This window comes from Ziziphus jujuba, chromosome 4 (genome assembly GCF_031755915.1).
Source record: "Ziziphus jujuba cultivar Dongzao chromosome 4, ASM3175591v1".
In the NCBI taxonomy this organism is placed as follows: domain Eukaryota; kingdom Viridiplantae; phylum Streptophyta; class Magnoliopsida; order Rosales; family Rhamnaceae; genus Ziziphus; species Ziziphus jujuba.
In genome coordinates this window covers 14,511,888-14,583,976 of record NC_083382.1, presented here as the reverse complement: position 1 = coordinate 14,583,976, position 72,089 = coordinate 14,511,888, and the positions used below count along the sequence as shown (strand labels likewise).

The window sequence follows — 72,089 nt, the reverse complement described above, 5'->3', positions numbered from 1 at the left end:
ATGAAAATACCTATTTTCGGTTTTTTCTAGACAAAATAAAGCAAATTAATGAGAAAACTTTGGAATTTTGAAGAACTGGACCAGATGGTAATAGATTATGAGTTCAAGAATAAAATTCTAGAAAAAGAAATTCAAATACGAACAAGAATCATGGAGAACAAAAATATAGAAAAGTTGTTGGTTGTTGTTCTTTGTAATTCAAATTTTGTATCAATTCCTTTAACTAATTTTAATCCAAATAATTTAAGCACCCAAAATCCAAATATCCACCAGCAAAGATAATTTTCCAGCAACTCAAATATTGAATAAATAATGAAAAAAACCCAGCAGCTCCAACAAATTTCCAGCAAACAAATCAAACTCCAACAAACCAAAATATTTTTTTCTTTTTTTTTTTTTTATATTCAGCTTTTCCTCTTTTTTTTTCTTTTTTTTCACTCACAGAACATAAACAACTGAAGTAGCAAGAATAATTACCAAAATTGCAATTCCAACTCCAAAACAAACACCAAACCCGTGACCTTCAAATAAACATAAATGTGCAGTTTTTTTTTTTTTTTAAATGTTGCCGCAAACTTCTTTTTTTATTTTTTTCTTTTTTTGAATATATGAATGCAAATATTTAAGACTAAAATAGCAAAGAAAATCAACAAAAACCAAATTAAAAGAACAATGATGAAAGACAACCAACAAACTAGGAAACAAAAAGTACGGTAAAACTAGGAAATCCTAATTCAACTAGGAATGAATTTTTTTTTTTTTTAATGTAGAACATGTATGGGATGGATGCAACCTTAACCTAATGCTAAAATTGTAGAATAACACAAAAACAAATAAAGCAAATAAAGATAGATCAAACCTGAACAAAACTTAGCTCTGATACCAAATGATACGAACCTAGCACGACCTGCTCCTAAACCTGTATTATATTAGCCCGGATCTCAATTAAGTTCAAGTTCTAATGGAATGGACCTCAACCCCTAACCAACCTGTGGTTAGAAACCTTAGTATAATGTAGACACCACAATAGGGGATGGAAAACCTATTGATAAGTTAAGCTAAAACAACCAATTCTCTAATGGTGTTTTAGGTGTTCTCAAATAACAAAGAGATAATTAATCTCACAAGTATTTTCTCTAATCAAATCAAAGTTGTATTCTTATTGAAAAATAAGCCTTTAAATAGGCTTTGAAAGAAACAAAATAAACCCTAAAAACCCTAGGAAAAACCGGCCACACACATAAAGAAACCTAGTTGGCCGCAACTATACTTCCTTTCCTAATCTAAGTTTGATTAATTAATTCCTTTATATTAAATTAGGAACTAATTAATTTACAATAAAATAAAAACCTTCCTAAATTTATTTGTCCAGAAAATAATTAAATAAAAACCCAAAAAGAAATAAAGTTAATCGTAAATTAGGCAACGAGTTGACTTTGACATCTAGGCTGAATTATGTCTTCAACCGAGCTAACTTATGTCCGCCTGATATCCGAGCTAACTTATGGCCTATCCGAGCTAACTTGTGTCTGGCCGAGCTAACTGATATCTATCCGAGCTAAGTTATATCCGATGTTCGAAGTCCGAGATCAGATGTCTGAGGCAAGGCTCCGATGTCCGAGGCAAGGGTGTCCGATATAAAATGTCCGATGTATGGGTATCCGATGTATCAGCTTCCACCACTTGGATACTTAAAACAGGTCTTTTATCTTCAGGTATGGACAAGCCCTTTTGAGAATGAATTACTCTCTGGATAAAGGCAGCAAGGTTGTCCTTAAACCTCTTAGCTTGAGCCCTAATGATCGGTCCAGTCTTCATCCGTATCGGATCAGTACCCCAGTGAGTTGTCGGTGGTGCGAGCTCGGGAGGGTTCGCATCACATCCACCAATTGTTCACTGTTTGAAATTGTTTATGGTTTTAATCCCCTTACACCATTGGATTTGCTGCCCTTACCTACTAATGAAATTGTTTCCATGGATGGCAAAGCAAAAGCAAAGTTTGTGCAGGACTTACACACCAATGTGAAAGAGCACTTTGAGAAGAAAATTAAAATCTATGAAAAGAAGCTAATAAGGGAAGGAAGCAAGTGATTTTTGAACCAGGAGATTGGGTTTGGGTGCACATGAGAAAGGAGAGACTTCCTGAAAGGAAGAAGACTAAGTTCCATCCAAGAGGGGATGGTCCATTTCAAGTCTTAGAGAAAATTAATTACAATGCTTGTAAAATTGACTTGCCCAGTGAGTACACTATGAGTTCCACATTCAATGTTAGTGATTTATCTCTCTTTGATGCAGGTGAAGATTCGAGGATGAATCTCTTCGAAGAAGGGGGGAATGATGCACGTCACACTTCCAATGATCCTTTTTAGCTGTCTCAAGGCCCAATTACTCGAAGTAAAGCCAAAAGATTTAAGGAGGCCTTATTTGCATTCATGAAGGATCTTGATGTGTTTAAAGGGGAGGACATTACCAAACCCACTTTTGAGAATTCCAAATTTAAAAACTATTTGACAGCCCAAGATCAAGGGTTTTTGGTTTGGAAAGTAAGCCAAAATTAAAGGGGGACGTTTTGGGCTTGGAGAATTATAAAATGGGCTTGAGAAAATTGCAAAATGGGCTGTTTTAGTGCTATTTTAAGAGACCAAGTATTTTAGAACATCTGGGCCGTGTAATTTGATGCTAGCTAGGCCCAACTAGGTTAAGTTAAGCATTTAATTTTATCTTAGTAATTTTGGATGTGTAATAACTATATAAGGTAATTCTAGCTGGTTCAAAATAAGTCAAAATAATCTTTAATGCTTTGTCTAGGGTTTCTAAAGAGTCTTAGACTCTATTTAAGTATTTTATTTTCCATTTGTAAAGAGATTGGTTTTTTTTTAATGAAATTTTCTCTCATTGAAAATTGGTTTTTCACCATTATTCTTGGACCTCCAGGTTACTCACTTGAAAGTGTCTTTATACTTATGGTTCTTATCTTCCATAGATAAAGGGTCATAAGTCAATACCATAGATTCCTACCTCTAAATAGGTATTGGGTCTTGGTTGGATATATTTATTTTATTTAAATTTTTCTTTTTCTTTTTTTCCTTCTGTTTTTAAGTTCCTTGCAATTGTTCTTCATCCCATCTCCATATCCAATCACCATATGGTTATTCACTCTCATTTCATTGACTCAAAATCATCATCTCACTACCATACACACATCTGTGAGCGTATCAAAAGGGGTTCTTGAGCAACTTTGTGAGATTCTTAACAAATCTTCACTTTGATAAATAGCCTTTGTGTTTGCTGAAACGAAACAACCATCTAATGCTCTTATTTGAGATGGTATATTTTCTGTATGTTGTCCAAATATAGTTACTATTAGCATGTTACAAAGAGAAATTGCAAATCATTGTATACAACATGTATATTCTTTTTGTATTTGCATAACATAGTCTTCCTTTAAAAAAAAAAATTACAAATTTATTTGTCCTATTTACAAAAATATTTTATAAATATAATTTTGGAATATACTATAAAGCTAAAGCCATGCTCCAAGCATTTCTTCTATTTTTCTACTAAATTGTATTCCCATTTTTTTGACTAATTATTTATGTTACATAATAAATTCTAATAATAATAATGATGATGAACATTTAAAATACAAAATAATAGCCTAAATATAAAATTACAAAGTATATAATAATATATATATATATATATATGTATATTTAACAAAAGCTTCCAAGAATTTAAAGATTGGATCAATAAAGAAATAATGAAAAAATAAACTAACCATCATATGTACAATGTGATCTTTGGCGCTTTTGAGATCTGATCTGTATTCTTTTCATTCTTGCTTCTTTTTTGAAATGTGCATCCATTATCAATCTTTAACACAAAATAAATTTGACTGTATTAATCGGTGCAATTACTTATATGACCTTAGAGTAAGAACACAAAAGTGTATGAAATAATTAGTTTACCTTTAACAATTATCAATGATACATTCCAAAAAAAGAAAAGTTACCCATTCGTTTTATATCTTTATGTTAATCAACAACCCGAATAAAAAGAAAATTCCTTCTTTTGTTATATTTTTTAAAAGTGAGATTCTATTTCTCATTATTTTTTTTTTCATCAGTTGCAACTTTTTTTTTTTTTAAACTACAATTTGTTCCAATGGAAAAAATAAAAATAAAAATAAAAAACATAGATCTATAGCACTAAATTTAGTATATAATTATATAGAATCAGTTTTTTTTTTCTTTTTCATTTCTCTATTTAGGTAAACATTTGTAGGCCAAATTAAAATGTATTTTAAAAAATAATAAAAAAAGTTATGATTCTCTAATATATTATTTCACAAAGAAATTTTAGTTTATATAGAATTTTATCTTTTATCTTTTGAAACATAATCTTATTATTTCACAAATGTAATTGCTTTATGGCTTAAAAAAAGAAAAAAAAAACTTACTACAATATATATTAGGCCACATATATACATATATGGCCTAACTATATGGCCGGATTCTAACTTTTATATAATATTATGTTGGCCATAAATATTATATGGCCATTGTAGTAAGATTTATATGGCCTAATATAAAACCAATATTTTATCACATATTATATTTTTTTATTTATATATTTATGTATTCAAAGATAATAAATTTTCTTTACAATATTTGTTTTAAAAAATGCATCTTCATTTATAATTATGAAATTAATAAAATGTTTTATATAAAAAATACTAAATATAGATATTTATTTTATTTTATTTTATTTTATTTTATAATCAAATCAAAAACAAAATATCTTTCTAAACAAATTAATTAAAAAAAGTAAAAACAAAAAAAAAACTCCTTTTCACATATATTACCTTATTCTAAGAATATATATATATAGAAAAAATAATATAACATATATAATAACTATCTGATAAGGAATTTCTAGTTGAAAAACACACACACACATTCAAAAACAAAACAAAACAAAAAAATAAAATAAAATAAAAAGAATAAGAATAAGAAGCTTTCTTACGGGTGTCATGGTTGATTCACAAGAAGATGCTTGTGGTTGTGGGGGTAGATCATGGTTTAGCTTTAAGAGTTTGATAAGGAAGAAGCAGGTGGACTCTATTCACACCAACTCGAGGCCTCATCAATTAGTCAAACAATTATCCATTGCCCATGAGTAGAAACTAAATCCATAAAATAAGAAAATGTTTCACAAAAACAAAAGATTTAATTTAATATGAGATTGTGATTCTTTAATAAATCATTTCACATTCCTGTGAACTTAAAAAAGTAAAGTATACACATACTATTTTTCACTTGTTAACACAAAGTTTAACATGGCCAAAATCTCAAAATGGTAGGCTAGAGAGTACAAAACAAAATTTAATATGCAAAGGAATTTAAAAGTAATGCAAAAATGTATTTCATATTCTAAATCTCATTATAATAATTATTTAAATAACATAATAAAATTATTATTAATAAATCAAACTTGTATCTAATATTTTAAGATGAGGCTGAATAAATAATATAAAATGCTATTGTTTTCATTTTTACGTTTATTTTTTTTTTTTTAAAAAAAGCACACACACATTCAAAAACAAAACAAAATAATAATAATAAAAATAAAAAGAAGAAGAAGCTTTCTTATGGGTATGATGGTTGATTCACAATAAGGTGCTTGTGGTGGTGGATCATGGTTTAGTTTTAAAAGCTTGATAAGGAGGAAGCAGGTAGACTCTACTCATGGTGGATAATAGTTTGGCTTTAACAGTTTGATAAGGAGGAAGCATGAAAAATAAATAATCCAAGAAAAGTCCAATTTGATAAACGAAAATTCCCTTGGATGTTTTTATCTACTTTGAATCTCTTCCTTGCACATTTCCCTTGTCAATATATACCAAGCATCTTCTAAAATCTTTTCCAATTATATATTGTTTTGAATTATATGTAAACCCAACTCCCATGACGTTTCCTTCAAAATTAATCCATTAAAAAAGTAAAGTATATACAGAATATTTGTTTACCAAATACAAAGTTTGTCAAAAACTAACATGGCAAAAATCTCACAATGGTAAGTTAGAGAATAAAAAAACATATGTGACAAATCTATGTATCAATAAATATATGTGACACACAACGTTTTAAAAAAAAAAAAAAAAAACAGAGAATTGATACATAATATTGTTTTAACAAAATTTTAAAAAAGTACTTATTTTTTTCTCTACTTGGAATCTCTTCCTTGCACGTTTCTCTTGTCCATATATATCAAGCATTTTCTAAAATATTTTCCATTTTTAAATGCACGGGTATGTTTCCCTTGTCCATATAAACCAAGAGCTTCCAATCTTTTCCAATGTGCCCTTGTCCATATAAACCAAGATCTTCCAATCTTCCCCAATTAAAATCACACGGGTATGTTTTAAGTACGTCTTTAAAAAAAAAAAAAAAAAAAAAAGAATGAAGACATTTGAAAGGAAATGTCTAACTTTTATATAATATTATGTTGTTTCCCTTGTTCATATATACCAAGCATCTTCTAAAATCTTTTTCCAATTATATATTGTTTTGAATTATAGGTAAAACCAACTCACATGATGTTTTCTTCAAAATTAATCCACTAGAAAAGTAAAGTATATACATAATAGTTTTTATTTGTTTATCGAAAACAAAGTTTGTCAAAACTAACATGGCGAAAATCTCAAAAATGGTAGGTTAGAGAATAAAATATATATATATATATATAATATGAAAAGGAAGGAAAATATATATTAGGCCTCCCAAAATTAATTAAGTTTTAGAATTGTGATTCTGATTTTATGCAAAATTTATTTTTTTTATATGAGACAAAATATGGAAGCTTAATTGATTTTGATTCACATCTTAATAAAGAAAAAATAAACAATTGAAAAAGCCAACTAAAGTAACTATTATATATTTGGACAAATCTATGTATTAATAAATATATGTGACAAAAAATGTTTTTTTTTAAAACAAAAAAGAGAGAATGGATACATAATATTACTTAACCAAATTTAAAAAAAGTAATTATTTTTTTCTCTACTTGGAAGCTCTTCCTTGCACGTTTCCGTTGTCCATATATACCAAGCATTTTCTAAAATATTTTCCAATTTTAAACGCACGGGTACGTTTCCCTTGTCCATATGTACCAAGATATTCCAATCTTTTCCAATTAAAATTGCATGGGTATATTTTAAGTACGTCTTTAAAAAAATAAAAATAAAATAAAATGAATGAAGACATTTTCGGGACATGTTTTTAGTCTGCACACATAAATAAATGCCTTTGCCTCTTAATCTAATATAACTTAATAATGTTTTATATATTTGTCAACTCTTGAATGTCCACTGGACAATGTCTATCTAATCCAATTTGTTATTTTATATTTTTTTAAGTAAAATTATAAATTTGGGAAACTAAAGTATAATGATAATAATAAACTTATCTAAAGTATAACAAAAATTTAAAACTATATAAGAATAATAATAAACTCATTGAGTATTATTCAATAAAAAATGACTTCAAAATTGAAAATGACAAAAATTGAAAAAGCATGAAAAATAAATATTCTAAAATTGTTCAATAAAAATTAAACTTTTTCTTGCTTAATTATCTTTCTTAGTTTGTTGCTTGATAATTTATTGCTGACATCTGTGGATTTGGTTTGCCATCAACAACTTCTTTATTGGAACCATCATCTTCGACAATAACTGGATTAGATCATTTTCCAGGAGTTATATTTGGAGAATTGAAGTCATTTTCAGCGACAGAGTCCTATACAAAAATCAAAATGTATTGGGTCATGAATAAAAGGAAGTTATTTGTAAATAAATGTAGTAGGTAATGTTGAAAACTACCTTTAGCTCAACAATATTATTGTTTTCAAGTCAAGAAAGCTCATCATAATCCTAAAAATATTATTTTGTGTGATTAGAACAATAGAAAATATAATAAACATTGAAAACAATGGTATAAGAATATTTATATATATATAAAGTTTATATACATATTATATTAGCTTACTTCACACTAACCTGATTTTTTAGATTTTTCATATGAAACTTTTAATATTCATGATAAAAAATATTTTTAATTTTTAAGTATGATTAAAGTAATCATGCTTTAAACGAACAAGATTTCAAAGTATATATAAATGAATTCTCAAAATTTTTTTATATTTAATATACATATGTATTAAATGTTTTCAGCTTGTTTATCGATGTTTGTTATTCAAGAACTTTGATTAAGAGTTGCAATTGAGTAATATGTTTTGTTTCAACAACTAAAATTTGGAAGCATATATGCATCTCTTATTTTATTATTTAATTATAAACATTATTAAAATATAATTATCATGGGAATATATATCATATTATTTTGATTATATGTTGTGACTGTTTTTAATTTCCTTAAACGTAATTCAATTAATTAACCATTAAATTTAGGGAAGCCATATCATAAGAGAAAATATAGCACTAATCAAGGGAGATGGAGAGGATGTTTGTCCTTTATAAAGTCTCAAAGAAGAAGAAGAAAGAAAAGCATAACAACCTCTAATCCTTCATAATTTTCGTGTGTTACGTGCCCCTCTCATTGGTACCATTTTGTTTGTGTGTGATCATCTGCTATTCATTCTGTTTATAGAAAATGTATAGACTGTTTACAGAAAATGTGTAGACGAGAGAAAACACAAGAGAGATCATACAAGTGTGAAAAGAAATACCCATCTGATGTGATTCCGCCCGAGCCTGCTCAACCGATAACCCGCTGGGGTGCTGACTCGACACGGATGAAGACTAGGCCAATCACAAGAGCTCAAATTAAGAGATTTAAGGAAAACCTGGGAGTATTTATGCAGGGGGTAATCAATCTCAATAGAGCTTTTCCATACTTGAAGATACAAAGCCTATTCTAATCATCCAAGTGGTGGAAGCCGATACGGACCCGGGTGACGGGTTTGGTACATTTTTGGAGTCCGAGAAGCATGAAATGTTTCCAATGCTTATGGGTTCAATACATATGCCTAAGAGGTAATGTAATCAAGTTAAATCAGCCTCAAATGCAATCAAAAAGGGCTTGTACGGACAGCATCAACAATTTGGCCGAATTTGCTGTATTGCTTGCTGGCTTTACTGTATTTTACTGTATTAGCCTTTTCTTATTTTTCCAAGCATGGGCAATGTGTGGGACTTCATATTCAGCTTATTTGGCATCCTAAAAATCATCTAGAATCTGATTTGAAGCTCAAATAAGTCAAAAATTGATCAAAGTCAACTTGATCAAAAAGGCTAGCATTTTTAGTTTCCTAATTTGTTTTTACTTTTTGTTTTAGGAAACTACCATTACTTTTTGACTTTAATTTATTTATTTTCTGGAAAAATAACTTTAGGAAGGTTTTTATTTTATTCTTTCCATTGTAAGTTAATTAATTCCTAATTTAATATAAAGGAATTAATTAATCAAACTTAGATTAGGAAAGGAAGTATAGTTTCAGCCAACTAGGTTTCTTTATGTGCGGTGGCTGGTTTTCTTTATGTTCTAGGATTTTATTTCGTGGCTTTGTAGCCTATTTAAAGGCTTATTTTTCAATATGAATACAACTTTGATTTGATTGAGAAAATACTTGTGAGATTAATTATCTCTTTGTTCTTTGAGAACACCTAAAACACCATTAGAGAATTGGTTGTTTTAGCTTGACTTATCAATAGGTTTTCCATCCCCTATTGTGGCATCTACATTATACCAAGGTTTCTAACCACAAGTTGGTTAGGGGTTGAGTTCAATTCCATTAGAACTTGAACTTAATTAAGATCCGGGCTAATATAATACGGGTTTAGGAGCAGGTCGTCCTAGGTTCGTATCACCATCATTCTCTCCGAGTATTCTCGAGCAAATAGAGCTTTGATCGACGAGGCTTACAAAGCTCTCCACCAACTCCACCACATGAATGTTTGTCAGCCTCGTCGATTGAGCGCTCTATTTGCTCGAGAATGGGTTTTTCTTTTCACACTTGTATGATGTATCTTGTGTTTTCTCTCCTCTATACATTTTCTGTAAACAGAATGAATAGCGGATGATCACACAAATAAAATGGTAACAATGACAGTGAATCTACCGATTCATTGGTAAAGGAGGCCAAATTCTTAGTTTCTTCCACCTATGCAGATCAAACAAAATGGGGTAAAGAGGTAAGAGTGTAACATTCTAATTTTTCCTTTATTTTTTGGCAAACCAAGTGGGTTTTCTGTATTATGCAGTTGCAAAAGATTACCTGACAGGGTTCACTTTACAGTGCAAAGGCTGGACTTCTGTGTTCCATGCCACATCAGTGCCCCAATTTTTGGGCACTGCCACAACGAATTTGAATGACCTATTGACTCAAGGCATTAGATGGAGCTCTGGATTGATGGATGCTGGTCTCTCTAAGTTTTTCGCTTTTATATATGGTCCTTCAAAAATGTCTTTTCTCGGGAAAATGTGCTATGCTGAGCTTTCATTCTTCCCTCTCTATTGCCTGCCTCTTTGGCGCTTTGCTACTGTCCCTCAACTCTGCCCATTGAATGGCACCTCTATATATCCTGAGGTATAACATCTTGAAATGATATAAATGTTTGAATTCAAGTTTTTAATATAATGTGATTTCCCCTAATATGAAATTCTATATGGTGTAACAGGTCTCAAACCTATTTTTTATCATATTTCCTTTCATATTTATGTCATCGAGCATTAAACTTTTGTATGAAATATTCATAACTGGAGGATCATTTAGATCATGGATAAACGAACAAAGAATATGGATGATAAAATCGATTACTTGTCACTTGTATGGATGTTTTGACGCATTCATGAAGAGAATTGGCATGAGGAAAACCAGTTTCTTGGCGACAAACAAAGTCGATGATGATGAACAAGTTATGCTATACACAAAGGGCTTGATTGGTTTCCGAACTTCAGCAATGTTTCTTGCTCCATTGGTAACCCTAATGATGTTGAACATGGTTTCCTTTGTTATGAAGGCTAATCTTTGTGGGAGATTTGGAGAAATGGTTTCTTCAAGTTTTGATATCATTTTATATCTTAGTAATGAGTTTCCCTATCATGGAAGGTATTTTAATAAGGAAGGACAAGGGAAGAATTCCTCCATCAATGACCATTTTCTCTGCTTCTGTTACATTGCCCTTAACTTTCTTGCCACTAGGATCTAGATTTTTAATGTATTAAATATCATATTAGTTTGTACCTATTTCTTTTTGTAAGATGCATAATAATCTTTTTTTATTATTTATTTTATATATATTTCAATATAAAAAATAAAGTTCTGTATGTTAGCCTTTTAATTCCATGAAACTTGTACTTGGTTTCAGCGATTGTCATGTATTGAATTATTTGGGATGGATAAAAAAACTTAGAGATATATAACAAATTTTTTCGGAATATTAATTAAGTGCATGCATAAAGGCTACTAACATGCAATGTGTAATCTTTAGGGAACAATTTGTAAAGAATACAACTTAAAAAACAAATATTATCAAACTCTTTGTTTCAATTTATTTGGTTCTCACTCTCTCTTGCATCTAGATCTTTTCAATTATAGAATTGAGAAATCTGAAATGATATAGACCAGCAAGCTATACAAATGAACACTCGTTGACCAAAAAATAAAAATATAGATAGAAATTGAAAACTCGAGATGATTTTTTTTTTTTTTTAGTGCTATTTTGGGTGAACATAAGCATGAAAAGACCATCTACATTTACCACACTGTTACAGATTAAACTGTATAACATATCAAATTCTTGAATAACACAATTTAAAAAAGTTGAGTGAGATGGATGATCTAAGGAGACAGGGCTTAGTTGTACTCCAAGTGTGAAGGCGATATCCATGTACACCATATTGAAAAGCCCCTCCAAATAGATGGTTGAAACCTCACCTCTCTCTTCTTTTCCATTTATATAGCGTACAAAAACAGTTGCAACTCACATGCATCATCTCAAAAATTTCACCGCCACCATCAAATGATCGGATGGGAGCTAGGCAAAAGCCATTAATATAGTTCCCTATGCCCACCCCACCATGACTCGAACGCAGCAAGTCTTGGCTTGGGTAGCACCGGCATTAATATAGTTTGTTTTATTTGGTCCACTTTTGTGTATTAAAGGACAGAGTATTAAGTGAGAAGACACATCCTCCTTAAAGTAATAAATATGTGATGAGGAAAAATAAACAAGGCAAAAGGTATTGAATAACGTGAGCGATTTTAACATTACTATTGTGGAAAAAACAGAGAATAGAATGAAGGATTTTCGGGAGGAGAGAATATTGTTAGAGCCAGTGAGTCCAACAGGGAAGTTCTTGAACAACTCAGTGTTATCGGTTTCAATTCTTGCTATTTTTGAAATTAAGATTCCCATTAGTATTGATATTTTGCAAGCTATGTGTAAGAGTCGCACACACCTCCGCATTTTGATTGTAAATACCAAGCCAAGTTCATCCAGGGTCATTAGTCAAGCCCATGGTCACTTGCTTGGATTTCTAGCTTTTGTTATTCGAAATAGTACCATTATGATTCCTCGTATATTTTGATATGTATTCCTGTTGGAATGAAAATGGCCCAATAAGCTCTTTGGAAGGGGGTGGCTAGTCGGCGAGTTGTTGGGCTAGACCACTAGCATAGGTGAGAACTTTTAATAGCGTGCTTGTAAACCTCGCTGCTGTTCTCTCCATCGAGACCGAATAAAACCAACGCATTTCCAATTCATCATATTGTTGCCTTGTTTACTGACCATTTTCTAACGATTGTGTGATTACATGCTTTATTTTATTGCTTGCTTGGTGCATGCACTATACTAATATCGTGTGGGTTATTTGCTTGCGAGGGACATTAACGGTTGGCTTACTACCCGCAAGGGGCGAGTAAGCACCGCACGACCCCGTTGTATGCTTAGAACGGTGGGATCATGACAGTTGGTATCAGAGCAAGGTTAGGAGTCACTCGCATAAGATGCCGAAGCTGACAAATGAAATGCGGTTCGATAACATCGACCAGCAGCTCAGGGAGCTTACTGGCGTTGTAAATGCACATATCAGAGGCCACAACTAGCAGGAGGCCTTTGAAAAGATGGAGACACTTGATGACATAGCCAGTCGAGTGAGCGCACTCGAGAGGAATCAAACCCCTTGGGGTAATACCGGCCCTTCGAGCTCCACTGCGGGCGAGTGAGATGGAGTAGTGGAAGAGGCGATAGAGAGATTGATGTCTACGGTCAACGAACTGATGGAGGACTTTCGAGCCACCGTGGAAGCCCTCAAGATGGAAATGGGGCAAATAAACACCAAGCTCGCCATCACCATGCGAGCGGTAGAAAATCGACCTGCTGTCCCAATGGGCAGGGACTATGGACGAATGAAAGTGCCTGAGCCTCGAGCGTATGGAGGGGCATGAGATGCGAAGGAGCTTGAAAACTTTTTGTTTGATATGGAACAATATTTTCGAGCAATAAAACCGGATTCGGAGGAAACGAAGGTGACCATGGCTACAATGTACCTAACCAATGATACAAAACTGTGGTGGCGAGCTAAATACGAAGATATCAAGAACAACAGATGCATCATTGACACATGGGACCAGCTACAGAAGGAACTCAAGAATCAATTCCTTCCCGAGAACGTGGACTACATTGCCTGGCAACATTTGAGAGAATTGAGATAGACCAGTAATGTAAGGGACTACGTGAAAGCTTTCTTGGCAGTCATGCTCGATATACGCGACATGTCTGAGAAGGATAAGCTCTTCTACTTCTTAGAAGGGCTGAAACCTTGGGCTAGGATAGAACTTCAACGACAGAGAGTACAAGACTTAGCCTCAGCGCTAGGGGCAGTAGAGCACCTAATGGACTACTCAACAGAGAGCCCCATCAATAGAAGGCCCCAACCGTCTCCTTCGAATGCCAATAGCGGTAGACCCTTCAGGCCTGCCAATCTCACAAGACCTGGAGGAAGCGACACTAGGAAACCTTCGAGCACGAGAGAGCCTCCACCGCGGAACCCCAATGCATTCGGATTTAGACCTCGACCTCTGACATGTTTCCTATGTAATGGTCCCCACAAAGTGGGCGAATGCTCCCATAAGATCGCTCTTAGTGCTCTACAAGCATCTATTCCCTCCCAAGAGCATGAGGGAGGGCGAAAGGAGGTAGTAGAAGAAGGAGAAGACGGCGCACAAGTGGGAGCACTGAGATTCTTGAATGCCCTTAATGGACAGGTCGTTCAGGCCAGGAAGACCAACGAGAAAGGTCTTATGTTTGTGGATGCGGCGATAAATGGAAAGGCCACAAAGAGTGTGATGGTGGACACAAGTGCCACCCACAACTTTTGTTCAGAGATTGAAGCTCGAAGATTGGGCCTACGCTTACAAAAGGATGCGGGAAAAATGAAAGCAGTAAATTCCAAAGCCTTACCTATGGTAGGCCTGGCGAAACAAGTGCCTCTCAAGTTGGGAACTTGGGAGGACTGGGTGGATTTGATTGTAGTACCAATGGATGACTTTGATGTAATCTTGGGAATGGACTTCCTAGTGAAAAAGAAGGCAATCCTTATTCCCGCCGCTAACAGCCTGTTGATGATGGGGGAACAAATGGGAGTAGTTCCCATACAGAGGAAGCAACTGAACAACCCCAAACTTCTATCAACTTTCCAATTTAAGAAGGGAGTAAGACGCAAAGAACCCTCTTACATAGCATTGGTGGTAGCGAGGGAGGGTGAAGATGATGAAGCCTTTCTATGGTGCTGGATGCCTTAAATCATTCAATGATGTGATGCCGGACAACTTACCAAGGAACCTACCTCCTCGACGAGATATTGACCACAAAATCAAACTGATACCGGGGCAAAACCTCCAGCAAAAGCATCTTATAGGATGGCCCCTCCTGAGCTGGCAGAGCTACGGAAGCAACTCAGGGAACTTCTGGAAGCAGGGTTCCTGAGACCTTCGAAGGCACCTTATGGCACTCCAATATTATTCCAAAAGAAGAAAGATGGAACTTTGCGCCTGTGTGTAGATTATCGAGCACTGAACAAGGTCACGGTGCGAAACAAGTACCCGATCCCTTTAATAGCTAACCTGTTCGACCAGCTAAGTGGAGCCAAATTTTTCACTCAATTGGATTTGAGATCGAAATACTACCAAATGAGAATCGCTAAAGGAGACGAAGAGAAAACCACCTGCGTTACATGATACAGAGCCTTCGAATTCCTGGTGATGCCTTTTGGGTTGACGAATGCACCAGCAACATTTTGCACTCTCATGAACTAGGTATTTCGAGACTTCCTTGACAAATTTGTGGTGGTGTACCTTAATGACAGTGTAATCTTTAGCCTTACCTTGGAAGAACATGTCGAACACATTCGAATGGTATTCCATAGACTCCGAGAAAATCAATTATTTGTGAATAAGGAAAAATATGCATTTGGTAGAAGACGAATCAAGTTTCTGGGACACATCATCGAAGAGGGGAAGATCCGTATGGACATGGAGAAGGTAAAAGCCATCCAAGAATGGAAAACTCCCACTAATGTGAAAGAACTTAGATCATTTCTGGGATTGGCAAATTACTACCGTCGTTTCATAAAATGATACTCGAAGAAAGCAACTCCCCTAACGGAATTGCTAAAGAAGGAGGTGCCTTGGGAGTGGAGCAAGGAATGTGAGGGCGCATTCCAGGATCTAAAGGAAGCTATGATGAAAGACCCGGTGTTGGCCCTGTCGGACATCACAAGGCCCTTTAAAGTCCAAACTGATGCATCTGACTTCGCTTTAGGTGGAGTCCTACTCCAAGATGGTCATCCTGTCGCCTATGAAAGCAGGAAGTTATCAGCAGCAGAAAAAAACTATACGGCTCAAGAAAAGGAGATGCTTGCAGTAATTCATTGTTTAAGAACCTGGAGGCACTACTTATTGGGGTCAAGCTTTGTAGTAAAGACTGATAACTCAGCCGTTAGTCACTTCCTTACACAACCAAAACTAACTCCAAAACAAGCTCGTTGGCAGGAATTCATTGCAGAGTTTGACCTTCATTTTGAGCACAAAGCGGGGACCAAAAACCAGGCAGTCGATACCCTAAGTCGTAAGACGGAGCTTGTGGCACTAAGGGTGGTGGCTAACATGGCTGCGAGTACTATTGCGAATTCAATGCGAGAGCTGATAAAGCAACATCTAGGGGGAGATCAATGTGCCCAGAATATCCTCAAACTGTGCAAGGAGGGAAAAACTCGTCAATTTTGGGAGGAAGATGACTTACTGTGGACAAAAGGAAATAGGTTATTTGTCCCGAAGGCTGGAGACCTAAGAAAGATGTTAATGAAAGAATGCCACGACACTTTGTGGGCTGGACATCCGAGGTGGCAAAGGACGTATGCCTTAATCAAACAGGGATATTATTGGCCACAGATGTGTGACGATATTATGAACTACATCCGAACCTGTCTTGTGTGCCAACAGGACAAAGTTTAGAGGCAGAAACCACCAGGGCTGTTAGAACCTCTATTTGTCCCGTCACGCCCATGGGAGAGTGTGTCAATCGATTTCATCACCAACCTTCCAAAGATCGGGAATCTTTCAAGTATTTTGGTTATTGTGGATCGATTCTCAGAATATGCAACATTCATCCCTGCCTCAAAGTACTGTACGGCCAAGGAAACTGCCCGCTTATTCTTCAAGTATGTGGTGAAATATTGGGGTGTGCCCCGACACATTGTAAGTGATAGAGATGCAAAGTTCACTGGACAGAACTATTCAAGCTTCTTGGGTCCCAGCTCAACATTTCCTCCGGTTATCACCCGCAAATGGATGGGTAGAGGGAAAGATTCAATGGCATGTTGGAGGAGTACCTACAACACTTTGTTAGTGCCAACCAGAAGAATTGGGCGCTACTCCTTGATGTAGCTCAATTCTGCTTTAACGCATAGAAGGGATCTCCCACAAGTAAGTGCCAATTCGAAATAGTTAACGGCTAGAAGTCCTTACTTCCACACACAATCAATGAGTACCAAGGCAAGAACCCAAGGGTTTTCAACTTCACCAAAGAGTGGAAGAACAACATGGAAATAGCCAGGGCCTACTTGGAGAAGGCGACAAATCGGATGAAGAAATGGACAGACAAAGACCGGCGACCCCTAGAGTTCAATGCGGGGGATATGGTGATGGTTAACCTAACTCGAGAGCAATTTCGCTAGCTAAGGGACAGAGACCCCAGGTTGATGAGAAAATATGAGGGACCAATGCCGATCATTGCCAAAGTAAGGAGGGCGTCGTATAAGGTGGTTACCCCAGGATGGATGAGAGTGCACCCAGTATTCCACGTCAGTAAAATCAAGCCATACTACACCGACAAGGAGGATCCAGCGCGCAACACTCCAACAAGAGCCGAAGTCAAGACCAAGCTATTGAAGACAACCAAGGAAGTGGAGGAGATCTTTGTAGAAAGAACCAGAAGCATGCATCGACAGCCAGTACGAGAGTACCTCATCAAGTGGAAGGGACTAGGAGAAGAAGAAACCAGCTGGGAAAAGGAAGGCAACTTGGCACCCTACAAGCAGCAGATCGAGGAGTTTAAGGCAGCAGAGTAGTCGAGGGCGTCGATAGAATGAGTGGGGGAGGATGTAAAAGTCGCACACACCTCCGTATTTTGATTGTAAATACCAAGCCAAGTTCATCCAGGATCATTCGTCAAGCCCATGGTCACTTGCTTGGATTTCTAGCTTTTGTTATTCGAAATAGTACGATTATGATTCCTCGTATATTTTGATATGTATTCCTGTCGGAATGAAAATGGCCCGATAAGCTCTTTGGAAGGGGGTGGCTAGTCGGCGAGTTGTTGGGCTAGACCACTAGCATAGGTGAGAACTTTTAATAGCATGCTTGTAAACCTCTCTGCTGTTCTCTCCATGGAGACCGAATAAAACGAACCCATTTCCAATTCATCGTATTGTTGCCTTGTTTACTGACCCTTTTTCTAACGATTGTGTGATTACATGCTTTATTTTATTGCTTGCTTGGTGCATGCACTATACTAATATCGTGTGGGTTATTTGCTTGCGAGGGACATTAACGGTTGGCTGACTACCCGCGAGGGGCAAGTAAGCACCGCACGGCCCCGTTGTACGCTTAGAACGGTGGGACCATGACACTATGTCTTTGGTTTGTGGTGTTTTGCTTCCCATCAACCCATGTTTCTCTTCAATCATGGTGTGCTTTTCCACTTCCTTTTCTTTTCTTCACTTCTTTCATTTCAATAAGATTATTATACAATTCTCTCTTTTTTTTCTTTTTTTTGGTCAGATTCATTATTTATTTATTTAGAATTGTATTACTGGTTATATGCATATAAAAAAATTATAAATATATATATATATATATATATATATAAATATTTGAATCATGAGACTTGACCAATTTATTTAGGGAAAAAAAATAATACTTGCACTTTGATGTACTCTAAAATCAATTGATTTTGTTTTAAGAGCTTTACAATCAATGTTGCCACATTGATATCTCCATTTTCAAAATTGTTACAAATTAGTCCAACTTAGTTAAAATTAACTGAGTCCGGCAAATAGATATCATGTGCAGTGTATGTGACTCCCAAATATAATTTTTTTTATTTGTTTTACAGTTTTTTCCATATAAAAATTTTAAAAAAATTCAAGATCCCAATAAAACAAAAAATTACCTAATGTTCAAAAAAATTCTTAAAGCCCAAAAAACATTTGGTATTTTTATTGAGCTTTAGGAATTTTTTTTACCATCTCTTATTTTTTCTGGGAATTTGAAACTTTTTAACCACATGGTAATTTTTTAGGTCCTTAGATTTTTTTTTTTTTTACCACATGGTAATCGGGCTCTCAAAAAATTTTTTACCATATGATATTTTTGGAATATATTTTTTTTATATCTCGAATTTTTTTTTTTGGATATTTGACATTTTTTTCTAGCACTTAGAATTTTTTTAACCATCTAATTTTATTTTTTTTTTGGTGCTCTTAGAATTTTTTAAACATTTAGTATTATTATCGAGCCCTCAAAAAAATTTTGGACTATCAAGTATTTTTTATCATTCTCTTGAAAAAAAATTTTACTAGGTAATTTTTTGAGCTTTCAAATTTTTTTTTTTTTTGAATATCTGATTTGTTTTGGAATTTTCAAAATTTTTTTTTTCATGCTCTCAAAATTTTTGTAACATTTGATTTTTTTTGGCTCTCATATTTTTTTAATATTTGATGGTATTCTTTTAGGCACTTAAATCTTTTTTTAACCATCTGATATTTTTTTTATGATCTTGAAATTGGTTTTGAACATTTGGTATTTTTTATTATGCCCTCAAAATTATTTTTTTTACCACCTAGTACTTTTTTGAGCTTTTGGAATTTTTTTTAAATGTCGGATAAGTTTTTTTGGGGCTCTCAAAATTTTTTAATTTTTTAAATGAGAAAATCTGAAAAGAAATTTAAAAAATCAGATTTAAAGGTCACATGTGCCACATATGACCCTAGTTGATTCAATAATCATGTTTTATTTAAAATGCTTGGTTTAATTCATAAATTTGTAAAGTTATATATATATATATATATATATTGAATATTCTTAATTATAGTGTTGCCCACAAATATTAATCAGAGATAATTTTAATTCGTCGGCGTATTTTCTCCTTGAAAGATCTCACCCATACATTTTTTATTTTTTATTTTTAGTAATCTCACCTATACATTTGAGTTCTTGTGTGTAACTTTTTTCATTTTTTGACAAAATACTTTAATCTTTAATACAATCTTGTTTAATATCACAAATATCATTAACACGAAATCATCCAGTCAAAACACTAACTGAATTATACTTAAATAGTATATTAAATAAGGAAAACATGCATATACTTGCATAAGGTTTGGTTCGTCTTTTAGTTTCGTTTAGCTTAGTTTAGATTTTTTTTTTCTTCTTCTTCTTATTGTTATTATTTTATGGTCATTTCAAAGAATTAACTAATAAAAGTCGTACATACCAGGTTGAGGATTCCAATGGAAACAAACAATGGCAGAATGTGGAAGTGAAGGTTGAAGATCATTTAAATTTCCCAAATTTTCCCTTCGGACTTTCATCAGAATCATATGATAAATATCTTGATGAATATTCATCAAAGATACGTACCAAAAAAATTCCACAAAACAAACCTCTATGGGAAATTCATATAGTAAAATACCCAACTAGCAAAGCAGCTGGTAATATCATATTCAAGTTTCACCATGCGCTTGGCGATGGCTACTCTTTAATGGGTGCTCTTCTTTCTTGACTACAAAAAGCTGAAAATCCTTCTCTTCCTCTAACATTTCCTACACGCTAAAGCTCCAAACTTAAAACAAATAGAAGCATAATTCATCATCTGCCTCAAATTTTCTCTTCGATATTATATACCATACCAGATTTCGGTTGGAATCTTATAAAGAGCAACTTTTTAAAAGATGATCAATCACCAATAAGGTCTGGAAATTATATTGGAGTTGAATTTCAGCCAACAATATTAACTACCATGACATTCTCTCTCAATCAAGTGAAATTAATCAAGAATAAGCTTGCAACAGTAAGATTATAACTAACTCTATATAATATATACAATAAAACTCCTATCTATGATCTTGAATTAAATTTAATGTTTATGAATAACCTAACACTAATAGGCACTTCTAAGTACTAATAAAGGAGCCTATAAGGGTTTATAAACCATTTCTAGACTTTGCATTAATGTAGAATTTGGATAGGAGAATTTTTATATATATATATAAAATTTTGTCAATTTTTTCCCTTAATTAGTATTATGCTTATTTTAGCAAATAGAACTATTTGAATGCATGCTTGCATGGTTGTTTAAAACTTTTTTAGCAAATAGAACTATTTGAATGCATGCTTGCATGGTTGTTTAAAACTTTGTAAATTATCTTATTTAAATCATTAATTTATTTTGTTAATTAATATTGTATTCATAACTGAATTAATTAATTCTATTTTAACATGGCAAACTATAAACGAGGTGATTTGTGGAATAACAATCTTTGGCACTCGACTATATGTGCAAGAGATTAACAAAGAATCAACAAACTCAAATTGCATAGCAATTATGTTGCTGAATACAAGGATGATGGATCATGCTTCTATTAATGACATGATGAAACTTGATTCCAAGACACCATGGGGAAATCGATTTGCTTTTTTACATATACCAATTCCCAAATTCAGAAATGATCAATTTTCAAATCCATTGGATATTGTTCGGTATGCCCAAAAAGTAATCGGGAGAAAGAGAAAATCTTTATCTGTTTCCCTCAACGGTAGGCTATTGGAGATGGTGAAGAAATTTAAAGGCTATGAGGTGGGTAATTTTTCTCATTAATTAATTTTAAACTACATATCTAATTTAATTCTAACCCATTAATTACCATTAGAGGGTACTTATAATGAGTAAGTTATAGTGGATAACTATGTCAATTTGATATCGTATTCGTTATAAGTATTCCCTAATATAACCATATTTCTCTTTTATAAAAACATAAAAGAACATATGTAGTGCAGCCCCAATTTGATTGCACTATACTTAAAATAATCTAGCTTGCCTATTCAATCAAAAGATCCATATTTTACTAGTTTAGCGTCAACAACATTTAAAAACATGAAATGATCATGAATTTTTTTTTTGAAATTTTTATATTTTCAAAGGATGGATAGGAAATTTTAGCCCCAACTAAAATAGGTTAAATTTTCACAGAATTAGTATTATTTCCACGAAATTTCTATTGAAATTTCTATATAATATCCACGTTAATCTTTTTTTTCACAATTTTGTCACAAAATTTATAATTTTTATGAAACTTTCTGAAGTTTTCATGAAATTTCTATGAAAAGTTTTCAAAAAATTTAATAAATATTATTTATGTTTAATTTTCTAATTATCCATTATGTTTTTTACTACAATAAATTTGATATTTCTATAAAATATTATAAAGTAAATATAAATTATAATATGGGCAAAAATACAAATATATATGTGAAATAATTGATAAATATTATATTATAATAATAGAGTATATAAATATTATAAAAATGTGCATGAAATATATTCACTGCAAATATAGTTAAATGAATTGATGAAATACTTATAGTATGTTATTAAGCAATAACTCATTAGTACGGTCTCAAACTCAACTCTAGGAGAATAATAATTTTGCATACGACTGATATCATATAATGATTATATAGCCACATTATTACAAGAACTATACAATTGGCATATTTACAATTATATGCACAATTATGAAGGAAATATAACTTTTAATAATTACTTCTTATATAAAGAAGGGACCAATAATTTTCATCCACCTAGAAATTCTATGTGACATTGAAATGATATTCTATGATATATAATATAATTATAATAATTATTTTATATTTTTTAATTAATAAATAGTTTTACCAAATATGTATTTTTTTTATATTTTTTTAATAATAATATATTTATGATCATTAATGTTTATAATACGTGATTAACTAAAAGAAATACAAAATTCATCCAATATTTTTACAATTTTTATAGCTAGTTTGACATTTAATTAATTAAATAAGTTAATCCAAAAATTTCAATAAAAATCTTTATTTTTTAAAATAAATTTTCATTAATTTCAATCAATTTTATAATTTTTATCAATATTAAATAATTTTCAATATTTTTATAAATATTTTCATATTTTATACTTTTAATATTTGGGTCTATATCCATTTTTTGAATGTTGTGTTAACCCATAATTTGTTTGGTTGCACTAAGCACAACAAAAGTAATGGGATAATAAAATAATCTTTTTTTTATCTAAATTTAAATAAATATGAAAATTATTTTATTCCAGGCAGTGGCGGCAGAGTTCATATACAGCACGGTAACAAATGCAGGCATGGTTATCTCAAATATGATTGGTCCGGTGGAACATATGGCTCTGGCTAATCAACCTGTTAAGGGCTTATATTATTCCCTGGTTGGGACACCCGAGGTATATAAATTGAATCTCGATTTATTTATTTATTTATTTTTATTTTATGTTTGTGTATACTTGTGTTTCAAAAACTTAAAATATATACTTTACATATGTTTAATTGTAAATTTTTTAATAAAATGGTTTTATATTATCCGTTAAACAGGCCAATCGCAGTTGGAAAATTTTTTTTAATCATTAACAGTATTATATCATTTTTTTGTGTTCTTTTTTTTTTTTTTTGGGGAAAATTTTTTTTGGACGTGTGTGTTGCTTTTATATTAATTTTTTATTAGTTAGATAGGTTTTTATTTTACAATATTGTGGGATTTTGTAGGACCTGGATATAAACATTGTGAGTTACATGGGGAAGCTGAGCGTTACCTTTGGAACTAAAGAAGGGCATATAGACCAGCAGAAGTTCAAGTCATGCATGGAACAAGCTTTTGACACCATCTTCAAAGCAGCACGAAACTCTTAATAGGGCTAGGATTTTTTTTTTTTTTTTAAATGAATAATAGGACAAGCCTTTGAAAGATAAAAGGTAAGGCATAAATTAGTTTCCATAATGTATATTGGATCGCTTTCATGATAGACGCTTCACGCCCCATTATATTTGCTAAGACCAATAATTTCGATACATTATTATTATTATTATTATTATTTTATATTCTAGGTGGAGTGTGAAACTTCCCCTATAAAATAAATGTGCAACTCTATGTATGGATATATATATATATATATGTATATGTATATGTATATATATGTATATGTATATGTATGTATCTATCAATATTATTATTGCTGTTGTTGATATTATTGTTATTATTATTGTTGTTATTATTATAAATGGGTGTATTGCTCCATTTATGTATGGGGAAATTTTACCATGGGAATGTAAGGCTAAGTCAACATTTAAAAAATTATAAAAAATTATAAAAATTTTGTTTTTCTGACAGATAGAAAGGAAATTTAGATCTCGAATAAAAATTGATAAAAATTTTACAATATCTATGAAATTTTTTTATATTTCTTCATAATTTCTATAGAAGTTTTTGTTAAAATATCTACATTAATCCTTTCATAAATTGGTTAAAAAATTTATAATTTCTGTATAAATTTTGAAGTAGAAATTTTGAAAATATCTATTAAATTAATTTTTTTAATTTTTTATTAAAACATTTATAAACATTATTGATATTTAGTAAAACTTTTTACTCAACTAAATTTATTGATAGCTTTTTTTTACCTTTGAATAAAAAATTTTATTTTTGAAAATAAATTTTCATCAATTTCTATAATTTTTATGAGCTTTTATTGATATTTAATAATTTTTAATATTTTTGTGTATATTTTCATATTTTGAATCGTCAATTTTTTCGTCAATATCGACTTTTTAAACTTTGAATCAAATGAACGATGTCTTTTATAATTTTTTTCTTTATTTTGAAAGATCGGATATAAAATCTTTCCAATTTGAATCTATAAAGTAATCAATTAAGTTGTCATATACGTATAAACTTTATTGGTAAAGGTCATAGTCAGTAATTGTTCTACATTTGCTACAAAATTAAAAATTAAGAGTTTTAATTGGAAAATTTTAAATTATAAAGCCTCCATTGCCACCAAAAAAAAAAAAAAAAAAAGAAGTGAAAATGAGATGGTAAAGGTAATAAATGCATTTAAACCTTTAATTTTATTTTTGCTATATATATGAGACTAACATTCTTTAGGGGGGAATGGCTTAAACGTATTAACGGGTCTCTCTGCATGAGAGGTTTTCTCTTTTTGCATGGGAGTTTTTCTCATGACTTCGGGTGCATGAGGTTTCATCTCCTTCGTCTTTTGTGAGAAGTTTTTATTCATTGTTTCTGTTTCTTTTCTCTTTGTTCCTCTTTTTCTTTCTATTTATGTTTTTTCTTTGTTTTCTTGGCTGTTGATGGATGAAGTTACTACTAGTTTCCAGAAACATTTACAATTAACATTAGAGGAGAGTGACACTTTGGTTATTAACCATGATCTTCATTTGGATGTGGATCGGTTACAGAAACATCTTCTAGCTCGAGTCCTTATGAAGTTTCATTTTAACAAATGCGCTTTCATTGACATGATGCAATCTTTATGGGGTATCTCTTGCTTTGTTCATTTTAAGGAACTAAATGACAATACTTTCCTCTACCATTTTGTCAGTGTTCGAGATAGAGAGCGTGTTACTACTGGGGCGCCATGGCATTTTGAATGCACATTAGTATTAACTGATGAAGTCATAGGTTCTATCATCCCACGTTCTGTGTTAATTCATAAAGCCCTCTTTTGGATTCAAATCCATAACATTCCTTTACATTTTATGATAAAATCCATTGGGGAGACAATTGGTGCTCTATTGGGTGACTGCATAATGGTTGATTATGATGAAGATGGTTTTTGTATGGGAAAATTCATGCGTGTTCATGTGAGATTGGATATACGATGGCCTTTACGTCGTGGTATGAAATTGGCTTTGACTAATCATGAACATATGTGGATGGAGTTTTAGTATGAAAAACTACCCAATTTTTGTTTTCACTGTGGCATCCTAGGCCACCCACAGAAAAATTGTATGCTTGACGATGTTGGTCAGGGGAATCAATACGGTGCATGGTTGCGAGCAAACCATTCTATTAATTTACTTGTGGGAAGGAAAAATCTTCCAAGAAAGCCAATTCAATTTACGAAAGCATCCCATGAAGTTTCTTCACAATCTTTGGTGTCTTCAAAGCATGATCGTGAACCTACGTCAAATATGGTGTCCTCCTCAATACCTGTCAAAGACCATCTGGCAAAGCAGTTATTGACTGTGGCAGTTATGACTTTAGAGACAGTTCAAAACGGTTATTTTGAAAACAACCAGGAACTAGCACTTACAGTATGATCTGATGACGTGGATAATTTAAATGAAATGGAGTCCTTGGATGCACACACGTTGTTTTTTAATGTTCACATGGATGTGGAGGCATATCTAGATAGAGGAGATACTTCGATGTCTCCTATACTAGTACCTTCCATGGCTGTTTATCTAACACATAAGACCAGGTCCAACAACATTTCTTTGATGAGGTCAGCAGGGAAAAAGGCTAATTCTGGTGTTAAGAAACACAACTATCTATTTTGCTATAGTCAAAGAATACAAAATGAAGACGTTGTTCTTCTATACAAGTAGAAGATTCTATACAAGTAGAAGATGGGGAATCTTCTAAAGTGGTGGGGACTGCTATTCAGCCCCATCACGAAGTATGAAAATTTTAAGTTGAATGTTTGAGGTTTGGGGAACCCTCGGACATTCAGAGCATTTATCCAAATGCTTAAAACTATTGCCTCGGATATTGTTTTCCTGATGGAAACAAAACTTCACTATTGACAATTGGAACGAATACGGATCCAATGTAATATGGCTGGTTGTTTTGGGGTGGATCAAGTAGGGATCAATGGTGGTTTAGCTCTTCTTTGGCAACAGAGCATTAATGCTAAGGTTACTTTCTTTTTTCCTATTTATATAAACTCAGCAATTTCCCACCCTGTAAAGGGCTCTTTTAGCCTGACTAGTTTTCATGGCAGCTCGGATTCAGCTTTACAAAATTTTTCATGGCAATTGCTAAAGAAATTGAAATTTGTTTCTACTCTTGCATGGTTTGTAATTGGTGATTTTAATGAAATCCTATACCAAAATGACAAGATGGGCGGTCGAAAACGTTTGGTTAGTAATGTTGATCATTTTAAATCTGTCATTGATGGCTGCTTTTTACATCCTATGCCTTATGAAGGTTTGAAATATACTTGGTCTAATCAGAGGACTGGTGATGCACATGTTAAAGAACATATTGACAGAGGTTTTGCAACCATTTAATGACACTTCTTGTTTCCTCATGCTTTGGTCAAACATTTGCTTAACTCTGTTTCTGATCACCAGGCCAATTGTTTAGATCTGGATGGTTCTCCTCAGCAATGTTTATGGAAAGGTAAAAGATTTCATTTTGAATCGGCTTGGATAGGGGATGCTGAATGTCATGATATTGTTGAGGGAGAATGGAATGCAATGGTTTCTGGAGGTGCAAATATAGTTACCATTTCGGATATTTCCAATCGGTGTGCTAACAAATTGAAATGCTGGAACAAGTTCAACTTTAATCATATTAAGTATCACCTGTAGCAATGTAACCAATCCTTATCCATGTTTCACACTAACCCTCCCACTCCAGCCGATATTGAGCATATTCACCACTTGGAACAAGAAATCAACTGTCTTTTGGCGAAGGAGGAATCGCAATGGCAACAACGTTAAAGAATTTCTTGGTTGCGAGAGGGTGATCGAAATACTCGATATTTCCACTCCCATTTTACTCAATGGTGCCGCCGAAATGCTATTACATGTATAACAAATTGTCATGGTTGCTGGGTTACTAGTCCATGGGGAATATCAAATGTATTTTTTGACTTTTTCCAGTCTTTGTTTTCTTCAAAATGAACACGTTTGTTCCAGAACTCAGTTTCAGCATTCAACAACATGTTACGACTTTTATGAATTCAAAATTATGTGAGCTTTTTACTCTTGAGATGATCAGGATAAGTTTATTCCAAATGTACCTTTATAAGGCTCCTGGGATTGATGGTCTTCTAGCTTATTTCTTTCAGCATTTTTGGCCTTCCATTGGAGACAAAATAACCGATGCTTGCTTACACATGTTAAACAAAGAGGTGGATATGGGTAATATTAACCATACATTGATAGTTCTAGTTCCTAAATTTAGTCATCCATCATATGTGTCTGAGTTTCGGCCAATCAGTTTATGTAATGTAATCTACAAAATCATCTCCAAGAGTATTGTGAATACGCTCAAAGTTTTCCTCCTTGCACTTATTTCAAAAGAGTAGGATGCATTTGTGCCTGGAAGACAGATCACTGACAATGTCCTTATTACCTTCAAACATATGCATATGATTTACTAGGAATTGTACAAGTCCTTCGGGTTTGATGGCTTTAAAGTTGGATATGAGTAAAGCTTATGACTGAGTTGAGTGGGACTTTTTGAGATGGATTATGCAGGAATTGGGTTTTGCTTCTTTGCGGATAAACTTGGTTATGAGGTGTGTACCTAGGGTTTCATATTCACTTCTCCTAAATGGTAACTGATGTGGTTTTTTCAAACCATATCATGCATGGCCTGCGCCAAGGTGATCTCTTATCCCTATACCAGTTTGGGCTCTGTTTGGAGGGTTTTTCTTGTTTATTGAGATATTCTTTGGCATCAAGTAAACACACTGGTCTATCACTCACTCCTACTTCTCCAACAATATCACACTTGTTCTTTGCTGATGATACAATCCTGTTCACTCGTGCTTCTAAAGCTAACTGTAAAGAAATTTTGCAAATTCTACACCAATATCAACAGGCTTCTGGTCAGAAGGTCAACATGGAAAAAATGGTGGTCACTTTTAGTCCCAATACTTCTTAAGATATTAAAAATTTTGTCTCGGTCTTTCCACATCCAAGATGCTTCGAGTCATGACAAATATTTGGGTTTACCTTCCTTCATTGGAAGAAAAAAAAATAGAACTTTTTCACTCTGTTAAAGCATGGGTTTGGAAAAATCTGGAGGGCTGGAACAGTAAGCTATAGTCCCGTGGAGGAAAGGAGGTTCTGATTAAGGCAATAGCCTAACTGATACTAAGTTAATTTATGAGTTGTTTAAAATTGCCAAAAAAAGTTAATCCATGATTTAACAAGTTTAATATCTCAGTTCTAGTGGGGCTCTTATGGTGGTAAATGTGGGATTCCTTAGATAAGCTGGTTGAGGCTAATACAACCTAAAGCTATGGGTGGTCTGGGGTTTAGATCTCTTGATAAATTCAATCTTGCTCTCTTAGCAAAACAGTGTTGGCAAATTATTCGATTTTTGAATTCATTACTAGCACAAGTTTTGAAATCACAATGTTTCCTTCACTGTTCTTCCTGGGAGGTTGGTTTGGGCCATCACCCCTCCCACTCTTGGTGTAGTCTTGTACAGGGTCGAAGTGTGCTGGAGAATGGTGGTATTTGGCATGTTGGTGATGGCAAGTCAATTCAAATTTAGGATTCTTGGTTGCCAAACAGCAGCAATTCTCGGATACTATCACCTAGGATTCTAGATGATAATGCTAGTGTTAATTGTCTTCTTACGGAAATTGATGCATGGAATATGACTTTCGTCCGAAATATTTTTCTCTGCTGATGAAGCTACAGTCATTCAAGGCATTCCTATTGCTGTTTTTGGATGGACAGACTATTTTGCATGGAAGTATAACTCAATGGGGTTTTACACTATCAAGTGTGGCTATTGTGAGGCTCAAAAACTGAGCACTGGAGGTTAAATTTGTAATATTAGTAATCCTCACGCTGCTTTATGATGGAAGTATCTTTGGCAGTTATCTATTCCAAATAAGGTGAAGCTCCTATTATGGCGTGCATGTCACAATGCTATATCTTGTTTCTCTTCCTTGGCATCTCGACATATTATAGGTTCAAAAATATGTGCTAATTGCTCAACTGAAGAGCAAACTATGCTCCATGTTTTCTGGAGATGTGTGGCAATGAGACGAATATGGAAACAATATGATTTTTATCCAAGTATCAAAAATGGTGTGTTTGATACTTTGTCTAGTTTGTGCTCTTATGTATTCGCTCATTTGACACCATTTCAACGAAAGCGTTTTACATGGACTTGTTGGTGCTTTTGGAATAATAGGAATGCTTTCATACATGGTAGCTTTGTTAAGACATATGCTCAATTGTTGGATTCCATTGCACATATGCATGTGGAATATCTTGAAGTCGTGCAATCCATAAATGTACAACGACCACAACATCTGTCTAATATTTGGGTTCCACCACAAGGAACACAACTTAAAATCAATGTGGATGCTTCTGTCAAAATTTGGATTGGCATTGGTATCATTGTTCGAAATGCATCTGGTGAGCAAATGGGGGCATTGGCGAAACCTTTGAAAGCTTCCTGGTGTGTTCAATATGCTAAGCTCATGACCATTCGTGTGGCTATTGATTTGTGCATGGAGGCAGGTTTCCAGGAAGGTGAAATTGTAAGTGATTGTATTGGTGCGGTACAAGCTGTAAACTCTACTCACACGGCTTGTCTTTTGGATCAGAATTGTTTTCTAGTTGAAGATTTACAAGAACTGCTAGCTGCTAGTCCTGGTCTTGTTTGTACGTTTGAGTCTAGGGAAACAAATAATATGGCCCACTGTACTGTTAAGTATGCTACTACTTTATTTGATTTTGAGTCACGGCTTAAGGATGGTCCACAATGGCTAGCCAGTTTAATTCGAGACGCTCTGTATAATACTATCTCATGATTTATAAAACTTGACTCTTTTACTCAAAAAACAAAATTCTTTAGGGGGGTAAAAAAAAATGTCTTTCAAATAGAAAGCCCTCTTTCTCTCTTCTGCCACATTTGTACCGTCCCTGCGATGGGTTTTCTCTTCTTCTGCACCATCCAATAATATTGCATAGTATTTGGGGCTATGATATTAACCATGAAGGAGATGAATTGGAACAAAAATATAATATGAGGGGTTATAGTCAAATCTTTCCAAACACAGATGTTTTCTGCTTAAAAGAAAACAAAAGCAAAAGGGTTGAAGTGAAATTTAACTTTAAGAAATTAAAAATTAAAAAAAAATCCAAAAAAATTATAGCCGCATAAGAAAAGAGAAATAAGAAATGTTTCGGCGACATTGTCTTATTATCCATTTAAATGGTGGAGCAGAAGAGCAAAATAAAGAAGTTAGTGCGAAATGATATTAGTGCATATACATCCTCTTTACCCTTCCAAACTTAGAAGCGAATTCTGTAAACCCCAAAATTCCTTTCTATCTTCGACTACACTTTTCTGTTCCTCTGGCTTCAGTTTCAAGCTGAGCTCTAATGCTTCTTTCCGGTGCTTTTGCAGCAAAAATCAAAACACCCACGAAGCCTCTTCTCAGGTAGAATCGGTTTTCCCTATTCAAAAAAAAAAAAAAATTCATTGAAACTCAGTTCCATTTACTGTGTAATAATTCGGTCAAAACTGTTGTTATTCGATGAACTAGTTATTACTCCTGAACTAGTTATTACTCCTGTATACTAATCTAATAAAAATGAAAACCCATTCCGGGGATTTATGAAATTGGGTGTATTGTAGATTGTTTTTGCAAAGCCGTTCTCTGGTTGGGATGCATAAAATTAAAAAATTAAAAAATATATATATAAAAAAGGGAAATTGGCAATAGAAAAGTTTTTTGCGGTTTGAGTTTGGAAATGGGTTTTCCATAAATAATAATCCAACACTCTGTCCTTTCTCATTCACGAGGTGTTTCTGCCAAAGAAAATTTGGAAAAACTGTATTATCTTAACTTGTGTTTATTTTATAATTATTCCCCTTATATTGTTGCATATATGAATGTATCTCTGACGATAAAAGCAAGGGCTGATTCCATTTAGCAAGTTGTCTTTTCAAAAAAATATGTTCTTGGCTGTTAAATAGGTATATCCAACAATAACATTGTATAAATCATAATCTTAACAACTCAAAACTTTTCATTTCATTGCTTATGCACGGTTATAACTTATATGTACCTATTAAAGGGGCTGAGATCATATTTGTAATTTGTTTATCCAATACCCTGGTATATGGAACACTCCATTAAAGAATATGCAAGTGAAAATTTTATGTTAACTACTCAATGTACTTTGATTACCTTTTGAGTTCTTTGTTGTGTTGATCTGAATATTGAATTTGATTCTTTGTGATTCTGAATTATAGAGCTTCTCGGCTCTGGCAGCCGATTCTCCATGGGACAGGGGGAGTGTATGGAGCACAATGGCCTTTTATATGTTCTGTTTACACATTCCTTTGAGTTTTGGAGGCATGTCTGTGGTTTCTCAAATATTGCAAGAGCCTAATCTTGATCCACAAACTGAGGTCAGCATATTTCTTGACTTTTATGATAATTCTGATTACAACTGCATTCATTTACACTCTTTCTTTCCCCCTTACATCTCCACATAAAATTTGCTTACTATGGAATGTCAGACATGGTAAGAGAATGATGAAAACACACATAAAATTTGCTTAATATGGCAATATCCTCACTCCATGATCATCCATGTAGCCAGGTATGGATTGACAGGTAAATTTTCAGTTTCTATGGTTTGATCTGGGATGGCATCTGCTTGTGTCCCTTCCAATCTTCACTTTTGGAATGAATCTGCTCCTCAAGGTTTCTTAAGGCATCAGTTGTATAAGCAGCTATGCAGCTTTTATGACAGTTTAGGCTTTCAATGGTGTATGTTAATCATTCTGTCTCAAACTTTTCAAACTTTACCTTTTTTTTTTTTTGGTTCTCTCTCTCTCTCTCTCTCTCTCAGTGCAGGCAATATCACTGCTTGTAGCACAAATTCTTGAGCTCATTGGAACTTTGCTTCTACTTAAATTCACTGTCAAGCCACAATATAATTTCATGAACTTCTTCAAAGCTACAGATTTGTCAAAAGATAGGAACTGGCTGTTGGCATCAGCTATTGGATTTGGGTTTCTTTTCTCATTGGTTTCTATTGCGTCGTTCCTTGCAGACAAAGCCTTTGAACCCAAGGTTGGCATGACAAACTTATCTCCTTCTGAATTTGTTGTATAAACACTAACTTACTAAAATGGGTACCAAAATTTTTGGATCTGTTACTTCAGCTTATGGCCATATTTTTACGGTCATTATTTGGAGATATGAAAGCCAAATGTAGTAGCATTCTCATTTTCAGTCTCAAGAACTGATTAGGTAAATGTTGAAAACAAGTGAAGGAATCATGTCATTTCTTTTGCCCAGTCCACATGTTTCTTTTGTATTGTTGGATAAAATGTAATAGGCATACTAATTTAATTGGAACAGAACATGGAAAGTGCTTTTGACAACATTACGATCTCATTTGGTTGTGTTAGACCTTTGAATTGTGGAAGACACACTAGTACTTAAAGATGGGTTTCCAGTTATAGAAGGGATATCATATCCTTTCGATAGAGCTTAATCAAATGTTTCTGCTATTGGTAAATTTTCTTTAACAATTTTTCTGTGATTTTAGCATCATTTGAAATCAGCACCATCCTTAGGATCTAGTTTAATTTAGTCTAGTTTAAGGACAGGTTTGAATTGCTAGAATAACATTGACTAGTTGTAATTAACATAAACTGGTTTCAGGTTAATAGGACTCTTAGAAAGAGGTCTAAAAGGGCATAGATTACTTGATTAGAAAATTATGCCGAGTCAGTCTTACATTAGCTTGGGAACAAATTTTAAGATTTCATTTGTCAGTAACTTTCTATCTCGAGCATTTCAAGTCTGCTAATTTTTCCAATCAATTTTTGTTTCTCAAGTATAAAAATTATTCATTATTACTTTTATGGGTCGCCACTCTTTGTTCCACCTATACAGGGGATTTCATCCTATGGTGTAAGCCATTTTACCTAATTATTTCAAAAATCTGCATCGGAGCATTATACATCTGATCCCCACAAGGTTTAGATAATGTATTATGGTGAATTTTTGGCTTATTCTCTAGCTGCTCTAGATTTTCCTATAGGGTTACTTATTCTTTATATTTTTATTAGTTTTCTTGATTGCATATGATTCATGTTACTCTAAGACATGTTAATTAGCGGGGTCACAAAAAAGGATGTGGTTTGAAAGTTGCGTAAATACTGTTACACTAGTCTATCATCTTAGCTATTCTACACTGAACTGATTAATGCTAACAGGCTGTCAACAACCCTGTAGTCAAGGAAATACTTGTCAGCGGCAACATCTCAATGGCTACTTTTGTTCTTGTATGCTGCTTTATCACTCCCGTACTGGAAGAAATCGTATACAGAGGATTTTTATTGGCATCGATTTCTACCACAATGAAATGGCCGCATGCAATTCTCGCGAGCTCCACTGTTTTTGCTGCAGCTCATCTCTCCGGTGAGAATTTCATACAGTTGTTCATCATTGGGTGTGTCCTTGGATGTTCTTACTGTTGGACAGGAAATTTGCGTTCTTCCGTTTTGATACATTCTTTATACAATGTCATGACATTATTGATAATGTATTTATCTTAAATATAATATTTAAACCTTTTGAATGTTTTATTTATTTATTTTGCCTTTTTTTAGAATTTCACTTACTTTCGTTCCAAATTATTAACATTAACAGCTTCAGAATACCATTTTCAGGAGATAATTTGGAAAGAAAATAATAACAGCTTTAATTCACTATGAACAGTTTAAGTTCAGCAGATTTGATTCTGAAAATGTATGCTATACATGAGATAAGGCTCAAATTTTTCTCATGTAACATATGTTCTAGACTTGAACATATAATGTGGGTACACGTGGGCTGTACCTCTTCTCATGCTAACACTAAGGGGCTGTTTGTTTTATCTGAATTTGTTATGATCTTTTATTTATTTATTTATTTTTTGTTCATAGATTTTGTTATGACATTTGATATTTCTTTTTTTTTTTTTTCCCACTTAATCTTAAATTTCAGCCCTTTTTTTTTTTTTTTTTCCTTTTTCATGTAAATAGAAAAAAGTTTTATTTTACTGTTTTCTTTTACTTACGGCTCAAACATGTAAAAATCGTTAGGGGGACAATTACCTTATTAATTTTTATTTTTATTTATTTATTTATTATTTTTTTATTTTCTCTTGTGCTTTTTTAACTTAATAGAAATGACAAATGTATCTATAGGATTGGCCCAATGGTAAAACCAACGAGAATATATCTCTAGGTCTTAGGTTGGCTTAGGTGAAATCAAAAGAGAAGAATATATTATAATTATTTATCAAAAATAATTTAAGTATCATGTCGGTTGCAGCTTAAATACTCGATTTACATCTTGATAGCTTTATTTGGTACATTTTGCATTTTTTATTATTTTGTTTTTTATTTTAGTAGATATATTAACAGTTTTATCGATAGTTTAAAATTGATAAAGATAGGATGAAGTTTCTTTAAAATTAGATTTTTTTTAATAAAAAAATTAAATATAGAGTTAAATATTTTGTTATTTGTATTTTCTTTTCCTTTCACTTGTATATAGCTTGTCCAGGTAGGGTTTTCTTTTTAATTTTAATGAAATCGTATTTGACCAGAAAAAAAAGAAAATCCAACAATCATATTAGTGCAAATGTAGACAAATGTGGTTAAACTGAGGGAGAGTTTATATTGAGCAGTGGAATAGTGTGAAAATTGTTGGAATTATAAAGCGGAAATTAGGATCGCACTATTGAATAAAGTATGTTATAGATTTTTTTAATCACCCATTACTAATTTTTTAGTAGCGTAGAAAAAATAGTTTGGAATCCATAAAACCTTCCAAACCATTTTCTACGTTATAGATTCGCATATGAGTTTACTTAATTACAAAAGAAATAAGAAATTTAATTTGAAAAACGCATTAAAATCTCATAGTTTTAATTTTTTCTCTCAAGATGTTTGATTTTTCTATTAAGATTCTAACATTTGAAAATACTACATAAAACCTTTATGTGGCTAAAAGCTAAATGACAATATATTTATGGACTGCTAACTCTAACCTCTTCGGGTTTAATAAGTACTTTGGATCCAATTAATGAGCTTCTTCTTATATTTTAGTTAAATGGACTCTATCACTTAATATGCTAGTTTGGAAATCCTATGACTCATTACTAATCAAGGTTTTTTTATGTAATGTCTCGCTCTCATGTGCAACTGATATTGTTTCCTATTTACCCACCACACTCTAGATGGTATGAGATTTTGTTCAGACTTCCTAAAAGGTCACCCATCCAAAAATTGCTCCCACTAGAGCACATTTAACTCAATAGTTCTTTCGAACTCTGAAGTCAATCACTCTAAAAAATTTTCGATTTTCAAGAAAAGTTTTTACATTTGAACCATCACTATCCCACACCTGAGAGATGTGAGATTAGACACCAAGTGGCCCTCACCAGTAATGTAGCTTGTCAATGCCTCGTATCTGCCCATACATACCTTGGCAGCATTACACTGGTTCACCCTGGATCAACACAATTTGTCCCAGTGTATTGTTTACTGATCTTGCCATTTCTTGCTTTGCATTTTTGGGACCATAGGTCTTACATTCTAACATATCCAATGCATTGGCCATTCACTTTCAATATTTGAGTACCGAAACATATCAAGAGGATATTTCATTCAACTTCTATTTTGTATAGTTCATAAATACTTAGTAATCAAATAATCATAATTCCTAAATTGTCAAGATATTGGTTGTTCACAATGGAACTCACTTATTGATAACTCAAAGAACCATAATCACTTAATCAGCTATTTATAACATGGTCAATATTAAGAAAACATTGTATATCTAATATTGCCTGAGATTTAATTCATTTTCATAGAAATTTAGCCTTGATTAAATCTCATCCAATCTTCTTAGAATGACGAAATTCATTCTAATATTTTATAATAATCAAGACAAATTATTTCATAAAATATTGTTGTCTAAAAAAAGCATCCAACTTTATTTATCAACTGTAAGACAATTCATTAATTACGAGAACTTATGATCATGACTTTTATAGACTTATCTATATGATCATATATTATATAATTAATTCGAACCTTATATGTAAAATATAATGTGCATATACATAAAAATAAAAAAATTAAAAAATTAAAAAAAAAAAACTCATATCATAAAATCAGAAAATAAAATTACAACTTATCTGACTCCTAAAGCATAAATGTAACTAACTCCAACTTACTATAAAGTAAGTCTGGGGCCCTTTTGAACCTATAATATCTATATGCTTATTAAATACTAGTTGTGGTAAAGTCTTAGGAAAAAAGTCTGCTAAACTTTCCTCAAAAACTACCTTAGTAATCACTGTGTCTTTTCTTTGTATGAAATCATAGATCAACTGATACTTCCTTTTTATGTGTTTCTATCTCTTATGATATCTAGGCTTTTTGCACTATGCTACAACCTCACTATTGTCATAATAAAGGGTGATGGGTTGTTCTGCACATGGTATCACTTGAAGGTCTATAAGGAAGTTCTTAAGCCATATGGCTTCCTTTGTAGTTTTTGATGCAACCATATATTCAATTTCTGTGGTGGTGTTGGTAACACGAGTCTGTTTGATGCTTCTCAAACTAATGGCTTCTCCATTTAGGGTAAAAACACAACATGATGTTGATTTATTATAGTCAATATCCCTTTGGAAGTTTGAGTCTATGTAAATTAGGGCTTTTAAACTCTCAATAAAATACACCAGTATATAATTCCTTATTTTCATTAGATACTTAAGTATATGATTCATTACAACCTAGTGTTCCATTCCAAGATCTTATTGGAAACGACTCAATATGCCCACTGCATAGCAAATATCTAGCTTAGTGTGCATAATGGTGTATATGAGACTATTAATGGTCGAAGCATAAGGTTTCATACTCATGAATTCTTTCTCCTCAGGAATTTTTCATGATTGCTCATTAGAAAGTTAAATTCTGTCTATGAAGAGTAAGAATCTCCTCTTGAACTTCTCTAAGCCAAATTTGGTGACTATTTTTTTAATGTAGGAAGCTTGAGATAGAGCCAACATTTTATTCTTCCGATCTCGTAAAAGTTTGATCTTTATAATCTAGATAGATTCACCCAAATCCTTCATATCCAATTGTTCTTTTAATTAACTCTTTAAACTCGATAATACCTTCATGTTTTTTCTGATTAGAAGAATATTATTTACATAAAGAACCAAAAAAATTACTAATGTACCTTCAATCTTTTAGCACACACATGATTCAACAAGACTTTTTCTTAAAACCAAACATTTATATGGCCCGATCAAACATGATTTTCCATGACCTAGATGCTTACTTAAGTTCATAAATTGATTTATACAACTTGCATACCATGTGTTCTTGGCATTTAACTATAAACCCTTTTAATTGCTGCATATATATGTTCTCTTCTAGCTCACTATTTAGAAAAGTTGTTTTAACATTAATTTGTCAAATCTTATAATCAAGAGTTGCTATAGTTAAGAGAATCCAAATAGATTTAAACATGGCTACTGGAGATTTATCATAATCTATACCTTCTTTCTAAGTATAATCTTTTGCCACCAATCCAGATATGAAGATTTCTAACTCCTCATCTGGTACTCTCTTTCTCTTGTAGATCCAATTACACCTAATAGGTTTTACCCCTTCAGGTGCTTCTATAAGATACCAAACTAAGTTAGAATCCATAGATTTCATCTTCCGATCTATGGCCTTTTACAACTCTTGCATATCGACATCCTCCAATGCTTTATAAGTGGTAAGGTCATGATCAGGATTTTCCATAATAATCTACTAAGTCTTATCTAACAAGACATACCTTGCAGATTTATGAATTACTCTCTCACTACGAGTTTACTGCATTGGTTGTTGTACGTGTATGGAAGGATCCAAGTTTAGTGGTTGTGGTGGATTATCAATCTCTTCATTATCCTCTTTTTGCTCTTGAGTTTGGTTCGAAACTGTTTCCTATGCTTGTTCACTTTTGGGTACTTCTAGTAGATTTTTCCCTCTTTCAACATGCATAGGAAATAAGGATGGAGGCCCTGGAGCTTTAGATGGGTCTCGAACTGAGTCAAGTTCTTCAAGAATCAACTCACTCTTAAGTTTAAAATTTAGCATATAATTCTCTTCTAAAAAAGTAGCTTGAGTACTCATAATTACTTTCTTTTCCTTTGGATTATAAACACTCATTCCCTTAGGGTAACCTATAAACATAAACATTTCCATAAAAAATTCCAATTTTTGAGGAAACTGTACTAAGAAATATGTTGGGCACCCCAAATCTGAACATGATTCAAACTGGATTTATGCTCTTTCTGGTAAGTTTGTGGACACCTTTGAAATAGATTTAGATGGAACCAAGTTAAGAAGGTATACAATTGTTTCTAAGGAATATCCCTATAAGGATTCAAGTAAAGATGAATAACTAAGCACCACCATATTCAAAATGGTCCTATTTCTTCTCTTGTCGACTCTATATTGCTGTAGTATTCCAGGGGATGACAATTGAGAAATTATTTCCTTTTGAGCTAAGAAAGGCATGAAGTCACAAGACAAGTAGTCACCATCAAGATCAGACCAAAGATGTTTAATATGAACATGAAATTGCTTTTCTACTTTAGCTTTAAACTTTTGAAATTTCTCAAAAGTTTTAGACTTATACCCCGCATTTGATAAACATAACCATATCTTGAGTTGTCATCGGTAAATATAATAAAATACTTAAATCCGCTTCTCGCTTGAACATTCATTGGTCCGTGAACATCAATATGCATCAATTTTAGCTGTACAATGACTTGATTTCCTTTGGCCTTCAAGGGCCTCTTTGTTATATTATCTTTCAAACAAGATTCATATTTAGGTATATGTTCAAAAATCAAGAAACTTAAAATTTTACTTTTAACCAAACTATGAATCCTATTTGAATTCATATGAACTAATCATAAATGCCAAAAATAAATTTCATTCAAAATTTTCCTTTTCATAGATAAGGAAGTTGTGCATCATTTATATTTTCAATGTTATTAATATTATAAGATAAAGAAGTTAAGAAATAAAGATCATTCATCAATTCTCTAGAATAAATAAGTATCATTACTCTTACTTGAAATTAAGAAATCAAACTGTGCTCTTAAACAATGTTTAAATAAATAACTAATAAAGACCAAATTCCTCTTAAAATGTAGAACAACTAAACAATCGAACATACATAAAGTTTTACAGTCAAAAAATAACTCCATTAGTTTTATTGCCATCACGGAAACATGTTACTTCTTCTCAACTTTAAGCTTATTTGTCCTTTACTAAGTGGGCTGCTTTGTTTGAACCATTATAAGTAGTAACAAATATGGTTAGTGGCTCCTAAATCAATTATCCATTTATCATTATAATTTTCTACTAAACAAGTCTCAATTACATATAAATTACTCATACCTGATTTAGGGTAGCCCTTTTTCCAATGACCCTTTTGATTGCACTTGAAACGCTTACCTTTCGACTGTTAACTTGAATTGCTCCTTTCTTCTTTTTGTTCATCTTTCCACCTTTAGGTTGCCTCATGGTTTTAGAAGAACCTTTAGCATGATATGTATTTGCTGACTTCATGAGAGTCTTTTCAGCACTCTCAAGCTGGTGCGTAAGATTAATAGGAAAAAGTTTCATTCTCTTCATATTATAGTTTAGTTTAAACTGACTAAAGTTATCAGGTAGAGATTCCAATATCATGTCGATCTGCATCTCTTCATCTAGTTTAGGCCCCATCACTTCTGCATGATTGAACTGCTCTATTATCGTGAGACAATATTCCTAGACACTTCCTTTAGTCATATGAAAGTACATTAGTGCCTTTATCGCTGCTTGTCTAACAGTAGTACTGCACTTAATAAATATCCTATCTAGAATCTTGATCATTTCTAATTCATCCTCTAGGTTGGATAATTTCTTCTACAGATGACTTGTAATGCCAACAAGAATATAATAGCAAAATGTAGTATTCGCTTGTTGCCAGTTTGTATATTTCATCTTAGTTTCCTCAAACACATTTGTAGAAGGTTCTTGGGCTTCAGAGCTATTAGGACAAACTCGATTTTCTCATACTCAAGGATAATGAAAAAGTTTGTTTTCCATTGCTCATAGTTACTTTCGTCCATAAACTTTTAACTCTACTAAGGAATTTAGGTTTGACATTTTCTGAATTTTTTTTTTTAAAAAAAAGCACGTACATTAACATGTAATCTTCACAACAAACATATAAATATGTAGATCTCTTAACTACTTACTACTTGTGTTTATTGTGACAATAATTTAGTTTTCATTACAAAAATTTACGTTGGGTAAAATATTTATAATTAACTAAATTTTGAACATGATATGTATAGTATCTTACTAATTCAACTCTCATGAAAGGTGAGATGAGTTTTAGACTCCTTAAAAACATCTCTACTTAGATAGAACTTTCTTAGATAATATTAATATCTACCACTCAAAATTGATTTTAGTAAAATCTACTATTTTGAACATGATATAAACAGTATCCTATTGAGTCAGCTCCTAAGAAAGGTGAGATAGGTTTCAGACTCCTTAAAAACGTACTGCTTTAAACAAAGCCAACACTAATACATACTACTCAAAATTTATTTTAGAAAAATCAATCATTGCTCTAGTATTCTGTAGGTTTTTACTAATATTGACATAACCTTGTTGAGAGGATTATCAATATTATTAAAATTGAATGTATTAACCATTATTTTAATTTCAAAATTTTCTTAATATCTTTGTGATGTCAACATTAGATCATACAAGCTAATTAAAATTTTAAAATTAATTTAGATCCAATCGAATAAAATCTAGTATCGCATAACTAATTTATTGTTAGACCTTTAATGGAAGCCGCATGTTTTAAAATTAATTAAATTAATTTTAATCTTCACCAAATCAATATTTTATTATTAAATTAATTTAGAGATTTTCCATAATAATAAAATCTATATAAAACTTATATTATTATGAATATGTATATATCATATGATACAATAATATGGCATTACTTATTCTATACGGCATAGTGGCACATATAAGCATGTTATATCCATATAACTTAAATAATCATAAAAACTGAATAATAAATAAGTCCATAACCCATGATTTCCTAAAAATAAAAATTACAAGCCCACTAGTACCATAAGGCACAACTTGATTTCTTTGCTCGTTTATTTTCCTTTCTCCAGATTTTGCAAATCCATTAGATGTAGCCAAGTTAAAAATGGTTTTCTAGTGTTTTAAGCCCAAACAACAAAACCCTAACTTGTCGATTTTGAACCGGATCAATCGAAATCATCATTGGCAATCATAGACATATCAAATCACTCCAAAATTTCACAGGCAAGTATAGCATACCAAGAGGAAGTAGCTGCCAAAATTTCAGCTCAATCCAATAGGTCACGCATCCTCACATGCCCCAAGAAGACAACCGAGTGAGTTCTAATTGCAATAAATTTCCAATGGTGTGGGCTCATCCGATGGTGTTTCGATAGTCCTTGGCTTCATCTCTCCATATACTATCTGCCCATGATGGTTTCCCCTCGAATTAGTGTCCAGATTGGCAAGAAAAATGATGAACAGTGATAAGTGTACAATTTTTATCAGGTAAATGATACATATTTTATAAAAATCTGAATTTAATACAAAATAAATAAATAAAAATCAAGGAGGAGACCTAATCTTATGATTGACTTCCTTATTACATTCAAATAAAAAACTACGAGCAAAGATCTATCATGGATTAAAGGCAAACACCAATCATTCATTCATAATACTAAAATTATAAATAATATGAATATTAGAATCCCTAGATACCATATATCTAATAAACATCACATATACATAAAGAATAAATTATGGATTCAATATATCACACACCAATTCAATTGTTCTGATACCAATTGCTAAAATCATATAGTGGAAACTAGGATTGCAATGTTGAATAAAGTATGTGATAGATGTTTTTCATCACCTATTACTAATTTCTTAGTAGCGTAGAAAAACTATTTTCAAATCCATATGACCTTCCAAGCTATTCTCTATGTGATATATCCGCATATGGGTGCACCTAATCATAAAAGAAACAAAAAGGTTAATTTGAAAAAATATATTAATACCTCATAGTTTCTATTTTTCTCTCAAGGTATTTGATTTACTTAATAGTCTAAATCTTTGAAAATACTATGTAAAACTTGATGAGGTTGGAGGCTAGATGGCAGAATATTTTTAAACTGCTAACCCTAGCCTTCTATGGTTTAATAAATACCTTGGATCCAAGTAATGGGCTTTTTCTTTTATCTCAATTAAACGGGCTCTATCACTTAATAAGCTAGTTTGAGAATCATATGACCTATTATTAATCAAGGCTCTTGATCTCAATGGATTGACTTGTTCTAAGAGCATAAATCCAATAAAAACTCGCATTTAATGGTTAAGATATTGTTTGAGAGCAAATTTATGGTACTTTGGAGTATCAAAGTTTTTTTTTTGGGGGGCAAATGTGTTGATTTTTTTACTTTTTATATAATTGTGTGTAATTTACTTGTTCTATATATTTGTTAGTATTAAATCATGATTGTTAAAGTTTGTTAGACATTTTAATTTTAGTGTTAGCTAATAATAGTTAGAGTTTGATAGTTATTTTGACTATAAATTTAAGGGGGAAAAAAGAGTGAAAAGTGCATTTTAGTACCTTGTACTTTGGCATAATTGCATATTGGGCCCTTAAGTTTAAAATGTTTCACATTAGGGCCTCAATTCACAAATTAACTAGCAGAAAGTTTAAAAATTAAGAAAATTGACTAGTTTTTTCAATTTACAAATAAGATGAGGAAAAAATTAATTAATTGGTTAATATGAAAACTAGTTAATTTTCTCAATTTTTAAATTTTATATTAGTCAATTTGAAAAATTGAGGGTTTAATGTGAAACAAATTATAAATTGAGAGTTTAATCTAAAACATTTTAAACTTAAGGACTTAATATGTAATCTGGCCACAAGACACGATACTAGAATGTAATTAGTCTAAAATACCAACATAAACATCAAATTGAACATACTTTGAAATATGTTGGTACTTGGTTTTTTGTTTTTAATTTTTTTTTTTCCAAATTTGCAAAGTATGCATCATCACGGCCGGCCACATCGAATTTGCAAAGTATGCATCATCACTGCTGGCCACACCAAAAAGCCTCATCTCTGAACAGAGTCCTTTTTCTATGCCACCACCACCGTGTAGCTCATCCAGAATCCAATTGGTTGCCGAAAAATCATGGCAAGATTGCCAACGACACACCAGGGTCAAGCGATTTTTGGAGCAGTTTTGTCATTGGTTTTCAAGGCCAAATTCACCTCTTTCTGGCCACATGTCTTGTCTCACCACCCATATCATAGCCTTGCCCATACAATTCCAATCAGCCCCTAAATTTCCATGGCCGATGGACCACCAATGCATTGGGATCAGAATCTTTTTCTAGCAATGGCAACAATTCATTGATCCCCCAATTCCAATGAGTTTCAGGCTCCACCATTTTTGACCCTCCTCAACCCAAACCAAGGTACTTTTGGCTCAACTCAAGCAAGATTGTGAGATCCTAAAGCATAAAATTGGCTGAGTCTTTCTGGCAAGATTTCAAGCACCCACTAGCCAAATTTCGTACAGGTAAGACTGGATTTGTCATCCTCGTGCTCTATGCTTTGTTTTGGTATATAGTTTGCTAGTTTGATTAAGGTTTGTGTTTAAACCCCTAGGTGAATTGTGTGTAAAAACCCGACAAAAGCAATATTTTAATGGGTGCTATATTTTTGTTGATGTTTTAGACACCCTTGTAAATCTAGGAACAGGTCCTATGGAGGATCTAGAGTGATTCTTATTTTTAGGTATATATTTTTTAAATTTATTTTTGGGTTTAGTTACATAAAATGTTATCATGAATTTTTTATTAATATTGTATTATGTGAATGAAAAGGAAATTGTTATTTATATGTGTTCTACGAATGTATATCTATACATAGTTTCATAAAATTGTTGGTTTAAAATTATAAAAATAGATTTTATGAATATTTATGTTTTTGAAAATTGATATTTTATGAATATATTTTAATAAATTAAATAATTTATATGGTCTGTTATGCTGTCATATTCCAGTAAAATTTATAAGAAGGGAATTGTATAAAAGTATGTACATTTGTATTATTTTAGATGCATCATATAATACTGATGTTCTATCATATTATCATTGTTGATTAGTGCGCAGATATTATTTAGCTATCCTATAGGAGCCAAGCAAGAGAGGGTCAACATGTATTTTGTATTGTGAGCATTAGCCACCATCTTCTTAGCTGTAGGATGGTAAGTTGTTAGCATCGAGACCTCGGGATGCCAAGGTATCCGATTGTAGGTATCTCTTCCCTTTTTCTTTTTTTGTTAGGTGTTATTCAGGACACCAAGCATCATCTGGCATTACCCATATTTAGTGTGGTGCATCAGGTGTTCATTTGATATTTCTTGTGTGATTTTTAAATACTTTAATGGATTTAAATTATTTAAGGTTTGTAATTGTTCAATAAATTATTAATTAATTTATCTAATTGTTTTAAATATAATAATTCTATATAATATTATCTTTCATTTTTAACTTTACTTATTTATTTCAAAGAATATTTTTGGTATACTTAATTAAGTAAGATTTTGCTGCACCCTATTTTATTTTAATTAATTTTATTTTCCATAGTGAAATTTAAATATTTGGGATACAAATTATGAGTTTTGTGAAAATAATTTTTAAACAAGAAAACTTTTCAAATTGAGTGAAATAGTGAGGACTTTAAGAGAAAAACCATTCTTCTAAATATTTATTTTAATTTCATAAATTATCCCTATTATTATTGTTATCATTAATCATATTGCTCATATTAAATCTTTTTAATTTTTATTAATTATTTACTATTATTGATATTATTATTATATTTATTATTAATATTAGATAGATACCACTCATTGAGATGATTAGCATCGCATTAGTTTTCTTTGTTTCTCAAACCCATTCCCTTAAGTTCAAGTGGTTAGTGGACCGGCTGCTAGTCTACGAGCCCCTTCAACTGCACCCTCTCCTTACTATATCAAGTAAAAATTATTCTTTGTATCTCTCTGTATTTTTATTATTATTTCTTCTTCTGTAATATTTATGCTTTTTTAAATAATCTTATAATGCTCTGATACTGAATTATGGATTTGGAGATCTGTATGCAATTATTTATGTTTATTAATTATTATTGTATTATGTTCTAGTATTTTAGGAGTATTGTAATCATGTGGAAATTTTATAATAAGGGGAGAAGTAAGGGAGATATATATTTTGGAATATGTTTTTTTGCATGAAAATTTTGAAAAGTCCAATTTCAGAAAAAATGTTGTTAGATTTTCTGTAGCATTTTCAATAGAGTTTCTCCTAATCAAGTCAGGTTTCGATAAGCAATCCTAGAAGATCCTAACATGTTATGCATATATAAATGTCCAAAACTAACCCCCCCCCAAAAAAAAAAAAAGGTGTCATACATTAAACAGTATGCTCCTCTGATAACTGTCACTGCTCTCAAATATGATTGGTCCTATGGAAAAAATGGCATTAGCTAATTATATATCCTATTACGGGTTTATACTACATCATGGGTCGTACACGCAAGGTGTATATCGTGGGCTGTACAACCGAGGCATGTACTTTCTTTTTTTTTGAATCATATAGTTCACCAAGACGAAGAATCAAGGCAATTTATTATATGTATAAATGTGTATGCGTTATAGTTATTCAACACTATAATTGTCGTCCATGTTTTTACTGTAAATTTTAGTCAATCAATTTGGAACAATTCTATTATTAAACATTGAGAAAATAATGACTTTACTGGAATATCTGAAAAGAGACAAAATAGGGTAGCTGATATATCCATTATAATTTTGTGATCAATAATGGCTATAATGTTTTACTATGGTTTTGGTGGATTTTGTAGGAGCTTGCTATATCCATTACAAGTTACATGAGAAAGCTGAGGGTCGTCTTTGGAATTAAACAAGGGCCTATAGACTCTCAGAAATTTATGTCTTGCGTGGAAAAAGCTTTTGAGACCATATACCATGCCACGCAAAATTCCTAAGGGGACAAACGCAAATGAATTAACTAATTAAGGGCATTTATCCTGAGTAGCTTCTTATTATCTCTATATATTTGCTATACATTATTATGCGTGTACTTTTCTATTATTCATGCTTTGGTTTATATTGTTATTTTTGGAATTGACAACTTCAAGGTTAAGTTTTATCGGAGGTTCTTGTTATAATTCAGTTTCTAGGAGCATCCCAAAGATTCTCTATCTATATCATGTTTTTTTTATTATAAAGAGCTAATATAAAAAAATAATTAGGTGAAGAAAAAGATTGATTATTTCTATTAAACGTTAAACATATATGTACAAGAATACGTAACCTTATGATAAAAAAAATAATTAGGTGAAGAAAAAGATTGATCATTTCTATTAAACGTTGAACATATATATACAAGAATACATAGCCTTATGGTAAGAAACCAAAATAAATAAGGAAACTAAAATAAATCTAAAAGAAGGATCTACACTAAATATGCCACCACTAGAAGGTGCTACGATCGGAGACACCAACTTGATACGAAGAGAAAGAATCTGTGCACACGATAAAGATTTCGGAAGAACACAAGCTAATTGATCAGTAGAAGAGACAACCGTACCGAAGAATGCCATCATGAACCAAATTGCACACAAAATGAAACTCCACTTTAATGCGTTTCATGCAAGAGTGCAAAACAAGGTTTGTCCACAGATAGGGGCTGGTGTTACTGCCACGGATACAATAGCCTCTTCCACAGTTTATTTCCTGCAATTCCTATTTCCTGCAATTCCTAATTTGCCCTTTGACCTAGAAAAAAATAAAAGCTATTTTAAATTTTATTAATGTCTGCGCCATGGCGGCACAACACACCACACAGAAATTGCCTTATATATGATAGCTTCATAACTTTGCTCGAAGTCAGAATAACCGGTTAACCAAGATGATTATTGTTAGATATGAGGTAGGAGCTATGGGAAGAATATAGAAATATGAGTTTCAATGAAGCAGAGTGTGTTTTGTTCTATCAGAATAAAGTAATAGGAGGAGGATGAGGAAGAAGGAGCAAAAGCAGATCTGTATTCATTTCCATTATAATTTCCCCGAGTAATCTTCTACTACTTTCCATAAAAAAATTTTGATAAGCAAACATGGTTAGTGCTAAATAATGAAACATTGAGAATCTGGAGCTTCTAATTAAGGGGTTTGGTTTTAAACGGTTAGAATTCAGGAAACCAAAAAATAAAAAAAATAAAAAAAAGAAAAAGAAAAGTCTTCTTCTCATCCGTTTATATCTTCTTATTATTTTTTTAAGATAGACTATTTGATTTTTTTTATCTTTTCACTTTTGGTTTATTGAACAGTCTCTAAACAACCGTAGAGAAATATTAAATGGTTTCAATTGTAATTTCAAAGCAAATTGCACGAACTATTCTGTTTACACTTTGATTTATTAAAAAATAAAATAAAATGATAAGAAATTTGAGTTTTTCCTCTGGTTGTCAAGTTTTTGTGCTCCAAAAAGTTTGTAAATGGTGGTTGAATTGGGTGAAGGGTATTAAAGGAAGATGCACATTCATTGTTACGGCATAAACCATTTTGGCAGTGGCAACACTGCCACTCACAAATAGGTAACACCAATGTTATCACAATAGATAAGAGGAATTGGGCTTATCAGACACCAAATTCTTGTAACAAAGAACGAACCCAACACAATTTAGTTGTAGTTGATGCTACTTTTAGATGTGTCACTAGTACCATAGGACTCGATTGCTCCTATGGGTCTAATTTCTGATGGCTCGTATTCATCTATTGGCTTACATAGAAGATCTACTTTTGGAAGTGGTAAAGGACATGATTACTGAATATAATCATGTTTGAGTAGAAAAACTTAGTAAAAAATTCTAGTAAGGCACAAGGTCTCCAAGAGTGTTGAAATGAATATGAAAAACACTATGAGGAGGATCACGGGTATGAATTGACTTGTCCGCAACAGTTTAAGGTCAATTTGAGAATGGATTGAAGATGAGAACAGAGATTTAGCAACTTAAAGATTCCCCTTTTCTTTTTCTTTTTTTAAGAGAAATAGGGATTATGGAACATTGTTAGAGCATAAATGGAAGGGGAAACGATACTCTGTAGGGTTTTATATATGGGTTTAAACGAATGGTTAAGATTAAGTTCTGAAGATTTGATCCTACGATTGGATACAGGGCCTTTGATTGAAAAGACGTGACAGATTATTCAATCTCCGGGAGCGCAGCGTGTCGCCACATGTCGATCGCATCATATTTGGTGTCTTGAGCCCGCATAAGGATTGAAATGATAAGCATTATTGAAAATGTAACCAAATCTTATCTACTAGGCACTAATTAGTCCCTTAAACGAACTTTTTTCACTTTGACGGAGTGGGGTTTTGATTGCGCAAGTATGGTTCTATGCACCGAGTGAATCCCAATGTCGAGCTAAGTTTTTGGTTTCAGTGGATTTGGGATGTCATCGTTCATGATTGAGCTATCGTTCATGATTGAGAAGTAGCTTCATCAGTTGAAAGTTCTTCGATATTGTCATGCTTATGTATGTTCGGGTCATGGTTAACACCCCGTCAAAGGATTTTTTTGAAAAATAATCACCCTACAAATTCAAATTTGAAAAATAACAATTTTTTTTTTTTTTTATATCTAGCTAACTGTGAATAAAAATATCCTTAACTAAATTGAAAATTACAAAATAGGTTTTCTTTTTTTTTTTTTTTTTTCCTCCTTCCTCAAACAATTCATTCACTTAAAAATAAAAAAAAAATTAAAAATTCTCGGATCTCACTATTTTTTTCTTGTTCTCACTTTTGAAGCTAAACTCAGGTAAGAGTTTACTCTTTTTTTTTATTAGATGAAACAATGGTGCTAAATGATGTAAAATTGTCCACCTACTTTCTTGTTCTTGTATTTTTTCATTTTTGAATTTTTAAAAATTTTTAAAAATAAATTAGTTTATGAGCTGTTATATTTGAATTTAAATATACTTAGGTGACATATAGTGTGAAAATGGGAAGAAAATTGTGTAGAATTGAAAAATTACAAAAACCAATAAAATGGAGAGTTTTCGCTAGTTTTCCATTACTTTTCCGCTAATTTTCCACCAATAAGAAAATATTATATTTGGCAAAAAAAAAAATAGAAGCGGTTTTTTTAGTATAGTTAATATGTTTGTTTAGTATTATTCATATTTTTATATATTTATTAATTTAGTTTAACGTATTTATTTAATTTTCTAGTAAAATAGAAGATGATGATATTGTAATTGCGATTTCATACAATGGAATATTGGTACAAAATGATGGTGGTTATTGGGAGTATTGAAATAGTAAAAATATAATACCTTTCATCGGCAAAAGATGCACAAAATCAGAGTTAGAGGATGAGATTTTCAATTCTATTGAGATAGACTGAAATGAATATTTACTAAAACTAAAATGGATATATGGACGATGTGCAGAAAAGTTGGATCCTACAACAATACACAATGATAGGGATGTGAAATGCTTTCTTCAAAAAGTGAGGAATGAAGGGATGACAATTGTATGTTGAGGTAATTTCGAAAGTTAAAAATATATCTAGAAATGTTCATCAAACAGTCTTTGCTTCGGATAGTGAGAGTAATCATCATTCTTTTGCTCATCTTCCAATTGGTGTTCATCTACCACAAGTTCCCGATTTTGAACCCATTGAGGCTATTGCTTCGGATGTGAAAGTAATCATCATTCTTTCACTCGGCGTCCAATTGGTGTTCGTTTATCATAAGTTCTCGATTTTGAACCTATTAAGGCTACATTTCATGACATTATAGTTCATGAAACTCAATTTAGAGATCAAGTTGATGTTCGTGGATCTTAGATATTATTTAACATCCATGAACGAGTTGATGTTGGAGGTGATTATGCTGAACAGTTTCCTAACGAAGAGGAGTATGAGCAGTTACATAATATTGATCATCATGAGAATTACAATGCAGAAAGGGATGATGTTGATAATAATGATATAGATTTTGAGCATGAGTTGCCCAACAATAATAATGATATGCATCATGAAATGAACAATGAAGGAGTTGATGATGTTAGGGTTCATCGTGATACAAATGACCATTTATCATCGAGCAACAGATGCGGTTCTATGGCCATATTTTCATCAAAGTTTACTAGCTGTAAGAGCATTATAGTTAGACATATATTTTACAACAAGCGTGATTTTCAAAATAAACTGAGTACTTATTGCATGCGTGAAAATAAAGAGTTTAAGGTGACACAGTCAACTTCATAATGGTATGAGGTAGTGTGTTTGGAAAATACTTGTAAATGGCCACTACGTGCGACCAAATTAAAAAATGAGGAAATATTTGTTGTGAGAATTTTTGATAATGTATACAGTTGCTCGTTAGATATTATGCATCGAGAGCATAAGTAGGTGAGTAGCTGGGTTATCAGGTAATGTATCAAATCTAAATATGAAGGGATTGCGTTGTTTACAAACCTAAAAAAATTCAACATTACTTTCTACAACAATACGAGGTGAATATAAACTACAACAAGCATGAAGAGGTAAAAAAATATACACTTAACACTGTTAGGGGATCTCCATAAGAGAATTTGATAAGTTGCCTGTCTATTGTTATGAGTTAGTATTGGAGAACCCTGGGACTCTTACACGTATCAAAACAGGCGATAATAACCATTTTGTATATTTCTTTAGGGCAATTGGAGCATGCCTTAGGGGATTTATAACCCACATAAAACCCGTATTGGCTGTTAATGCAACTACTTTGAAAGGAAAATACAAAGGATACATGTATATTGCAGCGGGCATGGATGGCAATAAGCAAATATATCCTTTGGCTTTCGGCATTGAATATGGAGAAAACGAGCAAACATATACATGGTTTTTCCAAAACCTCAAGAAAAACAAAAAGTATCATTTTTTTCTTTTCTTTTAATAGGTTATTGATTTTAAAAGTCAATACATTATTTGTTAAATCCATGTTCATCTTATATGTTAATCATCATTAAGATATGTATAGGGTTAATTCAATTTAATATTTATATATATATATATATATATTATGTCATACCCTATTTTAAAGAAATGTCAGTAATATTTGTACCAATGTATGAGACTTAAAGATTTCATAGGTAATAAATTCACTAAACTTCCATTCATTAAATTCATGACATATTTTGTCCCACTCTCATTGTGTTTTATCCCAGTATTAATTTATTCATCTATGAGAAATTGATTTTCCAACAGAAGTAAATATTTTCTGACATTTTCCAACAGAAAAAAAAATTTTTCTACAGGAGGAAAATGTTTCCACTTGGAGGAAATTTTTTCCGACGAGTGGAAAATTTCCCAGAAGCTTGAATTGAGCTGAATCTAAGGGGTTTGTGCAAAATGTGATTCTAATAAACATGCCACATTTTCCAAAAGATAAATTAGTTATCTTTATATCAAAATCCATCATTATCTTTGTTAAATGAACATCAAAACCCATTATTATATTTATATTTAAAAGGCTAATATAAGAAAAAAGATGCATCTATAAACATGTTGAAAGTAACAAAAACAAAGCAGTAAAAATGATATTATGTTGTTCATGAATCAACCAACCAACTCATACGCTTAATTCCTTGTTGTACGCCTAATGAGCATACTTCCTCCTGAAGAACACTATGTTATCTTGTGTGAAACTCAATGGTAAACACAGTAGATGGAATTGGTTCAGATGCAGTACAGTACCACATTCATGCTGCAAAAGGGTTAATTGCTAGCATGCATATATGATCTGATATATGTATATATATATATAGATAAAGATGTGTCAGCCAAGAAAAATAAATAAATAAATATCTTCAATTATTAGTAATTTTAAATCCAAAAAATATGTTATACTATCTAAATGATAGAACTACAATCAATATTCCCACATTTCCTAAAAATAAATTCCAATCAAAATTCTAACAAATTCTAAATGGAACAAAAAAATTCTCAACCAAAAAAAAAAAAAAAAAAATTCTCAATTACCTTCCAAATAACTATATCACTGCACTCCTTTGCCAGACTTTAGCTTTCTCTACATCAATAATACACTCCACCAATCTAACAGCATTCTCCAACTTGCCCTCAACATTTACAACAACATAATCAAAGTTTCTAACAAGCTTCACTTCCTCTCTAGCGGTTGCAATCCTCACAAGAAAAGCTTCTTTAGTCTATGTCTTCTGGTCAATCAACCTCTCAAAAAGCTTAGCTTCACTCTCTGCCATCAAAAAGATAAAAACTGCAAAGTTCTCAAGTATCCTCCTCAATGTTTCAGCACCTTGAATATCAACTCGAAGGTGGCTCTATCAAATATAAAAAAGAGTTTATCAAGTTGAGAGTTAGATGTGCAAAATAACACAAGAAAAGAGAACCACCACAAGAATCCTATTTGACCCTTTGGACAGGAGTCTTTCTTGGGAAGGATAAAATTCCTATACATCTCCATTGACGAAGATGACGTTTTTTTGGTTTTGTTGGTTTCCATACAGTACAATTACTACTGGGTCATTTTTCACCAACACTTGGTCACCACCACCGTTTTTGTGTATCTTTTTTGTGTCCAAAAGCAACCGTTATAGTAGCTTTTGTCCCCAACCTAATTAATAAGCTAAATGAAAAACTTTACATCAATTATCATATTTCTATTGGATCGTTCATCAAATCATGGTCTTCAATCTTTATATTTTTATTTTTTTCAAATTGCCTATGCTTTAATTTTGCAACCCTAAAAAATTAGTGGAAAAAGCCAATCCACTATAATTCTAGATAGTAACTAAACAACAATTATGGTTTCGAATCAACTGCATGGAAAAGCCATATATCTCAAAATTTTGAATGCCCAGTGGCAATATTTTTGAAAAGTTAACTCCATGTGGAGACCAAGATCTTAAAAGTTAGTAGGGAAAATCTTAGTTAAACAAGTATTTTTGCACTCGAGAAAAGGGAACAGAAAGTTCTAATGGGGGATAAGAAAAAAAGAAGAAGAAATTAACCTTTTTGTTTTTTCATTGTTGCTATACCCCCCATTGGCCTTGAAACATACAAGTTGATTTATGAACTTAACAGCTGTTTCTCATGGATCAATATTATCAACTGAAGGGAAAATCTAAAAGAAAACTCAAAAGTTTTTCATTTAGCTTTATGCGTAATAAATCCACTGGACTTTCATTCACTAAGTTCATGACATATTTTTTCTCCACTTTCATTTTTATTTTTTTTTTACCCCAATATTAATTTATTCATCCATTGGAAATTATCTTTCTCCCGTTGTTTGATTAGCAATTTTTCTTCCCTTTTTGCTTCTTTTTGAGCCCTATTAATATAGAAAGAAAATTCAATATAAGAAAATAAGAATAAAAATAAAAAAGAGCAAAATCACCACAAGTAAAATAGTTACTACAGATACATACAAGTTTGTACCATATTTCTAACACAGGCCATTAACCAATAATCTTTGCCTTGAGTTTATCTGTGCATGTAAAGTTAAATCCCTCCAAGCTGCCTAACATTGCCATTGGACACTAATGAAATTCCTTGCTCAATACACTGGATAATAACCAAATCTATCAGAAGAAAAAAATTACAATAATAGTATGACTGATTCAGAAAGAGAGAAAAATAAAAGTAATATATCCAAAATCAATTTAAAAATTTTCAAAAATAATTGAGAGTTTATAATAATGAAGCAATGGAAGAAATAGACAATTAAAAAATAAATAGATAAAGAATTTTTATTTTTATTTTTTAAGTTTTTTTCTGAAAGGAATGAATATCCTAATTTGAAAAATTGCCTTTTCATAAAAGATAAATTCAATTTTCGCATTAAACCCACAAATGCTATTCTAGATCACTTTCCACATGCTTGATCCAATTCCAATTGTTTGACATGAATCTATAGCTAATCATGGCATGCAGGGTATACACCAAAATTGCCTTAAAGAAGCTTAAAATGAAGTGAAACTTAAATAATTCACAAACCCAAACATATATTGGTCTAAGTGTTTCACCACATTTCCCATTTCAAGGTTAAAAAGACTTATTACCATAGATTCATTCTTATTCTCATTACCACTCAATATTCCAGGATTTAAGTAAATCAACCATATCAAAGGGGCAAGCAACAAAACATTACAACAAAGAAGAACCACTAAATTTGATAATAAGTTGAAGACGTGAGGAACTAAGTTAGTTGTCTAGCTGTCCCATTTACCATCTACTATGGTTATTAACTTAACGCTACAGCTTGGATTAAAACATCAAAGTAAGTTCAAAGCACTGAACCTATATTTTGAAATATCAATAGAGAAAGTATACATGAATAAGAAAAACTAAATAATATTAATAATAATAACAAATATGAAATAAAAACCAAATAATAATTACATTCTCAGCTCCCCTCAGCTAAACCACTTCTTACTGTTGCCAAACACTAAAAGTGCTTTGATAATGGAAATCTCTAACTACAACCCATCAAACGAGATGAAACAGACACAAAGGTGCATACCTGTGTATTTTTTTTTTGGGCTGATAAAGGAGCCATACCTTTAAAAACCAAGCCAAAACATGAAAACCGCCCAAATAAAAGAAAGTCCAAGCAAGATAGCACCCAAATAAGGGAAATCAACTAAAATGAACACACCTGACCAACTACTTATGCTCATATTTATCCTCTAACTTATAAAAATTATTCAACATTTGTTGCAGCAATACAATCCTTTTAAAATTCAACCTCACTAATTTTAAGAACTAAGCCAAAAAACATAAACCACCCAAATAGAACAAAACATAAGCCTAAGCAAGATAGCATCCAAGTAACGAAAACCAACTACAATGAACACACCAGACCAACCACGCATACTCATATTCATCTTGGAGGAGAATCTCACAAAATTTAAAGTAAAATGTGGAAAAAAGTTGATTTTAAAAATACTTTCAATTTCATAGTCAATTAATTTCATAGTCAATTAAAGAAAATATAAATGTGGAAAAAAAGAACAAAACATGCAGCAATACTGAAAGGTCATTTCTTCACAAGAAAACAGTAATGAGGATAGTTATTTACCTCTGAACGAACACTAATGTCTACCACAGATAAGTTTTTGTCCACCAGCCTTCATATTAGTGTGCATTTACATTTGATACGTAGCATAAGAAAAATAGAATCCAATGAGAATGAGCAGCTCAAAAGATAATGCATAAAGATGGCATAAACACCCTAAAAGATGAAAAGGCTTAACTTTTTCAATATTCTGAGACACGTTTATTTCTTCTTATTGGATAATATTGCTTTTTTCTTAACTGCCATGCTTTGTACATTTGCTAGCTTCACCTTGGCTTCCAGGAATGTTTAAAGAATTGTTTTCCAATAGTGAATCAGTGTCAGCTGTTGCAATGGGTGCAAAATTTGCCTTTTAAACTTTATTTTCCATGGCAGATGTTGACTTATTATTCTCATAATCCATTAGATATATACTTGGGTCCAAATGAATTCCCTGTAACTATATCATCAAAGGAACAATGGACATCAACCAATTTCAAAGTAAGATGCACTATGGGCACAGAACATTCTCATAATAAATTATTTAAGACAAGTAAACCACACGTATAATCAATGTTACAGAATTTACTGCTCGAACAACAAAAGTTAAAATAGCCTAATTGGGTTGCTCTAGAAATCCTGCATCTACTTATAAAACTATGCAACATTTGTTATGGTAGGGAATCTTTTAATTTTTACTAGACAAGTTATAAAAAAAATTAAAAAACATTTAAAAAAAAAAAACCTTTGGCTCTCACTCTCAATTGCGATTGCCTTTGGCTCTTGGTGGGATGATGGTGGTGCAAGAATGACGTCGGAAAATGGCAATGGTGAAGTAGTCAAACTGGCAATGGGCAATGGGGATGGTATTTTCAAAAGGGAAAGGGAAAGTAGAGAGAGAGAAAAAAGAAAAAAGAAAAAAAAAAAAAAAAAAAAAACCTAGAATGCATCTTGGACGAGAAAGGGATAAAGTAGAGAAAAATAGCCCTAGAATGCGGTCGAAGTGGCAACGGCGATGGTATTTTTGAAAGGGAAAGGCAAACCAGAGAAAAAAACCTTAGAAAGCATTTTGGACGGGAAAGGAGGAAAGTGGAGAAAAAAACCCCTAGAATGCGTTTTGAAAGGGAAAAGAGGAAAGTAGATAAAAAAAATAAAAAATAAATAAAGAAAGCAAAAATAAAAAAATAAAGGGCATTTTTGTCCAAATGAAACAAAAGTTGACTAGGTTTTTTAAAAAATAAAAATTTTGCTATATTTCAACTATTGAATTGAGGAATGGTTATTTTTCAAAAAAAAAATCCTTAAGTCTGTTTCAGATTGTCCAAGCCTATAATTATTATTGGATTAACCAGTGTAAGGGTAATCATTTAACCTTATGACAAATTTGAGAAGATTAACCCACTGTACACTAAGGTCCGAGGTTAACCTTGTCTTGGAATGTCTTGCACATGGCCCAAAGATAAAGCTTGGGCAAATCATCTCGTACTCTTATGGAATTGGCATACAACATCACTTCAACCAAGTATGTCAAAGAAAACCCTACTTTCTTAATTTGTGGCTTTCTCATCTAGCCCGTTAGGATTGATGAGCCGATTTCTTTTCCTTGTACCACAAAAACACCTTATGTCAAAAAGGATATTTTTATTTCATTGTGATTTATTTATAAAGTACATCCAATTTACAAAAGCTCCTAACAGCACTTTGGTATTAAAAACATTTTTATTGATTTAAGTATTGAAGTGTTTGTAGCTTTACCTATGCCATAAGAGCATGGGTTGAGTCATGGTGATGGGATTTGGAATAACTTGAAATTTTCAAAAAAAAGAAGTATTGAAGTGTTTTTAGTCAATTTTATAATGGTATTTTAAGAATCTTCACATTTATCTGTTTAGGTTTACATTGGGCTTCATACTAACTATCGGCAAAGCATGGTGGTGCGAAAACATGCTTCTACATCAATGTTTTTTTTTTTCCCCCTTTTTTCCTTTTTTTTTTTTTTTTGGCCCAATGGTTGTTCTTGTATACATATACTAATAAAATTTAAATTTAGAAAAATGCCAAAAACTCATATATAAGATTCATTATAAGAGTGATATGTTTGGAGATATTTGAAATTATAATGATCATTTACTGGTTGAATATCGAAGTTTTAGATCGACCAAAAAATTATCATCTTATAATTAACATAATAATAAAAAAAAAAGGTTAACTGCATTTTTAGTATCTATATTTTGATCAAATTGCATGTTAAGTTCTCAAATTTAAAACGTTTTACATTGGACCTTCAATTTATAATTTTTATCACATTAGTTCAATTTTTGAATTGATTCCCAAATTAATTAATAAAAAGTTTAAAATTTGAAAAATTAATTAATTTTCTTATTAATCAATTAATTATTTTTTTTTCCTTATCTTTTTTGTAAATTAAGAAAACTAGTCAATTTTTTTAATTCTCAAACTTTCGATTAATTAATTTGGAAATTGAATTAATGTAAAACAAATTATAAATCAATGACCTAATATGGAATATTTTAAGGGTTTAATATACAATCTAATTAAAATAGAAGATATGAAGTGCAATTAAACCTTAAAAAGAATTCCTTAAGGCTTTGTTTGGTTGGGTGGAAGAGTGGAAGGAAAGAAAGGAAGGGATGGAAAAATGGAGAGAGGGGGAGCAAATCCATTGTTTAGTTAGAATGGAAAAGAGGAAGGATGGAAAGGAGGAGGGACACCTTCTCATCCAAAACAATGCTTTCATAAGTCGAGGGATTAGTGTAAGGATAAACTATGCCTGTGAATAAAATAATTACAATTATTTTTTTACCGTACACTTATTGAAACTATTATTATTTATCAGATAATTTTTTGAAATTCTTATTATCTTTTATTTAAATTTTTGTTTTGCTCTTTTCTTTTTTTAGTTATATATATATATATATTTAAGTTTGATGGATCAAAGTCCAAACACTATATTATATGTTAATTTCCAGTTAGTGTTTTTTCTTTTTCTTTTTTTGGAATAGTACATTGAAGTTCTCTTGTTTCCTTAACTATGTTTCCAAAAAAGTTTTGCTAGTGTCTTTCAGCACGTTAACACATGAAAATTTATAATAATTACTAAAAAAAAGGTCCAAGTAAAAAAAGCCGTAATAAAAAATTATGAAAATTGTAACACCCCGTACCAAAAAATATATATATACATGATTAAACAAGTTTGACCAAATTGACTAAATTTGACCAAGTTTGACCAAGTGAACAATATATGGGTTCAAGTTGACTTTTCCAATAGCCAATATTTTTGGTTTGACCAAGGTACCATTGTGTAGATCTCGTAGATACGAGTTCATAGACTGTCGGCATGCCAAATTCTGAGTTATGGATAAAAAGTTATGGTTCTGAGAAGTTTTAAACATAAGTTTTAAATCAGTATCCAAGCCAGGCCCCAGTTTTTGTCCGTTAGCGACCCAACGCTTTATATAAGCCTAGGTAAGCGATTCAAATAGAAAACAAAGCCCAAAATACCCATTTTTTCCCCCAAAACCCGAGAAATTCTCTCCTCAGACCTGTGGGTCAAAACTGGGTCGTTTTGACCCTTATACCATCGAACCGGGTCACCGCCGTTTTGCCCATTTATGGCCAACCACCACTTACACGGGCCAGCCACCTAGGAAGGTCACCTGAAAGTGAGCTCAGCCGAGAAATTTCACGGCAAGAAGTGGCCGGACGCGCCCAGATCGGGCCAGCGAAGTTCGAGACGGCCGGCAAGGTGGGTCGTCGGATTTTCTCATTTCTTGGCCGTTTCAGGCCAACCCATACACCCTTTCCACTATTCTCGACCCCTCTGAACTCATTCCCTGGTTATTTTATCCAGATTCCTCACCATTTGAAAGATCCGATAATGAGAAGTTCGACCAACGCTTCAACAGTATTTTCCGGCCACCGGAGGAAACTTTTGACCAAGATGAGCATATTGATGAGTTCCTTGTCTCTTAGGCTTTTCGTCAATATAAAGTTTGTGAATTTTGGAGGTCGTTTGATAATTTTTCTATTTTTGGATCAATTAGTTAATTTTTGAATAAGTTGGGGACTGTGTTTGGACAAAATTAGTCAAATTAGTTAAAATTGAAGTTGAATTAGTGAAATTGGATATTATTAGGACCCATTAGGTGGTTCAATTTCGAAATATTAGGCTTAGGTAAAAATCTCCAATTCTGGGTACCGGGTCCTAAGGACACGCAGTATAATTGGACTGCCTGGTGTCCAATTTATGCAATTTTGGTACTGTAAATTATTTTGAGACATTTGGATTATACAAGTTTCTCTGGTTAAGTTGTTTGGAGCCTAGGGAATATTTTGTAATATTACAGGTACTCGAGTTGAGCCTGCAGGCGATCCTGTAGAGGAGCAAGCGTGAGCATCTACAGTATTGTGAGTGGTTATATCATTTTTAAATGATTTGGGTATATAGTATAGTATATATGTGGTTTAAATATTTTACGTATATATCATTTGATTGAAATGTTGTTTTATGCATATATAAATATTTGCTTTCACATATATGTGTTATCATTTTATATGACTTTTGATAATATTTTAAGTGATTTTTAATTTTAATGGGTCCATAAATGGACTTGTGGTATTTAAATATCTTGGTAATTAAATTGAGATTTTAAATCATTTTGGAAACTATTTGGTTTGACAAATCAGATTGAAAATCATATGATTTTAAGTATGATCAAATATTTTATAATTTTATGTGCTTAAAATTGGTTATTGGTAAATATATTTCACTGTGGTATTTTCTGGTTTTCGTATGAAATGATGTTTTGAGATTTTGAAGTATTTAATTAAGTAGTGGAAGTTTAAATGTTAAATTATGATTTATGATACAGTATCGTTTGGAAGAGTATATATATAATCTTACAAGATTGTTTCATGTATACTGTATTGGTTATTTTTAAATTGATGTACCATGTAATGCCAATACCATGGATTAGTATTATATTATATTATATTACCGCGGACTGGGTTTACCACGGTGCCATGAAGTTGGTTTCATTCAACGGTTATCTATTATTACCATGGACTGTGAGGTCGAGTTTATCCGACGGTTTATTATTATTACCACGGTGCCATGAGGTTGGTTTCATCCAACGGTTATCTATTATTACCATGGACTGTGAGCTCGGGTTTATCCGACGGTTTATTATTATTACCACGATGCCGTGAGGTTGGTATCATCCAATGGTTTATTATTACCACGGACGGTGAGGTTGGGTATGTCCCGACAGTTATTTATTATTTCCACGACACCATTCATATATTAAGGGTCGTGAGGTGGGTGTATCCCACGGTTTACGGATTGATACATCGTATGGTACATTGTATATGTTTGTATATATTGTTGATTTACAAATATTGTGGTGATTTCTGCATTTTCATATTTATTTGGTGGGACTATATTTATTATAGTTTATGCTCAAATGTTTATATCTGGATTTGAGACATTTCATAATATTACAATGATCGTTCATTCATGCTTTTGAGCATCGGTTTTTATGATATTAATTGGAGTACAAGTTTGGATTTTGTGAAATGATTTTTAAACGGGAAACTTTTTAACGAGTGGAATGAGAGGTCTTAAGAGAAAGATTTTTCATAAATAAATCATTATTTTTCTATTATACTATGCCACTCACTGAGATTTCTTTATCTCATATTTTATTGTTTTAAATTCATTTCCCTAGGCCCAGACAACTAGTAGCAGTCTACCTCGCGCATATCTTATCGTTTGTTTCCTTCCACTACAGCAGTCGTATTTATCCTTTCTTCACCTATTGTTATCTTCTAGACTTATTTATTACTTATTTGTACTCATAGACTTTGTTATCACTCTTAGAATGCTCTGATTTTAATTATGGGACTCAGTAGAGACCATGGTACTCATGTGTGTAGTTATGGCCTGTAGTACAGTAGGCCGGTTATGGACTTATTTATATATATATATATATATATTAAGGTATTAATGTTAATGCTGGTGTTTGATTACCTACGTTTTAAGGTGAAGTTCCATTGGATATTTTCTAGGGATTGTCCAGTGGGACTTCACTAGGCGGGATCACCCGGGAGGTCCTGGGAGGGTTCCCGGGATGGGTCTTGTCAGCTTGATATCAGAGCTTTAGGTTCTAAATTCCTTGGGGTTGCGCATTGCTGTGCAACTCATCTTGTGTTTTGCATACTTTCCTAACCTATTTCTTGACATTGATTTCATTTCTTTTATTCGTGGAAATAGTTCCATTTTTTTTTTCCTTATGGCGCACACAAGTAGACGTAGGTCTCAGCAGGCTTCAGCCGATAATGCGGATGCACCCACTTATGAGCAACATCTTGTCGAGCACCTAGCTTGATCACTCGAGAGGAGTGGGTTTATTAGATATCCTGTTAAGTAGGCTGGTAGACTTGGAGCAGCTGGTTTTGATGGCTCCATAGATCCTATGCAATGTCTGGTTGCGGACAAGGTCACATTAGTTAGCTTTATGCTAGAAGGGAACTCGAGGAAGTTGTGGATGTATGAAAGGACTAGGAGACATCACCCTTGAACATAGTTTAAGACTACATTTCACATTGAGCTTTGTTCTCCAACCTTTATTAAGATTAAGAGGTTAAAGTTGAGACACCACTCAAGGTTTAGGACAATGGACAACGAACAACGATAGCAGTTTTTTTTTTTTTTTGTGTTTTTAGAGATCTGCAGTCCGAGGTAGCTTATGTGGCAGGTTTCATGATGGGTAGTGCCAATGGGATGAATTATGCTTTCATTAAAAGCAGTCGGAACACTTTAAAAATGATTAACCTTATCGAGAATATGGTCATGCTAGAGCTTTACGACCGGGTGCACAATTTCAACTGATTGATGGGTACAAAGTATATGATACATAAACAGGCTAGACTTCAAGAGATTCTACCAATACTGGACAACGGTCTTCGTCCACAGCCAAAGGTAGAGGTCAGAAGGGATGACAACTTACCAGAGATAAGGTATATGCTATGATCAATTAGGAGGATCACTCTGATGTTGTGACAGATACATTATCTATGCTTGGTAGTGACGGACATATTTTATTAGCTCAAGGACCACACACTCTTTTGTTTTACGTGAATATGTTACACTAGTCGAGATGACTCAAGTTCGTTAGGGGTGTTACCTGAAAGGTTCCACATCCATAGGAGGATTCTTTTAACCTCGTCAGGTGTTTAAAAGTAGTTATCTTCGTTGCATGGAAATTAAGGTTCTTAATGTTAGAATCTAGTATAGGTAAAGTTTGTTTATGCACTTTGGTGATCTTGTGTAGGATATTTTGCTGAGAACTAAGTGGCGAATTTCATAAGTTGGTATTGTAGCATCTGCTTTTGGATGATGATTTTAGATCTTGGTTTTGATATTTTGTTTTCTTGAAGATTGAGGGTTTTATATCGGTGATGTTTTATGGATCTAAGGTGGTTGATATTCTTGATGATAACTTAATCTCCTAAAGAATATGATTTTTGGGATGTAACTAGAATATAAGCAAGTAATGAATGTTTTCTTATGATTTGAGAATCTAGTAACTAGTTTATAGTATTTAGTTGTGATATTAGAATTAAGATTTAAATTTCCTTATTGCTGGAGGTATGTATTCTTGGAGTTTGTTTGAAATTGGAAGAATTTGAGGTATCTTCAAGAATGATATTTGAGATAATGAGAGGACTTGGACTTGATCTTTTGGCTTCATATTTCTTAGTGTTGACAATCTTGAGGATTTCTTTAGGCTTTATAAGCAATCTAAAGCTCTCCATTGGAATAAATATAAGGAACTTTGTTTTATAACTTTGATGAATTTGGTTAAAAGAAAGATGTTTGTTGAGGTTAAGGAAATTGGATAATTAATGAGGAACATGGATCTTATAATTGCAAGTACTAGGAGTGTAATCAGAGGCAAAGAGAATAATTTACATTTTAACTTTGTGACACTAGTATTTGGTTTGAGGAAATTAGATTTAAGTTCTAAGCCTTCTTTTTGAATTGATGGATGGAGTTTTTTTTTAGGAAGTTATAAGTTGTTACTATGCTTCTAGACAGTTGAAGAAGCACGAGCTGAATTATCCGACTCATGAGTTAGAGCTTGCTGTAAAGATTTTTTTTTATATTGCAAGCTTGGAGGCACTACTTGTATAGAGTTGTTTGTCGGACCCTTACTGATCATAGGAGCACTAAGTATTTGTTTACTCAGAAGGAGTTGAACTTAAGGCAAGAGATGGATAGATTGCTCATAGATTATGATTGCACTATTTCTTTGATGTTTGAGTTGCACAGTTGGGTGTTAATTTGTGCATGCATACTTCATGAGGACTTTTTACTAGCTTTTGACTACGACCAATACTTATGGATTGTATTTTTGAGGTCCAATTTGAAGTCCCTTACTTAATAAGTATAAGAAGAAAAGCTAAACAAGGGGGAAGTTAGATTTCAGTATCAGAGGCAATAGAGCATTGGTGATTGGTTCTAGGCTTTGTGTTCCCGCAAATGAAGAGCTGAAAAGGCAAGTACTAGATGAAGCGCATAGTTCTGCATATGCCATGCACCCTTGTAGCATCAAAATATACCATACCTTGAAAAAAGCATTATTGGTGGGCAGGGATGAAAAGAGAAGTTGCTGATTATGTATCCAAGTGTTTCATTTGCCAATAAGTGAAAGTACAGAGATAAAAGCCTTTTGGACTTCTACAGCCCTTACCCATCCTAGAATGGAAATGGGAACACATCACGATGGATTCTGTATTCAAGCTTTCCCCCCACAGTTCAGAGGCATGACGGTATTTGGGTGATCGTGGATCGACTCACTAAGTCTGCACATTTCCTACCTTTTCGTGAGAAGTTTTCTCCTCAAAAATTAGCGAAACTCTTTATAAATCATATAGTGAGCTTGCATGGAGTGTCAATATTGATTATATCTGACAGAGGTTCACTTTAAGATTTTGGCAAAGATTAATGAATGCACTTGGTGTCAAGTTGAATTTGAGTACCGCTTTTCACCCTCAGACCGATGGATAATCTGAATGGACTATTCAGACCTTAGAGGACATGTTAAGGTCATGTTTGCTACAGTTCAAGGGGAATTGGAATGAGTATCTACCTTTAGCAAAGTTCACCTACAACAATAGCTATCACTCAAACATTGAAGATGTCACCTTGTGAGGCGTTGTATGAGAGACAATGTCGACTCCATTATGTTGGAATGAGACAGGTGAAAGGAAACTTCTAGACCCTGAGATTGTATAGGCGACAGTGGATAAGGTCAATATTGTACAGGCCAAAATGAAAGCAGCACAAGACTATAGCTTTGGTGAAGGTTCTTCGGAGAAACCAAATTGTCGCAGAGGCGACCTGGGAGCGAGAGGATCAAATGCGGAGTCAGTATCCTTACCTCTTCCAAAACTAAAGTATGAATTTCGTGGACAAAATTTCTTTAAGGGGGGTAGGTTGTAACACCCTATACCAAAAAAAAGAAAATATACATGATTAAACAAGTTTGACTAAATTGACTAAGTTTGACCAAATTTGACCAAGTGAACAATACATGGGTTCAAGTTGACTTTTCCAATAGCCAATATTTTTTGTTTGACCAAGGTACCATTGTGTAGATCTCGTTGATACGAGTTTATAGACTGGTGGCATGCCAAATTCTGAGTTATGGATAAAAAGTTATGGTTTTGAGAAGTTTTAAGCATAAGTTTTAAATCAGTGTCCAAGCCAGTCCCCAGTTTTTATCTATTAACGACCCAACGCTTTATATAAGCCTAGGTAAGCGGGTCAAACAGGAAACAAAACCCAAAATACCCATTTTTTCCCCCAAAACCCGAAAAATTCTCTCCTCAGACCTGTGGGTCCAAACTGGGTCGTTTTGACCCGTTTACCGTCGAACCGGGTCACCACCATTTTGCCCATTTCCGGCCAACCACCACTTACATGCACCAGCCACCTAGGAAGGTCACCTAAAGGCGAGCTCAGCCGTGAAATTTCACGGCAAGAAGTGGCCGGATGCGCCCAGATCAGGCCGGCGAAGTTTGCAGTGGCCAGCCAGGTGGGTCGCCGGATTTTCTCATTTATTGGCCGTTTCAGGCCAACCCATACACCCTTTTCACTATTTTCAATCCCTCTGAACTCATTCCCGTGGTTATTTTGTCCAGATTCCTCACCGTTTGAAAGATTCGACAATGAGAAGTTCGGCCGATGCTTCAACAGTATTTTCCGGCCACCGAAGGAAACTTTGGACCAAGGTGAGCATAATGATGAGTTCCTTGTCTCTTGGGCTTTCCGTCAATATAAAGTTTGTGAATTTTGGAGGTCATTTGATAATTTTTCTATTTTTGGATCAATTAGTTAATTTTTGGATAAGTTGGGGACTGTGTTTGGACAAAATTAGTCAAATTAGTTAAAATTGGAGTTGAATTAGTGAAATTGGATATTATTAGGACCCATTAGGTGGTTTGATTTTGAAATATTAGCTTTCAGGTAAAAATTTCCAATTTTGGGTACCAGGTCCTAAGGACACACAGTATAATTGGACTGCCTGGTGTCCAATTTATGCAATTTTGTAGTATTGTAAATTATTTTGAAACATTTGGATTGTACAAGTGTCTCTGGTTTAGTTGTTTGGAGCCTGAGGAATATTTTGTTATATTACAGGCACTCGAGTTGAGCCTGGAGGCGATCCTATAAAGGAGCAGGCGTGAGCATCTACAGTACTGTGAGTGGTTATATCATTTTTAAATAATTTGGGTATATATTATAGTATATATGTGGTTTAAATATTTTACGTATATATCATTTGATTCAAATGTTATTTTATGCATATATAAATATTTGCTTTCACATATATGTGTTATCATTTTATATGACTTTTGATAATATTTTAAGTGATTTTCAATTTTAATGGGTCCATAAATGGACTTGTGGTATTTAAATATCTTGGTAATTAAATTGAAATTTTAAATCATTTTGGAAACTATTTGGTTTGAGAAACCAGATTGAAAATCATATAATTTTAAGTATGATCAAATATTTTATAATTTTATGTGCTTAAAATTGGTTATTGGTGAATATATTTCATTGTGGTATTTTCTGGTTTTCGTATGAAATGATGTTTTGAGATTTTGAAGTATTTAATTAAGCGGTGGAAGTTTAAATGTTAAATTATGATTTATGATACAGTATCGTTTGGAAGAGTATATATATAATCTTACAAGATTGTTTCATGTATACTGTATTGGTTATTTTTAAATTGATGTATCATGTAATGCCAATACCTTATATCAGTATTATATTATATTATATTACCGCGGATTGGGTTTACCACGGTGCCGTGAAGTTGGTTTCATTCAACGGTTATTTATTATTACCACGGACTGTGAGGTCGGGTTTATCCGACGGTTTATTATTATTACCACGGTGCCGTGAGGTTGGTTTCATCCAACGGTTATCTATTATTACCACGGACTGTGAGCTCGGGTTTATCCGACGGTTTATTATTATTACCACGGTGCTGTGAGGTTAGTATCATCCAACGGTTTATTATTACCACGGACCGTGAGGTTGGGTACGTCCTGACGGTTATTTATTATTTCCACGACACCATTCATATATTGAGGATCGTGAGTTGGGTGTATCCCACGGTTTACAGATTGGTATATCGTATGGTACATTGTATATATTTGTATATATTGTTGATTTACAAATACTGTGGTGATTTCTGCATTTTCATATTTATTTGGTGGAACTGTATTTATTATAGTTTATGCTCAAATGTTTATATCTGGATTTGAGACATTTCATAATATTACAATGATCGCTCATTCATACTTTTGAGCATCGGTTTTTATGATATTAATTGGAGTACAAATTTGGATTTTGTGAAATAATTTTTAAACAGGAAACTTTTCAACTAGTGGAATGAGAGGTCTTGAGAGAAAAATTTTTCAGAAATAAATCATTATTTTTCTATTATACTATGCCACTCACTGACATTTCTTTATCTCATGTTTTATTGTTTTAAATTCGTTCCCCTAAGCTCAAGCAGCTAGTAGCATCTACCTCGCGCATAGCTTATTGCTCGTTTCCTTCCACTACAGCAGCCGTATTTATCCTTTCTTCATCTATTGTTATCTTCTGGACTTATTTATTACTTATTTGTACTCATAGATTTTGTTGTCACTCTTAGAATGCTCTTATTTTAATTATGGGACTCAGTAGAGACTATGATACTCATATGTGTAGTTATGGCCTGTAGTACAATAGGCCGGTTATGGACTTATTTATATATATATATATATATTAAGGTATTAATGTTAATGCTGATGTTTGATTACCTACGTTTTAAGGTGAAGTTCCATTGGATATTTTTTAAGGATTGTCCAGTGGGACTTCATTAGGCAGGATTACCCGGGAGGTCCTGGAAGGATTCCCGGAGTGGATCCTGTCAAAAATAATTTAAGTATTTTGCTAGTGTCTTTAACACATGAAAATTTATGATAACTACTAAAAAAAAGTCCAAGTAAAAAAAATTGGAATAGAAAAATATTAAAATAATGTAAGTAGAAAGACATTATATATATATATATATATTTTTTTTTTCTTTTTTTTTTTCCTTTTAAATTTATCTTCTCCCAATTCTTTCTATAACATGCTAGGCGTCCTGTTTGATCTTTTTTTAACTCATCAAGCAGGAAGTTATGAAAACCAAAAGCTTACAATGCCCAAGCAAAGATATATATCTATAAAGGGAAGAAAAGGAAATATTTATTTTATTTGGTTATTTTCATACTAATAATGTTATTTAAAATAATATAATATTCATACATTACATTAAAAAAAAAAAACAAAAAAATAATAATAATAATAATTGAAAAATAAAAAATGAACTGGTTATCAAAGAACCCTTAATTTTCATTCTCAATCGAAACAAGAACGACGATATATATATATATATATATATACACACACACGCATATTCAATTTCCTTTTTTCTCTTATTTGTTGATTAAATGAATATAAAGTAAATAGTAAATATATATTACTAATACTTTTTCCCTTTTTTCGGTTTGAATCAAGTTTTTTTTTTTTTTTTTTTTTTTTACTTTTTTGGGTTTGGATCAAGTTTTTTTTTTTTTCCTTGATTTTCCAGGAACTTTAAATAAATACTTATTATCTTATTATCAATCATATAGAATAGTATATGGCACTTGTGCCCTCTATCAATAAAAAGAAAAAAATTATGGCTGAAAAAGAAAAGAAATGTGATACTAGAACAAAAAAAATTTAAAAAAAAAAACATTGAGTACCAATATATATATATATATATATGTATATATATATATTGCAAATCAACACACATATATGTATAAAAAAAAAAGGAAATAATTTTTTATTTGGTTATTTTTATATTTGATAATATTTTTTAAATAATATGATCATTTGACATCTAAAATGTTTTCTTTCCTTCTATTTTTCCCTACTCTACCAAAGGAAGGATGAAAATATATTTTTCATTTTTCTTATTATACCAAACAATAGAAGGATAGGTTTGAATCTTTCCATCCCTTCTCCCTTTTTCATCCTCCTATTTTTCATCCCTTCAAGCAAACGGAGGCTAAAACTTGATTACAAGGCCGTGCGATGGTTTTAGTGGTGGACACAAATATCTTGGCTAGGGGATTTGGACCGTTCGGTTAAAAGCCGATTAATATAAATCTAAAATGGTATACAATCAAAAGTAATTTTAATTAAAAAATTTAGGTGAGAAAATTAAATATGATCGACTTTGATTAATTGATGTATTTTATTATTATTATTCTAAGAGTTCCTTTGATTTGAAGGTGTCATTGGTGAAGTTTCCAGATGGGCCATAATGACTTAAAGAGAAGAAAAATAAGGCTGAAGAAACCATGATTCTTCTTGAGCAAACCTTTTCGTTTTTGTCTCCTTTTGTCACCCTAATTTGGCCACAAGTCATCAAATCGCTTTCACTTTGTGACCCACATTCAATAATGCTCTGAAATTCCAACGGCAAGACCAATGGGACCCACTCATAAAACAATCAAAAAAAAAAATATCAAAATTAGGGTCCCCACACTTTTTTTATTTTTTATTTTTTAATTTTTTTTTCCACAAATGGTCCCATTTCCCAATCTTTCACTTTAGACTGACAGGCATGTTTAGCTGGGATAAGTATCACTCCAAAAACACATCAGAATCTTGGATAATATTTCCCTTTTTTAAAATTTAAATGCTGATGTCTATGGATGGATGTGTAACCCAAATCCACATCTTTAATTTTCAAATTTAGTTGTATTTTCAAATTGATTTATGCTTTTATTTTATGGATTCAAAGCATCAAAAGGCAAAACATTTGGCAATTCAACCTCATTCCAGCTGGTTTATCACTTTGGACCATCTTTGATGTCCACCATGCCATGAGCTGCGCTACTGATTGGTTTTAAAATTGGCAACAACATCGTAATGAGGAACGAGTTACTTGAATAAGCCTATTATTTCAAATATATATATATAAATTATATATAACGGCCCTCGGCGAAAGTGTCATATGTATAAATATATGGCTTTAAACTAACGGGATGTTTCATTAAAAATAAAATAAAAAATAAAAAAATAACTATTGGGATGTCTTCTAACACTGCTCAATTGGTGAACCTCCTAGAAAAACAAAATTATTTACAACTATAATGGTTTTCTTTATTTTATTTTATTTTGTAGTGTAACAAGTTAATATTGTATTTCGATAAGAAAAAGAAAGTTAATATTGATTAGGCATCCAAAATTTATTTTGTATTTTGTATGAATATTATATGTTTGACGAGATTATTAAAATGTTTAGTTACACGTAATCATATTTTTCTTACCATGGCTTGCAAGAAGTTAATGAGGATATATATATATATATATGTGCTTGATAGCAAAGTTGTGAGATTGATTGGAGGCAAAATTGACTTTTGGATCCAATTTAGATACATAAAATGACACTATAAATATTTTTATATATATAGATTTTGATTTTCGAGACCTTATTATTATTAGTCCGATTTAGTAAATATGGAACTTGATCATCTTTGAATTGGTAGAATGTGACATAACAACGTTGCTCTGTAATCAAAAATTTCCAGAATTTAAATGATGTTTTTTATCCTATCATTTTCACGATTCAAATTTCCAAAAATAATAATAATAATAACAATAAATAAACAAATTTAATTACATATAGAGAGGAAACCACACATGCATATCCCATCCGCTAATGCTTATCCCGCAATTAAAGTTGGGTTACCACCTATATTAAGCCACGTGTGTTGTATGAGTTGGATCTACGAGCCCACTTCCTTGTTTAAAAACTTGACCACCACTCAAAAATCTAGCACTTTTCCTTTTACAAGTTTTTTGCCTTCTTTTTTTTTTTTTTTTTTCCAGGAAAGAAAGAAAGGAAAAAGAAAAAGCACAATCTTTAAAAACTCCCAAAACCTGTTTAATTTTCTTCCTCTTCCTTCTTTCTATCGCTGAAACTCTCTCTGTGTTTTTTTTCTTTTGTTTGTTATTCTCTGTTAGAAGAAAAAAAAAATGGCAGGGTTTGAGCAGCAAGTGAAGGTGAGGGCTAGGGAACTCCATATACTTTTCAAGAAGGGCGTGAAGATCGTTGGCGATTCATGCAAGAAAGGGTGGCACAAGGTCAAGAACATCAAACGCTGATATATTAATAAATTGGAATTTCATTCTCCATCATGGCAATTGGGCTGATTTTCAATCTCAATTTTCAATATCAGTTTTTTTCTTTTTAACATGTTGATTAATTTTTGTTTTGATCATGTAAAGATCTGAATCCCTCCTTTTTCTTTTATTTTCTTTTTCTTGATGGGTCTGATTTCCTTTAGTTTTATGGGTTTTGGTTGTGATATCGAGCTTTGTTCAGGTCTTTGAGTTTAGTTTTTTTTTTTTTTTTCTTTTAAATAATTTTTGTGCTTCAGTT

At 32.4% G+C, this 72,089-nt stretch overlaps 2 protein-coding genes and 1 long non-coding RNA gene across 3 annotated transcripts; 2 read left to right on the top strand and 1 right to left on the bottom strand.

The window, feature by feature from the left end:
- Positions 1-21,205: 21,205 nt before the first annotated feature.
- Positions 21,206-23,565, top strand: LOC132803548 (wax ester synthase/diacylglycerol acyltransferase 4-like). Its single transcript, XM_060816769.1, has 3 exons — positions 21,206-21,436; positions 22,962-23,102; positions 23,422-23,565. Exons 1-3 carry the CDS (start codon positions 21,206-21,208, stop codon positions 23,563-23,565), a joined length of 516 nt encoding a protein of 171 aa, XP_060672752.1.
- Positions 23,566-30,570: 7,005 nt separating this feature from the next.
- Positions 30,571-34,281, top strand: LOC107417297 (uncharacterized). The gene is made up of 4 exons (XM_048472679.2): positions 30,571-31,100; positions 31,919-32,077; positions 32,529-32,747; positions 33,902-34,281. Exons 1-4 carry the CDS (start codon positions 30,912-30,914, stop codon positions 34,241-34,243), a joined length of 909 nt encoding a protein of 302 aa, XP_048328636.2. The 5' UTR covers positions 30,571-30,911; the 3' UTR covers positions 34,244-34,281.
- Positions 34,282-52,775: 18,494 nt separating this feature from the next.
- LOC107433537 (uncharacterized) lies at positions 52,776-56,757 on the bottom strand. The gene is made up of 2 exons (XR_007240425.2): positions 54,392-56,757; positions 52,776-53,284 (listed from the first exon to the last, which is right to left on the bottom strand). It is a non-coding gene; the product is annotated as an uncharacterized LOC107433537 (long non-coding RNA).
- Between the last annotated feature and the right edge of the window lie 15,332 nt (positions 56,758-72,089).

What these genes read in the sequence shown, in the direction of transcription:
- LOC132803548 (XM_060816769.1), top strand. Translation starts at nt 21,206, where the DNA reads ATGGATCATGCTTCTATTAATGACATGATGAAACTTGATTCCAAGACA. An exon ending in AGAAATTTAAAGGCTATGAG is followed by an intron (nt 21,437 to 22,961) that starts GTGGGTAATTTT and finishes ATTTTATTCCAG; the next exon opens with GCAGTGGCGGCAGAGTTCAT. An exon ending in CCCTGGTTGGGACACCCGAG is followed by an intron (nt 23,103 to 23,421) that starts GTATATAAATTG and finishes GGGATTTTGTAG; the next exon opens with GACCTGGATATAAACATTGT.
- LOC107417297 (XM_048472679.2), top strand. Translation starts at nt 30,912, where the DNA reads ATGATATTAGTGCATATACATCCTCTTTACCCTTCCAAACTTAGAAGC. An exon ending in CCCACGAAGCCTCTTCTCAG is followed by an intron (nt 31,101 to 31,918) that starts GTAGAATCGGTT and finishes TCTGAATTATAG; the next exon opens with AGCTTCTCGGCTCTGGCAGC. An exon ending in ACAAAGCCTTTGAACCCAAG is followed by an intron (nt 32,748 to 33,901) that starts GTTGGCATGACA and finishes TAATGCTAACAG; the next exon opens with GCTGTCAACAACCCTGTAGT.